Here is a 72,089-nt window from a genome sequence, read left to right on the forward strand (position 1 = left end):
GTGTCAAGTGTCTGAGACTGGATTTGAACCCAGGTCCTCCTGAATCCAAGGTCAGTGCTTTATCCACTGTGCCACCTACCTGCCCCCTGCCTTTGATTCTAAAATCTACTTATCTTGTCCCAAACTCTCTGCTAACCTCCAATCTCATATCTCTGTCTTAATGTCATCTCAAAGTGAATGTCTAGTAGACATCTTAAAATAAACTCTAAAACCAAACACTATTTTTCCACCTAAATCTTTTCCCCCTACTATTTTTCTATTACTGTAGAAGGCAACACCATCCTCCCAGGCTTGGAACTCTTAAGGTCTAAAATTCTAGCTAGTCTGTCTAAAATATCTAATGAGTGGTCACCAATAAATTATAAGCTTTAGCAAGAGTTAGACTTTTAAGCATTTATTAAGGAGAATAAGAATTTGGTAAAGAGAGAGAGAAAGGCCTACATTCATCTGTCTATTAAAAGGAGAGCACATTTCTCACTCCCTTCTCCACCAGCATCCTCAGGAAAGAGCCCCAGTCAGAGTGCCAGGTTCCTCCCTTCTTCCTCCCACAAGCAGACATCACTTCCTGACGCCAAAGAAAAGACTCTTGGTCTTGCCCTCAAAGACCTTCACTTCTTCGTGGAGTTTTTCTACAGTAAGTCTCCAGTAGGTGGAGTCATTCCAATCATTACAGTCCCCCTTTGGTTCCTCAAGAAACGGGATGTTTCCTTGATGAAACAGTCAAAAATAACAGAATATAATAACCTATGCTAACTAACAATATGTTAATAACAATATAGAAAAGGGAGAGAGGAAAGTTTTGTACAGAGGGGCGGTTTTTTGTCCTCATGAACCGACGCTTTGACATTGGTCTTGCAAAGGGTGGGCCTCTGCAGAGAGTACATGTTACAGATGGTGTATATTATAACAGAAAGAGAAAAAGAAAAAAAAACCCCAACAACAACAAAACAAAACTGTTCATTTAAAGTCTCTGAAAGTCTTTTCTCAGATGTCCTCTAGGTGTAGTCATGGAATGGAAGTCTTTTCAGGGGTTCATGTGTGGATGCTGGTAATCAGCCAGGAAAATTTCCTACAAAATTGAGCTTAACACAACTTTAAAATAGCTTTGTCAATAATCAAATCAAACAATGAAAGTTCTCAAAAACATGTCTAAGGGAATTCAGAATCTTAGCTGTTACACATATATTAAAACAAAAATTGAAACATTCTTTAAAATTAATATTAATATAGTCCCCCCCTTATGGAGGGTAATTGAGAAGACAATTGCTGCGATATTCATTTTTTTAAAATAACTTTTATCTTTGTTTCATCACTTTTTGGATCATCTGCCTAATTATCCTCATGCCATTATGAGAAATTTTTAAATCTAAAATAATTGATAAGAGATGTCAAGGCCAAATTCAACATTGTTATTTATCATGACACCTGAGATAATTATGGGGGTTACCATAAAAGAACAGAGAAATGATGGGATATGAGCATTCTCATATTTGAGCAATATGTACTGCCCATGCAGTGTGCCAGGCTTAAAATAGGTGGATGGGATATATGTCCATGCCACCGAACATATTGGAGGAAACTGAATCAGACTTAATCAGATGCATGGGATTGAGATGTCCATAGCATCAGGCATGTAGGAGGGGGCATAGAAGCCAGGTGAAGTATGAGATGGGTGGGATCAAAGCCTCCAGCCATCTGTACAATATTGTGGGGAAAAAGAGAATAAAATATTAAACCAAGAGAATCCAACCTCAACATTTGTCAAAAGCCGTTCCCTCAGCCATACCTTGACTTCATGCATGTCTCCCCTCATGTGGCAGTTCAGTGTCTGCTCTTGCATGTATTCCTCTTGTGATTGGATGGCATCTTGGCCAACTGGCATCTGATAACTCAGAATAAAGGCAGTTAATGTCTTAAATGATAAATTCCCATAATCCAAGTCTCATATGGGTTTAAAAATTGAGGATAATAAATGATCGCAAAAAATGTGAATGTACCCTAACTCAAAATATAATATATAATTATGCAACAATTTCAAATAATACCCTTTTTTTTACTTAGTATACAATTACTTTTGTGAAAAATCAGAACATACTTAAATACAAGTTAAATCACAACACAATCTCAAAGAAAACTTTTTTTGAAAAAAGAAAACTTTTACAAACATTTCCCCCTCTTTTTTTTTTTGGAATATGCTTATCAAAAATAATACTTCTAGAATCAATTTACATTTGCCATGGCAACCAATTTGCCAAGGAAATGCTTTAAAGAGTTTGATCAAATAATCAGTTGAGAAAAAATAACAAAAACAAACAACTCAGGATATGGGAGCACAATATTCCCAGAATTAACATTGTATTATGAAATCAAAACCATCTTGCAATGTTTCAAAATTAGATAGATGGATGAATAGAAGAAAATACACATGGAACAATAAAAGACAATGAAATTCAAACTAGGGAAATCTAAATGAATATGAATGTAATATTAATAAGAGTTTTATATAATATAAACTTAATCACATGACTATAAAAAGCTTTTACAAATATTCTCCTTGCTTTAAAAACTAAGTATAAAACACAATCTCAAAAGCATGAAAATCTCTATGAAAATAAACCCATACCATTAATTCCAAAATGTAGATGTAATAGCATGGAAATCCTATGTGACCTCTGAACTGATACTATTACTCTGAGTGAATTTAGAACACTTTTGATTCTGATATCTAAAATCCCCAATACTCATATCAATACCTTGCTGCTTACTTCTACATTTATGTAAAATATATACCCTTCCATGGCAAAAGAAGTGGAGTCTTGAACTATGTTGATGATTGCCATTCTTATTCAGCTTAAGTTTTTCTTCTTTAACCCCTCTATATTGTCTGTCAGTCTTTTCACCATACAAATGCTTTATAAGGTTACTAATTAAAGACAAAAGCAGATTAGCAAAATTATGAACAAAACAAGCATATCTGGAATTTAAAGGGCTTTTTAAGGTTGTCTCAGAAGCACAGCCAGGCTAGGGAAGGACTAAGCCTGAAGCTGCAAATATAGTTAGAGAAAACTGCGCATGTGCATTAGATCTTTGGACTTCCCTGTCAGGGGAATCAATGGGCTTGGCCATGGGAGGAGTAGTGGGGTCTGGAGAGGAGGGGAGGGACCAGGGCAATTTGAATCATATTTGATTTTGAACTCAGGCCCTACCCCCACTGCTAGGGGATTAAAAGCTTCTAGAGGTTGGGTCATTGCCCCCAGGCATGCAAAATTAGAGAATCTCTCAGCATTAGAATTTGAAAAAATATAGGAGTGCGAAGCTTCTCTGAAAAAGCATGGCTAGGAGAGGTGGGGGATGGCTCCTCCAACAAAAATAAAAAGAAAAACAGAAAATCCACAAAAACAAAACATGAATATGATCTTATCTCCCATTTGTCTGGTTAAACAGACTAAAATCAAAAATAGGGTAATTAGGGAGTTTAAAAGGTCCATTTGAAAAAATTTAAAGGGACAACAACAGTTTAAAGGGACAGGGTAGGAGAAATTTCTTACCTAACCGGAAAATCAGAAGAGTGAGGTTCAGCTTTCCTCTTCATGGTCAGCCATCTGTTAAGGGCTAAAATTCTAGCTAGTCTGTCTAAAATATCTAATGTGTGGTCGCCAATAAATTATAAGCTTTAGCAAGAGTTAGACTTTTAAGCATTTATTAAGGAGAATAAGAAGTTGTTAAAGAGAGAGAAAGGCCTACATTCATCTATCTGTTAAAAGGAGAGCACAGGGGCAGCTAGGTGGCGAAGTGGATAGAGCACCGGCCCTGGAGTCAGGAGTATCTGAGTTCAAATCTGGTCTCAGACACTTAACACTGTGTGACCCTGTGTGACCCTCGGCAAGTCACTTAACCCCAATTGCCTCACCAAAAAAATAAATAAATAAATAAATAAATAAATAAAATAAAATAAAAGGAGAGCACATTTCTCACTCCCTTCTCCGCCAGCGTCCTCAGGAAAGAGCCCCAGTCAGAGTGCCAGGTTCCTTCCTTCTTTTTTTTTTAATGTATAAGGTATTTTATTTTTTCCGTTACATGTAAAGATAGTTCTCAACTTTTGTTTATACAAGCTTTACAATTTCAGATTTTTCTCCCTCCCTCCCCTCCCTCCCCCCCTCCCCTAGACAGCAGGTAATCTGATATAGGTTATGTCTATATATCTCTATACATATAGATATAGATATAGATATATACACACATATATATACACATAATAACATTAATCCTATTTCTGCATTAATCCTGTTACAAGAGAAAAAATCAGAGCAGTGATGCAAAACCTCAAAATAGAAAAAAAAACAGCACCCAAAACAAAAGAAATAATACGGTTCAATCAGCATCTATACTCCACAGTTCTTTCTTTCTTTTTTTTTCTTGGATTTGGAGATCCTCGTCTATCATGAGTTCCCTGGAACTCTTCTGTACCACTGCATTGGTGAGAAGAATATAGTCCATCACAGTAGGTCAACACTCAATGTTGATGATACTGTGTACAATGTTCTTCTGGTTCTGCTCATCTCACTCATCATCAACTCATGTAAGACCCTCCAGGTTTCTCTGAACTCTTCCTGCTCATCATTTCTTACAGCCAGGTTCCTTCCTTCTTTCTCCCACAAGCAGACGTCACTTCCTGATGCCAAAGAAAAGACTCTTGGTCTTGCCCTCAAAGACCTTCACTTCTTCGCAGAGCTTTTCTACAGTAAGTCTCCAGCAGATGGAGTCATTCCAATTATTACAGAACCTAGGTATTATCCTCATGTCTTCACTGTCCCTAGCCTCCCATATCCAATCTCTCTCTTTTTTTTTTTAGGTTTTTTTTTGTATGTGTGTGAGGCAATTGGGGTTAAGTGACTTGCCCAGGGTCACACAGCTAGTAAGTGTTAAGTGTCTGAGGCCAGATTTGAACTCAGGTCCTCCTGAATTCAGGGCCAGTGCTCTATCCACTGTGCCACCTAGCTGCCCCCTCCATATCCAATCTCTTACCAAGATTCCACCTCTGCAGCACCTCTCTAATATTCCCCCTTCTCTCCTCTGACACTGCTACCCCCTGGTGCAAACCCTCATCACCTCATGCCTGGACTGCTGCAATAGCTCCTGGGGGGAGGGGAGAGCTGCCTGACCCAAGTCTCTAACCACTCCAATCCAACCTCCATTCAGCCACCAAAGTAATTTCCCTATAGGGCAGGTCTGACCACATCAAGTCCTACTCAGTAAACTCCATTGGTTCCCAATCACCTTCAGGATTGTAAGGGGCTAAAATTCTAGCTAGTCTGTCTAAAATATCTAATGAGTGGTCACCAATAAATTATAAGCTTTAGCATTTGTTTAGACTTTTAAGCATTTATTAAGGAAAATATGAATTTGGTAAAGAGAGGGAGAAAGGCCTAGATTCATCTGTCTATCTTGGGGAGCTATAGTTCTCCTGCTCTGCTCTCCACAAGAGTCCTGGAGAAAGAGCATGAGGGAGCCATTTTTCTCCCCCTCTTCCTCCCACAAGCAAACATCACTTCCTGACACCAAAGATTCACATGTCTTGCCCTCAGACACCTTCTCTTCATGGCGGAGCTTTGCTATAGTAAGTCTCCAGCAGGTGGCATCATTCCAATCATTACAGTCCCCCCTTTGTTTCTTCAAGAAACACAGGGTGTTTCCTTGATGAAGCAGTCAAAAATAACAGAATATAATACAGTATGCTAACAAACAATATGTTGATAACAATATAGAAAAAGGAGAAAGAGGAAATTTCATCCAGAGGGGTGGTCCCTCATGAACCAGCACTTTGACACTGGCCTTCAGAGGGAGGGCCTCTGCAGAGAATGGATATTACAAATGGTGTACATAACAACAGAAGGGAATAAAAATCAACAAAACAAAACTGTTCGTTTAAAGTCTTTGAAAGTCTTTTCTCAGATGTCCTCTGGGTGTTCAAGTCACAGAATGGAAGTCTTTTTAGGGGTTGATGTGTGGATGCTGGTAATCAGCCAGGAAACTTTCCTACAAAATTGAGCTTAACACAACTTTAAAATAGCTTTGTCAATAATCAAATCAAACAATGAGAGTTCTTAAAAACATATCTAAGGGAATTCAGAATCTTAGCTGTTACACATGAAACATATAATAAAACAAAAATTAAACATTCTCTAAAACTTAATATTACTATAGTCCCCCCCCTTATGGAGGGTAAATTGAGAAGACAATTGCTGCGATATTCATTTTTTAAAAATAACTTTTATCTTTGTTTCATCACTTTTTGCATCATCTGCCTAATTATCCTCATGCCATTATGAGAAATTTTTAAATCTAATATAATTAGTAACAGATGTCAAGGCCAAATTGTATTTATCATGACACCTGAGATAATTATGGGGGTTATCATAAAAGAACAGAGAAATGATGGGATATGAGCATTCCCACACTTGAGCAATATATACTGCCCATGCAGTGTGCCAGGCTTAAAATAGGTGGATGGGATATATGTCCATGCCACCGAACATATTGGAGGAAACTGTGTCAAACTTAATCAGATTCATGGGATTGAGACGTCCATGGCATCAGGCATATAGGAGGGGGCATAGAAGCCAGGTGAAGTATGAGATGGGTGGGATCAAAGCCTCCAGCCATCTGTACAATATTGTGGGGAAAAAGAGAATAAAATATTAAACCAAGAGAATCCAACCTCAACATTTGTCAAAAGCCGTTCCCTCAGCCATACCTTGACTTCATGCATGTCTCCCCTCATGTGACAGTTCAGTGTCTGCTCTTGCATGTATTCCTCTTGTGACTGGATGGCATCTTGGCCAACTGGCATCTGATAACTCAGAATAAAGGCAATTAATGTCTTAAATGATAAATTCCCATAATCCAAGTCTCATATGGGTTTAAAAATTGAGGATAATAAATGATTGCAAAAAATGTGAATGTACCCTGACTCAAAATATAATATATAATTATGCAACAATTTCAAATAATACCCTTTTTTTTACTTAGTATACAATTACTTTTGTGAAAAATCAGAACATATTTAAATACAAGTTAAATCACAACACAATCTCAAAGAAAACTTTTTTTTGAAAAAAGAAAACTTTTACAAACATTCTCCCCCCCCTTTTTTTTTGGAATATGCTTATCAAAAATAATACTTCTAGAATCAATTTACACTTTCCATGGCAACCAATTTCCCAGGGAGATGCTTTATAGAGTTTGATCAAATAATCAGTTGAGAGAAAAAAATAACAAAAACAAACAACTCAGAATATGGGAGCACAATACTCCCAGAATTAACATTGTATTATGAAATCAAAGCCATCTTGCATTGTTTCAAAATTAGATAGATGGATGAATAGAAGAAAATACACATGGAAGAATAAAAGACAATGAAATTCAAAGTAGGGGAATCAAATGAATGTAAATGACTAATAATATTAAACTTATTAAATGAATATGAACTTAACATTAATAAGAGTATTACAAAATATAAACTTGATCATATGACTATAAAAAGCTTTTACAAATATTCTCCCCCTTTTTCTAAAAAAAAAACTAAGTATAAAACACAATTTCAAAAGCATGAAAATCTCTATGAAAATAAACCCATAATGTTAATTTCAAAATGTAGATGTAATAGCATAGAAATCTTTATGTAACCTCTGAACTGACATTATTTCTCTGAGTGAATTTAGAACACTTTTGATTCTGATATCTAAAATCCCCAATACTCATATTAATACCTTGCTGCTTACTTCTACATTTCTCTAAAATATGTCTTCTTGAAATATGACGATTGTCATTTTTATTCAGCTTAAGTTTTGCTTCTTTAACTCCTATATATTGTCTGTCAGTCCTTTCTTAAAACAAATGCTTTATAAGGTTACTAATTAAAGACAAAAGCAGATTAACAAAATTATGAACAAAACAAACATATCTGGAATTTAAAGGGTTTTCCAAGGTTGGTTTGGGAGAACCACAGCAAGTCAAGTCAAAATCACAGCTTAGCTTGGGAAGGGCTGAGGCTGACTGCTTCAGCAACTGAGTAGAAGCTGGTGGATTAGATTTTGTGACCTCCTGGGCAGGAGGATCAAGGGGCTTGGCCTTGGGAGGAGTAGGAGGTGGTGCCAGAGGAGGGGGAGGAGGTGGGGTCCCTAGAGGAAGGGAGTGGACCACCTCTCCCACATGGTACACAGCCAGGAATCGAACTCAGGCCTGATTTCCCCTTCCCCCTCTTCTAGGGGATTGAAGGCTTCTAGAGGCTGGGTTGTTGCCTCCAGGCATGCAAAATTAGAGCAACAATTAGTGTTAGAATTTGGAAAAGCTGCAGGAGTCAGAGGTTTCTCTAAAAAAAGCATGGTTTGGAGAGGGGGAGGTATGTATATTCCCTTGTGTGAGCACCTTGCTGGCTCTTCTAACCAAAATAAAAATAGAAAATCCACAAAAACAAAGCATTAATGTGCTCTTATCCCCCATTTGGTTAAACAGACTAAAATCAGGAACAGTGTACTTAGGGAGTTTAAAATGTCCATTTGAAAATTAAAAGTGAGAACAGCCTATACATAGCAGTACTTTCCAATTTAAAGGGACAGGGTAGGGGAAATTTCTTACCCAACCCGAAGATCAGATGATGGAGATTTCAGCTTTCCTCTTCATGGTCTGCCATCTGTGAGGGGCTAAAATTCTAGCTAGTCTGTCTAAAATATCTAATGAGTGGTTGCCAATAAATTATAAGCTTTAGCAATTGTTTAGACTTTTAAGCATTTATTAATGAGAATAAGAATTTGGTAAAGAGAGAGAGAAAGGCCTAGATTCATCTATCTATCTCAGGGAGCTACAGTTCTCCTGCTCCACGCTCCACAAGAGTTCTGGCAAAAGGGCATGAAAGAGCCAGCCTCGCCCCCTCTTCCTCCCACAAGCAACCATCACTTCCTGACACCAAAGAGCCACATGTCTTGCCCTCAGATGCCTTCTCCTCATGGCAGAGCTTTGCTACAGTAAGTCTCCAGCATGTGGCATCATTCCAATCGTTACAGTATCAGGTATTAAATTCTCTGTGTGATATTCAATCTTTCATAATCTAGCCATTTTGTCCTACCCCAACCTTTCCAGCTTCCTTACACTTTACTCCCAGCCAATCCAGTAACACTAACCTCCATGGAGTTCCACAAAAACAGCATTCCGCATTGTGACATTTAAAACTTAATGTGCAGCCTCAAACACTTAACACTTACTAGCTGTGTGACCCTGGGCAAGTCACTTAACTCCCAATTGCCTCACTAAAAAACAAAACAAAACAAAACAAAATAAAACAAAATTTAATGTGGTTGCTATTCCTGTCCCAAGTGTAGGAAAATTTAGCTGGGGTTTCTAATATATTTGTTACTTAGAAATTAGAGGCTACAGCACCAGTTTGGGGCATGAAGCATTTATTAAAGTATATTAGATGTTAGTAAAGAGAGAACACATGCCTCTGAAAGATAGGAAAGCCTAGAGAAGAGAGCAAATGGAGAACCCTAGAGGGCTGTGTCTGCACTCACCCAATTCTGCCACCCAAGAGCCCATGACTCTTGGCAAGCTCACTGAGGGCAGGAGCACAGCCCACCCATAAAACATTGTTCAAAGCTCATTGGCTAGCATAACTCAAATCCACTGGTTCACTGGATATGAGGGCAGTTCAGTGCAGTCATGCTGATGTCAGAGCCCAGAGAACAGGTCCTCTGGTAGCCTGCTCCTGGTTTGCTGGGGCTGGGGCTGGGTCTGTGCTGTGGTTGGGTCTGTGCTGGCACAACCTGTCCTAGGCTGGCCTTCACTCTCACTCTGGTACAACAGATCTTTCCTGCCAACCTTCTAAGTTGTCTTTAGCTGCAAAAGTATTTCACCTTGCCCATTTGTGGGTTCTGCTGCTCCAGGAGTTGTCTTATGGCATTATTTGAAAGTATGTGGCAAGGTCTTGGGGAGAGTTCAGGCAAGTCACTGCCTTTCCTCTGCCACCTTGTCTAGGTTCCCCATGCCACCCCAAAAAATTATTTTACAAAGTTGGGCCAATAAGTAATCTCATTTAGACTTAGTTTTGTGTGAATTTAATAGGTTAGTGATTAGCAGCAGAAATATAACTATAAATTCTTGGGCCTGGGGTAACTACCAAAAACTGAACCTGGGTCAATCTTACCCTAAATTAAGTGGGGAGGGAAGAGGGGAATGATGGGGAAGGCTGGGGACTGGGGGAAGTCCTACTTTACCTTCCATCTTGTATTTCCCTAGATTCACTGAGTAAATGTATGATTAAGGTCCAAATATCTGTTTTTTTCTACAATCCTAAAGGACTCCAATTTTGGTAAGAGCCCCCTAAATCCAATGCCCTGAGGCAAAGTCCCCACCTCTCTACCCTCTTTATGTCTCTGCTTACCTCCTCCTTAGTTCTTTTTCTTTATACAAATTCCAGTACAGAAATGATGACCATGTTGAGAATGATGATAATTCTGGGTTGAAAATTACTATGCAGTGAGCACAATGCATCAGTGGTGTCGGTGCCTGGTTTTTCTTCAGATAAACCCTGGGCACGACAGCTAGGAAGACAGAGGAGTATACATATCATTGAACATGAATTCATTCCCATCAGCCCAGCAAAACTGAGTGATCCAACTCCTCCCCCAGCTGCAATTAGTCATGCAACTCAGAAGCAAAGAAGCTTATAGCAAGAGGGACAGAGTATCCCAAACAGAGGGAGAGAAGTGGGGCCAACTCTGCCTTCATTAACAATCTAGATAAAGTCAGAGGTGCATACCTCCCAAATTCCTAGATAACACAAAAGGCTAGGAGGGAGGGCATCCACATTGGATTGGCTAGAAAGCCAGTGTGTCCAGATTCAGAATCCAAAAATATGTAGACAAATCAGAACCATGAGACAATGCTGTTTTGTTTTGTTTTTGAGGGGCCCAGTACTGCAGTTTCATCAGCGTGGGGATTTTCCAGGTGTAGAAATGCCTTCCCCTGATTCAGGGATTATGAGGAATGGAGAGCCTTAGATTGTTGGCTGGGGCATGGAGAGGGTGTGATCTGCCTGGGAGACAGAGCTTACTATGTCTAAGAGAACTGGAGGCTTCACAAGTCCTGTGTCTTCCATAGCCTAACCTAACAGTAAGATGGAAATTAATAGGACTAAATGGAATCACTGTCTTATAATTGGGCAAAAGAAATAACTCCAAAAGATCATAGAGCCAGAGGTAGCTAGGTGGTCCAGAGGTCACCAGTGGAAAGAGAGCTAGACATAGAGTCTGGAACACGGGAGTTCAAATCTGCCCTCAGACACTTGAGCAAGTCCCTTAACCCCTGTTTGCCTCAGTTTCCTCATCTGTAAAATGAGGACAAGAACAGCACCTACTTCCTAGTGTTATGAGGATCAAATGAGATAATACCTAGAAAGTCCTATTGTTTTTGTTACTGTAACCTCTGTCCCAATGCCCATTAATAGGAGGCTTTCTCCTTACTACTAGAAAAGAATCTCCTGCCCTGCAGGAGTTGGCCAAGCAGAGTTGGTAGAACTCCCCCTCAATCAGTCCTCTTCAGGACTCCTCAAGCATCAAGTCTTCTTGGGGGCTCTTCAAGAATCAAATTGCTTCTGGCTTCCAACGTCAAGAGGGAAATGGAAGAGGCCAACCCCAATTCAAGCTGTTGAAGGAAGAGACTCTGGAAACACCCAAGAGGAGCCACTACCCAGCTTGCTACACTAGAGACTTGGGGGAGTTTCCCCTTGGATGAGATCTAGATCTCTCTCTTGGTTGAGCTGAGTTATGTTGCTCCCAGTGGGAAAGCCCCTTCTTCTGTGTTATCTGGCATGTATTCTATCTCATTTGATCTCTCTTTGGCTACAATTTAGATCAGTGGGTTTCTTTGGATTTTTTTTACTATGTGTCTTCATTGTGGAATAGGTATTAGGTGGGAAGAGGGTCAGGTTTTAGATAGAAAGCTTAGGGTTTCCCTTGCTCCTCCAAAATCAGATAAAACAAGCAGAAATTAGATTGAAACCAGTCATATCCCCTAGAATAAAAATATTTAAAGGAACAGATAGTCATAATTCTAGCCTTAGGAACAGCTAGGTGGCGCAGTAGAAAAAGCACTGGCCCTGGATTCAAGAAAACCTGAATTCAAATCCGGCCTCAGACACTTGACACTTACTAGCTGTGTAACCTTGGGCAAATCATTTAACCCTCATTGCCCAGCAAACTAGATAGATAGACAGAGAGAGAGAGAGGTAGATAGATGGACAGATGAATGGATAAATGAATTAATGAATAAATAAATAAGTGAATAAATAAATAAGTAAATAAATGAATGAATAGATACATAGATAAATGAATGAATGAATAGATGAAAATATAATTCTAGCCTTGTACCCCTTAAGTCTGAGAAGAAAAAAGTGATCTCTGGCCCCAACTTACTGCTCCTGCTCCTGGCAAAAATTAGTCTTCCTTGGAAAAGGGCAAGTGAGAGAAAAGGCTAGAGACGTCTGTTCTTCCTCCATCTGAACCACATGACAGCCCACACCACTGGTGGACCTTCCCTATGTATATAGGTTTCTTAATCTCTCTCCTGTCTCTGTCTCTTTGTGTCTCTTTCTCTACTTGGGATCTTTAAGATTATATAAATGTCACTATTACAAGAGTTCCCCTTCCTCCTGAAAAATGAAAAAGTGAAAAGAACTTAGTTTGAATCTAATTATATCCCCTAAACTAAAAACATTTAAGAGAGTGTGTGTGTTTGCCTGTCTGTATATGTACAAATACACATATACCTACATATAAAATATATACATGTCTGTGTGTATATGTGTATTATGCATGTTTGTATGTATGTATATGTATATAGTCTTAAAGATTCCAAGTGGAGAGACAGAGACAGAGATAGGAGAGAGGCTGAGAAACCTCTATAAGTAGGGAAGGCATATGTGTGTGTATGTGTATATGTGTGTATGTATGTATGTATGTATGTGTATGTGTATATTATATAGTCTTGAAGATTCCAAGTGGAGAGAGACAGAGACAGAGAAAGGAGAGAGACTGAGAAACCTCTACATGTAGGGAAAATATATGTGTGTGTATGTGTATATATTTGTATATATGGGGATTCATGTATGTTGTATTATGTATATGTATGTATATATGTATGTATTCTTTTAGCTCCAGGGTCTGTACCTTTTCCACTCTACCATGTCACCATCCTGGGAAAGAGATGGGACTAGATAATCTGAAAGGGTCTCAGAGTATGGGCTCCCTGAACACTCCATGTGAGTCAGCAGCGCAATTGGAAAACCAGTCATGGTGGTTCTGCCTTAGACTACATTGGAGGGGTTAGAATAAAGGAAGTGCTGTAATCCCTATCCATAGTCACTGTCCTGGTCAGCCCATATCTGAAGAGTTGATTTCAGTGCCCCCATTTTAGGAAGTTCCTTAGTTAGCTGGAGAATTTCCATAAGAGGACACTACAGGACCATAGATTTGAAATAAACAGGATTTAAATTGGTTCTTTGGCTGGGCCCCTTCATTTATAAATGAGGAAATGGGGCACATCAAGTTCAAATGACTGATAATGACAGCTGGCATTTACATAGAACCTCCCATGGCCAGCACTTTTTCAATATTACCTCACTGCCAAAGATCGATGGGTAGCACCCATGGCATTTGAACCCAGATTCTCCTGATTCCAAATCCCTTTCCATGGTACTGGGGTGTCCAAGTTCCAAACTATGCATGTGAGGAGCTACTGAAAGATGATTTGGAGAGGTCAGAAGTTGTCTCAAGCATTTAAAGGGAAGTAGAAGAAAAACAAACTTACTCAGCCTGACCCCAGAAGGTAGAAACTGGAGTGATGGAGAGAAGTAACAGAAAGGCATGTTTTAGTTCTGTTTAAGGGGGGAAAAAACGTAATGGGAGCTATCCAACAGGAGGAAGAGCAGAAGAAAATGCAGACAAGCAGAAAAGCTTTAAAAGCCAAATGTTGAATTTCTTTTATGCATAAATGGAAAAGCAAGCTGTATATAGAATAGAGATTCATCATTTCCTGCACATTCAGAGGTGTGTTGGCTTCAGCTCAAACTGTAAGCCAATTGTTAAATTGTTAAACTCATGCTTCAGAAATTGGCAAACACTACAACTTAAGGCTAAATTCATTATTTTGCTGAGTGTCTAGACTTAAGAAATGCTGAGGAAGATGTTAATGATACAGAATAAACTTAAAAGTATGTCCCATGTATATTTCTTTCCTAGAGATACAGTTATTAAACACTTACCTGCACTCCCTGTGGACATTTCTTGTTGTGTGTTTGTTTGTTTTTTCCTGTTCTAGGTTGTATATGGAAGCATTGGTTTTATTTGGCATTTGTTAAGGTCAGAATTTTTGTTTAAAACATTATAAATGGGGGTAGCTAGATGGTGCAGTGGATAAATACCAGCCCTGGATTCAGGAGTACCTGAGTTCAAATCCGGCCTCAGACACTTGACACTTACTAGCTGTGTGACCCTGGGCAAGTCACTTAACCCCCATTGCCCCACCAAAAAAAAAAAAAACAAGAACCAAAAACAAACAAACAAAAAAACATTATAAATGGGAGCAGCTAGGTGGCACAGTGAATAGAGCACCAGCCCTGGAGTCAGGAGGACCTGAGTTCAAATCTGGCCTCAGACACTAAACACTTACTAGCTGTGTGACCCTGGGCAAGTCACTTAACCCCAATTGCCTCACCAAAAAGAAAAAAACAAAACATTATAAATGAACAAGCAAAAAGAATGAACCACCAAGTACCAGAGAGTGTTTTATACCTACTTCGTCCATGACAGACAGTAGTGAAGGGGCCTACTGGGCGAAAATGTCCCTGCTGGGCATCTTTCACAGATGGTGTTTTTTCTCTGTGTGCCTTAAAGAGGAGATAAGGGAGATTTGATGCTGAGCATATCAATAGGATCAGAGGAAAACATGGCTGCTAGAACTGTGTCCCTGGGTTGTTTGGTCCCTTCCCTGGAAGCTGTGTCAGAGCAGTGTATTGGGGACATCTCTATGATATACTCCCTAGGTCTGTGGCAAGAAATGTGCATTTTTTAAAGTAATAAACATTTTTATTAATAGTTTGATGTTCCAATTTTTTCCCTCCTTCCCTCCTTCCCCTTCCTGCTCTCTGAGGTGGTAAGCAAACAAATATAGGTTATACATGTACGATTATGTAAAACATTACCATATTAGTCATTTTGTATAAGAAAACTTGAATCAAAGAAAAAAATGAAAGAAAGTGAAAAATAGCCTGCTTCAGTCTGTTCCATCAATATCAGTTCTTTCTTTGGAGGTAGAAAGTATGCTTCATTAATAGTGTTTTGGGATTGTCTTGGATCATTGTATTGTTGAAAATAGTTAAGTCATTCACAGTTTTCATCAAGTAATATTGCTGTCTCTATGCACAATGTTCTCGGTTCTGCTCACTTCACTATACATCAGTTCATACTAATCTTTCCAGGCCTTTCTGAAATCATCCTGCTTGTCCTTTCTTATAGCACAATAATATTCCATCATCATCATATAAGGAATTTAATTTTTTAAAATATATTTTGTTTTTGCATCACCTACATTACCCAATTTTTTTTCCTCTTACTAGTAAATATTTAACAACCAAAGCTTTGTGGGGGAGAAAAAAAAAGGAACATAGGATGCATTTTTGTGGGTTGTTTTATATTACACAGACATTACTAAAAATTTCCCCATCACTTTCTTAGATCTAAGCAATTAACAATTCTGTAAAATAAGTCCTGATTTATATTATTTGCTCATTTCTGAGGTGCCAGTGCTCACATCGAAAATTTATCAGTCAGCTCTTGGGAGAGCAGTTGAGGCTGACTCCAGCATAGCCCTTTTGGCCTTATCTTAACCCAGAGAGATGTCTCTTATAATGGAGAATCTTTTAAAAGGGAAGAAAAAAAAAACAGTTCAGCAAACTAATCAACCTATCAAAAAAGTGTAACATTATGTCTAGTGTTCTATACCCATAGCTCCCCCCCCCCCCCCGCACTTCTACAAAGAAGCTGGAAATTGAAGATGTTAAAACAGCTAGGTAGCTCAGTGGGTAGAGAGGAGAGCCTGGAGTCAGGAAGCTTTTAGCTCAAACCCAGCTTCAGACACTTACTAGCTGTAGCTTACTAGCTGGGCAAGTCGCTTAACCTCTGTTTGCTTGTTTCTTTTACTGAAAAAAGGAGATAATCATAGCACCTATCCCCTAGGGAATATCTGTAAAGCACTTAGCCCAATGTCTGATACATAGTAGTGCTATGTAAATGTTTTTTTGGTTTTTGGTTTTTGGTTTTTTTAGTGAGGCAATTGGGGTTAAGTGACTTGCCCAGGGCCACACAGCTAGTAAGTGTTAAGTGTCTGAGACTGGATTTGAACTCAGGTCCTCCTGACTCCAAGGCCAGTGCTCTATCCACTGCACCACCTAGCTGCCCCAGTAAATGCTTTTTTGCTTATTATTATTTTTGTTATCTGAAACCATACAAATGATTTTGCCTATTTACAGGATCATGGCATTAGAGGGGACCTTAGAAATCATTGATTCCTACTGTCTCATTTTACAGAAGAGGATATTAAGGCCCAGAGAGGTCAAGTAAGTGACTTATATGGTCATATAGTTACTTCTTCAATATTTGAAGCATCTTTGATTTGGGCAGCTTCGGTCCTCTCTCCACAAGTGCAGGTTGTGATCCCCCTCTATTTTATCAGATGGCTTTTCTGAGTTGTATCTGAAACATCCATCCCCTGAGGCCTATGTGGAGCTAAGTCCTGCTGTACTTAACTAGGTATGACTTCAGGAAACAGACTCCCAGAAAACCAGACCCCTGTTCCTATTTTTGAAGTCTCCAACTCCACAGAATTTGAACTCTTTGGTGACCACCTTCAAGAACCCAAGGGTACATCATACACCAATAAGAGAAGCAACGAAGAAAATGCCAATCAGATTAGTGGATAGAGGAAGAGTTTATGAGCAAATAAGGGAGAGGAATGATCATACCAGATAAAATGGATAGTTCTGATTATGTAAAGTGTAAAATTTTTTGCACAAACAAAACCAATATAGTTAAAATTAGAAGGGAAGAATATAACTAGGGACGGGGGCGGGGGGATATCTTTGCAGCAAGTTTCTCTGATAAAAGTCTCATTTCCAAGATAAATCTGATTCTAATGTATAAGAATAAGTGCCATTCTCCAAATGATAAATTATCAAAGGATAGGAATAAGCAGCTTTCAAAGGAAGAAATACAAGCTATCAATAACCATGTCTTTTGTTTGTTTTGTTTTGTTTTGTTTTGTTTTTTGTGGGGCAATGAGGGTTAAGTGACTTGCTGAAGGTCACACAACTAGTGTCAAGTGTCTGAGGCCAGATTTGAACTCAGGTCCTCCTGGATCCAGGGCTGGTGCTTTATCCACTGTGCTACCTAAGTGCCCCCCTTAATATCTGTGATCCTATATCCCCAAATAGCTCAAAGAAAGAGGAAAAGGAACCTATATATATATAAGCTTATATTTTTATGCACACATAAATGTACATGAATGTAAGGGAATAGTATTGTACCATAGGACATGATGAAATGGAAGATTTCAGTGAAACATGAGAAAACTTGTAAAAATTTGTTCAGAGTTGAAGTGAGCAGAACCAGGAGAACAATTTATACAGTAACAACAAAATTGGAAAGAGAACTTTGAAAGATTTAAGAACTTAGATCAGTGGAATAACAAGCTACAATTCCAGAGGACTTATTTAAACAAGCCGCCCATCTCTTGATGAAGAGGTGATGGACTCAAGGTGTCAGAGGAAACAATAATATATTCTCTTTCAATATGGCTAATGAATGGATATGCTTCATTTGACTCCATAAGAAATTTTGCTATAAAGCTTTGGTTTTTCTTTTTCTTTTTCTTTTCCAGTGAGGGAGAGAAGGTAAGAAGGAGAGAAAATAGGATTTTGTCAATTGAAAAATATCTCCAGGGCAGCAAGGTGGTGCAGTAGATAGAGGACTGGCCCTGGATTCAGAAGGACCTGAGTTCAAATCCGGCCTCAGACACTTAACTCTTACTAGCTGCGTGACCCTGGGCAAGTCACTTAACCCCAATTGCCTCACCAAAATATATATATTTCCTTTAAAAAGGCAAAACAGGGGGCAGCTAGGTGGCACAATGGATAAAGCACTGGCCCTGGATTCAGAAGGGCCTGAGTTCAAATCCGGCCTCAGACACTTGACAGTTACTAGCTGTGTGACCCTGAGAAAGTCACTTAACCCCCATTGCCCTGCCCCCCCCCCAAAAAAAAGACAAAACAAAGATTCAGAGCTACTTTTACCACCAAAGCAAACTGGTAGAGGACACTAGTGGGGAGGCCTTGGTTGACTTTTCCCAACTCTACCTAATTCCAGCTTTGCCCCAGGCTTTCTGAGTTCTATAAAGATAAGAAAGGACCTCAAACCAGACTTCATTATAATGGAATCATAAATTTCCATCTGGAAGAGACATCAGAGGTAATATATTCCAACTCCCTTATTTTATAGATAAGGAAACTGAGAGCTAGAGAAGTCAAGTACCCTCAGAATCACATTGACATTAAGGGCAAAACTGAGTTTTGAACCCAAGTCCTCTCACATCAGTTCTAACCATCTTCCCATTGTACCAAAACTGCCTCTTTTGAGGCAGCCAAAGCTGAGGGAGGACTGGGAATTTCTCATGTTTCCAGTGCGGCAGTCTGAAGTAAGCATAGTTCTGTGTCCCTGGGTTGGGTGGTAATGGAGCAGGCTCACCTCTAGACTTTACATATTGGCCAAGGCTGCAGTCTCTGTGAGCAATACACATCTCACAGTCATCATCTTTCATGCTGGCACAGAAATAGCCTGGAGAACAGCTACACACAGTATTGGATGTAGATGAACATTCCTTTCTGGTCAGAAAGCCAAGTGCTAAAAGAAAGAACAAGAGGAAGAAGGAGACTTTAGGTCAGTCAGTCAATCAACAACTATTCTGGACCTACTATGTTCAGGACACACATTACAAAGAAAGGCAAAAGACAATCCTTTCTTTCAAGGAGCTCACAGTCTAATGGGAGCTACAGCAAGATACATTGTAGGGGCCAAATTTAATATGTGGAGAGTTAACTGGGTGGCTCACCATAATATTGGGGTTCAGAAAATAATGAGGGACCTCTAGGTCCAAAACTTCCTCCCCTCCAAACTGCCTTCTTAGTTATTTCTCCCAGGCCAATAAGAAAGGAACTTAACAGCCTCTTTTCCACAAACGAATCAGGTTTTATTAATGAGAATAAAATACACAGCAAAGGTGAGATTAATAAAGTCAAGGACAAAGGAAAAGGGAAAGAGAAAAAATGGATAATCCCCCTAACTCTAACAAAAGCCTATACAATCCCCAAACTCACTTCCAGCTCAGCTAATTCAAAGAGCCCGGCTTGTTTTATTAATTCACCACCTGGGGTCCATAACTTCAAAAGGAGACAGCTATGCAGTCAGGGCCCACAGGACAAACTGACAGGAAAAACCTCTCTCTCATCCGCTCCCAGAAGCTCACCCACCAGGAAAAGACAGAACTCACCTCAGCAAGCGTTTACTCTCCCTCCCCCCAAAAGGGGAGGTCCTTCATACTACCTGTGTAGAATGGTTCCCCTGCTGACATCAGCAGCATATGTCACTCTGGGCAGGCCAGGTGTGGCCTATATCCAATCATCCCTAGCTGGCATCTGCCAAATTCCATTATTTTACAACATCCCCCCTTTTGTTTCTTCGAGGAACACAGAGTGTTTCCTTGATGAAAAAACATGCAGGATAAATTGGAGATGATCAATAGAGTTAAGCGAGTTTGCTAAATTATTGGGGCCTAGGCTGGGTTTTCTAAATTATTTCTACTTAGATATTAATGGCTATTTGTATAATAATGGCTATTGCACCCATTTTGGCATTAAGCATTTATTATTAATTAATATTACTTATTATTAAAGTATTGACCATGTGGCATTTAACACAAGCAGGAGGAAAGCCCCATTGCCATTTTGTCTCTATATAACCTACTCTGTCCTAAAAGGAGAGCACTAACCAACCTGACACCAACTGGTGCCTAGAGTGCAAGCCAAGATGCTGGCGAACCTTGTGATCTCAGCTTTATACTCTTTTGATAGAGGCGGGTCACTAAATATTGATCAAAGCTAATTGATTAGCATCATTCAATTCCAGCAGTTAACATAACTTGGTGGGGGGGGGGGGGTCCATATTAACATTATCTCTACCAGATGACATCAGGGGGAAGTATGCAAAAGACCATCTTTCAAGGGCAAGGCAAGAGAAGTCAAGGTGTGGTTTGATCCCATCAATTCACTGAACTAGACAAAAGAGTATCTCCATTCATTTTGAACTGGCCCTGAACAGGATTAAAACTTCCTCCTGGGGAAGCTAGGTGGCACAGTGGATAGAGCACTGGCCCTGGAGTCAGGGGGACCTGAGTTCAAATATGACCTCAGACACTTGACACTTACTAGCTGTGTGACCCTGGGCAAGTCACTTAACCCTAATTGTCTCACTAAAAGCAAACAAACAAACAAAAAAAAAAACCTGCCTCCTGAGAATTGAACTTTCTGCAATGGGGGGGTGGGGTGGGTGGAGGAGAAAGCAATCCAACTAAAACTGGGTCCCTGGGTCCCTCCCCCCCTCCCCGAAATCCATTATTAATCATTATTTTCTCACAAAAGGCATTAGACTTAAGGGGGAATAGGATTAGCTTCTTGTAGAAGGTAGGATTTTAGCTAGGATTTGAAAGAAGCCAGGGAAGCCATGAGGTGGAAGTGAGGGGAGAATTCCAGGCATAAGGGATGGCCCAGGAAAATGCTCAGCTAGGAAGAACAAGGAGATCAGTGTCACCGGGTCACAGAGTATGTGGGGAATGAGGAGGGGGTAGAAAGTGTAATAGGACTGGAAAGGTAGGAGGGGGCTAGATTATAAAGGGCTTTGAAAATTTGGGTTTTGATCCTGGAGGTGATAGGGAGCCACTGAAGTTTACTGAGGAGGACAGTGACATGTTTGAACCTCTGCTTTGGGAAAATCATTTTGGTAGCTGAATGGAGGGTGGAATGGAGTGAGAAGAGACATGAGATAGGCAGATCCCCCAGCATATATTGCAATAATCCAGGTGTGAGGTGAAGATAGTCTGTGCCAGGGAGGATTCAATGTCCAACAAGAGAAGGGGAATGTTGCAAAGGTGAAATCAACAAGCCTTGTACATAGATTGCATATAGAGGGTAAGAGATAGTGAGGAACCCAGGATGACTTGGGATAGGAAATACATGGCCTCTGATGACAGCACATTGCACAGAACCTTAAGTGCTGGCTGCATCTTTTATGTTGTTTTTTCTTTCCCCAACCATACTAAGAGATCCTGGAGGACAACAACAACATCTGAGGCTTTCTAGTTTGATTTGTAAGCAAGAATGTCTTCTATATCATGCCCAATTAAGGGTTATCTATCCTGTACTGTGAAAGCTCCAGTGAGGGAGCATCCTGTGGTAACCCATACAACTTTGGGCTCCACTGCTGCCCCACAGATCCTTTGTGGCTGAGGGATCCTGGATGATCACTCTAGGCTGCTCTAAGACTATGACTTACAGACAAGGTGCCCACATTCTTTGATAGAAGGAGTTTCCTTACCTAGTCAAGTAAAATCACAGACCTCCACCACCCCCTCTAGTGGAGAACCTGTGTTTTCTTGGTTTTAATGCTTAGGTCAAAATTAGCACAAGCAGCAGAGAATGGATCAATATTTTGTTGCACCTCAGCTTCAGAGACTGCACTGAGTGCACAATCATCTGTAAACAAAAAAGCATGCACCAACTCTCCCTCCACTTTAGTCTTGGCTTGTAGCTTTTTCAGGTTAAATAATTTACCATCAGTGTAGTAGCTGGCCTTGATGCCATATTCATCCTCTTTGAAGGTGAACATTGCTAAAAATAAAATCATGCAAAAAATTATGGGAGAAAGCACATAGCCTTATTTTACTCCATTGATGATTGGGAAGGCAGGAGAGAATAATCCATTATCCGGAACCTCAGCAAGCACAGCATCATGAAATTGATCTAAAATATTGATGAACTTCTCTGGGTAAACAAATTTTAACATAATTTTCCACAAGCCCAAAGGACTGACAATATTAGAAGCCTTGCTTGGATCTAATGCTCCTGGCATTCGTCCTGGAGTTGTGGGGACACAAACATTATATTGACCCTTCCCTGGCACTTTCTGAAACCACATTGGCTCTCAAGTAGATAACTATCTTCCAGGTGCCAAGCACTGTGCTAAAAGCTTTACAAATATAATCTCATATGATCTACACAATAAGCCTAGAAGGTAGGTGCTGTTATTGTCCCCATTTTACAGTTGTAACAATTGGAATGATGCCACCTGCTGGAGACTTACTGTAGGAAAGCTCCACCATGAGAAGAAGGCCTCTGAGGGCAAGGCCATGTGGCTTGTCTTTGGTGTCAGGAAGTGATGTTTGCTTGTGGGAGGAAGAGGGGGCAAGGCTGATGCTCTGGGTCTCTTTCGCCAGGACTCTCATGGAGAGTGGAGCAGAACTGTAGCTCCTTGAGATAGATAGATGAATCTAGGTCTTTCTCTCTCTCTTTACCAAATTCTTATTCTCCTTAATAAATGTTTAAAAGTCTAAACTCTTGCTAAAGCTTATAATTTATTGGTGACCACTCATAAGATTTTAGATAGTATAGCTAGGATTTTAGCCCCTTACACAGTTGAGATAACTGAGGCAGACTGAGGTTAAGTGATGCCCAAGGTCAAACAGCTAGAAGCATCTGAGGTCAGATTTGAAATCAGGTCTTCCTAACTCTAGACCCAGAATTCTCTCCATTGTACCGCTTAGCTAACAGAACCCAAATCTCCTAGCCAAATGCATAGAGGATATGGTTCCCAAGGATAGAATGAGGCTGGTGACTTCACATAGCCCTGCCTCACTTAAACTCAATTCATTGATGTCATGATGTCACCTCTTGATGTCATGGTCCTCTTCAAGAAAGAAGGACAGGGGCAGCTAGGTGGTACAGTGGATAGAGCACCGGCCCTGGATTCAGGAGGACCTGAGTTCAAATCTGGCCTCGGACACTTAACAATTACTAGCTGTATGACCCTAGGCAAGTCACTTAACCCCAATTGCCTCACCAAAAAAGAAGAAGAAGAAGAAGAAGAAGAAGAAGAAGAAGAAGAAGAAGAAGAAGGAAGGAAGGACAAACAACAGCCAAGAGCTGGAAGGGAACTGATTTGTTATTGCCAAACCCTCTCATTTTAAAGATAAGCAGATTGAAGACCAGGAAGTTTAGTAACCTTCTCCTGATTTCCCTTAATGCTAGTGCCTCCTCCCGTATTATATCCAGTTTATCTTGCCTATATCATGTTTCTACAGAGGTATTTATGTTCTCTTCCCCCTTAGAAGCCTTTGGACTTTTCAAGGGCCTTTCTTGTTGTCCTCAGCACTTCACATGGTTCTTGACACATAGGAGGTGCTTCATTTATATTTAATGACTGGCTTGCCCAACATCATACAGATAGTGCATGGCAGAGGTAGGATTTGAACCCAGGTTCTATGACTTCTCATCTAGGATTCTTCCCAATGCATCACCTGGTGTCAATATATGGTGTGAAAACCTTTTCAGACTCCAAAAAAGGATGTGTCTAAGATGGGAGGAGGGGAAGCTGAAAAGCTGTGAGCAAGTGCTTAACTTGCAGTCGTAGGACTTGGGTCCAAATCCTGACTGCTATTTGGTGCCTTGTGACCTTGGACAGGTCACAACTTCTTTGGGGTCAATTTCTCAGTAAAATGAGGGTCCTCGATGAGATGATTTCCAACTCTGTATCTGTTATCTTGTACTCCCTTCCACAGGGGATGGAGGGGAGAGACCCTGAGGAGAACAGGTGGGCAGTTCCTTGGGGAAGCAGAAAAAAGTAAAATGGGGGAGCAAAAAGAGCAAGAAGTATCCCCAGTGTCAGTCAAGAGATTTGGCATGCTTAAGATTTCCCAGTCATGCAAAACAGCCTCTTCAAATAAAGAAGTTGAAATTCCAGAATACTTAGAGCCAAAGTGGATGAGGTAGGCAGCAAGGCCATCTCCACCATGCAGCATTCACCTGCCTTTCTGCCCCATTACATAACCAACAGGGATACCCACCCCCTTCTCCAGCTTAATGTAGCCCTGACCCACCTGGGCTTCAGGGGCAAAGTGGGGCAGGGTCATGGGCAAGGGATGTCCTCCTATCACTATGGGTGAAAATTCATCTTTAGAAATTCATTCCTTGGGGGCAACTAGGTGGTGCAGTGGATAGAACACCGGCCCTGGAATCAGGAGTACCTGAGTTCAAATCCGGCCTCAGACACTTAACACTTACTAGCTCTGTGACCCTGGGCAAGTCACTTAACCCCAATTGCCTCACTAAAAAAAAAAAAAGAAATTCATTCCTTGGGATGAACAGGAACATATTTTTGAAATACTCTAGGAAAGGGCAATATTAGCAGTGATCCACAATGTAATATGAATGAATTATGCAGCATAAATCCTCATTGGCAGGCAACTGAGAGCAGGGGATTCCTCAGAAGGGAGCAGAAAAATGGAAAGGTAATTTGAAATGCTACAATACTGGTAGGGGGGACAAGCCTAGCTGGGGGTTATAGGGAGAGATTTTGAGAAGATAGGAGAAAACATCAGGTCATGAGACTGCCCTTGTATCCCTATCACCAGAGGTCAGGAAGGTATAGATAGCCACATTTAAGAAGCTATCAGGGACCTAGGAACTAACTCAGCCTCTTTCACAAGTTCCTGAGGACTAGCTGTTCTGCTAACCCCCTTCAGAAACCTAGACATTTTAAATACTCCCTTTTGAGTTCCCTTCTAGCTTGGATAGTCTATGTTCTAGGGTTGTATAAGAGTGTGAATAAACTATCCTGGGTTTCTTAGGTGGGAAGTCCCATGCCCTAGAAACTTAGGAACTAGCCCAAACCCCTCATGTTATAGATAGGCAAACTGGCATCCAAAGAATGGATGTGACTTGTCCAAGGTCACACAAGGAAAAGCCAGAAATAGAACCCAGGTCTCCCAATTGCCAGTACAACACTCCCAGTGTCTCTCTTCCTAACCTGGTTCATCTCCTGCTCAGCTCCTGCTCTCTGGGTTGTCAATTTCACCCCTACCCCATCTTGTCTGGGTAGGTCCAAGACTGATGACTTTCTCAGGACCCAGTTCTCCCTTTGCCAGGGAAACTAGAGAACTCAGGAAAGAGACCAGGAGAAATTGGGCTTTGGCTTAGCTCCAGGATCCTCGATGACCCCAAGGCCTCTGAAGAGCTTCTTACCAGGGTCACAGACTTTACACTGGAGACACTTCTTCAGGACACTCTGCTGTGCTGTGTATGTCCCGGGTTCACAAGGCACACACGTGATGCCTCTCACTGTACGGCACGGCTCATGGACCCTGAAACCTAATGGTATCAAATAGTCAGCATTAAGAATAAGGAATAGGACCCCTCCCTGCAAGAGTCCCTCCACTCTAGCCCCCCTGGTCCCAGTACCACCCTGACACCACCATATCTACATTGTAGGCCAGAACAAGGAGGCTACCAAGGCCACCTATGAAACTTAGGATGGTTTACTATGAGAATAAGGATGGTATACATCCATAACCCAATCCATAGAACCACAGAACCCACACTGTCAAAACTGAAAGGGACCTCAGAACAAGGACTTAGAATGCCAGAATTAAAAAGAACTCTAGAACATAGAATATCAGAGCCAGGAGGGACCTCAGAACCTAGAATGTCAGAGGGAAGATGGAGCTCAGGACATAGAATTCAAAACTTGGAAGACACCCTCAGGACACAGAAAGTTAGGGGTCACCTACTCCTATCTCTTCCTTTTAGAGATGAAGAAACTAAATGACTGGGCCAAGGTTACATAGGTAGCGAGTGGGCATTCCAGGAGTCAAACTGGTCCCTAAAATCCCATGGCACTCTGACAAGTGGGAACCTTAGGCCCTATCTTAGCTGGCCTCAATGGTCACTGCCATGGAGAAACAGGGAAAACACAAGAAGGGAATAGTAGGTTGTTGGGAAGTGAAGGTGGAAGTACAAGAGGCAGAATCAAAGTTTATTAGCCTTAGAGTTTATCCAGAATAGCATTCCTAAGGACACAGCAGGCAATGAAATATGCCTAAAACTGATTAATCACTCTCTGTCTGCAAGGCTTAATCTGAGCAGTGAGGTGACACAATGGATAAAGCACCAGTCCTGAAGTCAGGAAGACCTGAGTTCAAATTCAGCCTCAGACACTTACCAGCTTTGTGTTTCTGGGTAAGTCACTTAACCCTGTTTCCACAGTTTTCTTATTTGTAAAATGAGCTGAAGAAGGAAATGGTAAACCATTCCAGTATCTTTGCCAAGAAAATGCCAGATATGGATATGTAGAGTCAAACACAACTGAACAACAACAAATCTGCAAGGCACCAGATTTGCCTTGGGAATTAAAAGACAAAAAACAGAAAGTATCTGCCCTCAAGGAGATTACATTCTAACAGGGGAATATAATATGCCACTTTGAGGAGAGACTGGAATCAGAGAGACCAATTCAGAAGCTCTTGCCCAGATGAGAACTAATAAGGGCTTAAACTAGGGAGGAATCTGTATGGGATCACTATGTGTATGAATGTGAAAGATGTTGTGGAGATAAAATGGACTGGACTTGGCAACTGATTGAGTAGCTCTGGGGTGTGAGGATGAGAAAGAGGGAAGAAGTGAGAATGATTTCAAGTGAACGGATGTAACATCCCCAAGTGATGAGGAAAGCCCTTGGCAGGAATGGGTGATTATGATGAGTTTAATGAAATCAGTGCTCTAGGCAAAAATGACAAGTCTCTCCAGCAATCAACATTTGCTGAATAAGTGTTCTGTACCCCATCCGGCTCTGAAGCCCATGGGGAAGGCAGAGGAAATCAGAGATGTGCTCTGGGGGACTTCTCCACTTCTTTCTCTTAACTCATTGACTACCCATTGTCCTCCTTCCAATTCATACAGTCCTGCATTAAACTCCTTAAAGCCTTGGACAACCTTGGAGTTTTCTTTTTAAGGTCTCTTTCAGGAGGTGATCGATGGATTCTTTCAATGAATATTTTTTCTTCTATTTCTAAGACATTGAGGCAGTTCTCCTTGATAATGTGAAATATGCTGTCCAGGCTTTTTTTTTTTTTTTTTTGCCATATCCCTCAGGTAATCCAATTGTTCTGTTTGTTTGTTTGTTTTTGTTTTTGTTTCCATTTTTGCAGGGAAATGAGGGTTAAGTGACTTGCCCAGGGTCACACAGCTAGTAAGTGTCAAATGTCTGAAGTTGTATTTGAATTCAGGTCCTCCTGAATCCAGGGCCAATACTTTATTCACTGTGCTACCTAGCTGCCCCCCTCCAATTGTTCTTAAGTTGTCTTTCCTGGATCTATTTTGCAGATCTGTTGTTTTTCTGGAGAGGTATTTTATGTTTTCTTCTAACTTGTTTCTTCCCTCTTTCTTATCCTTTCAGCCCCATAGCTACTTTTATATTCTTTTGATTCTGCTTTACTTCTTCCTGATGTCTAATTGAGTCATTAGCTTCACTTGGGAAGTGAAGGTGGAAGTCCTAACTTAGTAAGCTAGTGGCACAGCAAGTCAGTTGTGAAGTCCCTAGCTTCAATGCAGAAGGCAATCTGCCTGCTGCCCAATCCTGATTCTTAAGGAATTATTTTCCCCAGTCAGCTTTTGTACCTTTTCCATTTGACCAATGGTACTTTTTCCAAGCTATTTGACTCTCCTGCACAATTCTCATTTTTTCCCAATTTTTTCTTCTACTTCTCTTATTTGATTTATGAAATCCCTTTTGAGCTCTTACAAAAGGACTTTTTGGTCTTGAAATCAATTCCCCTTTGAGGCTTCTAATGTAAGCATTTTGACATTGTCCTCTTTTGAGTTTGTCTTTTGGTTTTCCCTATTGCCAAAGTAGTCTCCTATGATGAAGTTTCTTTTCTGTTTCTTATTCATATTTTAGCCTATTTTGTGCATTTTAAGGTTGTATTCTCCTCCTGGGATACACAGTGCACTATCCCAAGGTTCTTTTGCTGGGAGCCAGGGGTCTGATCACAAGCTTTCTGCTCTGAGGTTACAACAGCTTGCAACTTGCTCACTACACTGGGATGGCCCAGCCTACTTGCACCTTTGGGGTAGTAGATACTCCAGCAGGCAGATTGCCTTCTGCATTGAAGCTAGGGGCTTCACAACTGACTTGCTGTGCCACTAGCTTACTAAGCTAGGACTGAGGGTCCTTAGTTGCTGATCTGTGCTGTGCTAAGAGCCTTCTGCTGGTTTTCCCAGACACCCTCTATGCTGAACTGGGCTCCCTTTTTTTCCGGGTGAGACAGACCTTTCCTGAAGACCTTCTAAATTATCTTAAGCCAGAAGATTATTTCACTCCATTTTTTTTAGGTTTTGTAGCTGCAGAATTCATTTATAGGCTTAATTTAATGTTTCCAAGGGAAATTTGGGAGATCTCAGGCAACTTCCTGGCTTCTCTCCACCATCTTTAGCTTTGGACAAACTATGCCTATCCATGCAAGAGGCATTCCATAAAAGCCTGCTGACTGAATACATTCATCCCATCCAACCCCTAATAAGGTAGTGAGCATTCCATTCCCCAAAGTATTCAAGAAGAGATTCCTATGTGGAAAGTGATCAGACTAGATTTCTTCCCCCCCTTCCCCCCCCCCACCACCCCATGGTCCCTCTAAGCTCTGAGATTTTATGGTTCTAGAATTCAAGTGGACACATGAAGAAAGGAAGAGGGTCTAGAATAGATAGACATTTACCAGAGTAAGAGAGTGATTTATTCTGGAGAAAGAAACTCTCTGACCTACCTGGTGGGCAGGTGGGGCAGCACTGCCCATCCACCTCAGACTCCCCGGCCATACACTTCAGTGCCTCCATGAAGGGGATGAGCTGAGTAATGATGAACATGATGAACATCTTGGGCAAAGAAAGAAAGAGGTAATGAGGGCAATGGAGATACCATGGTCTAGGGTGTCAGGAAGACTGGGCCCTAATCTTGACCCTGTCACTCACCATCTAGATGACCTTGGGCTGGCCACTTAGCCTCCTGAGGCCTCAGTTTCCCCATCTATAAAATGAGGGGGTTGAGAGATAGCACAATATAATGGAGAAAGCACAGGAATGGGAGCCAGAAGAGTTGAGTTGGAATCCTGCCTCAGGCACTTACTAACTTTGCTATCCTGGACAAGTCATGTAACCTTTCTTGGTCTCAGTTTCCTCATCTATAAAATGAGGAGATTAGATTTGAATATCTCCAAGATCCCTTCTATCTCTAGACCTGGGATCCTGTGGTTTAATCTCTAAGAGAATCTAACTAGTTTGTAACTTTAAAAAGCAGGAACCTGAAAAGGCTGGGGATGGAGGAGAAAGAAGGGAGCAGTGGAGGAGAGAGGGGCATAGATGCAGATATAATATGATTTTAATAACGATTAATTCACACTTAAGGAAGTTCTTTAAAGGTTCCCAGAGAACTTTACACACTTTTCATTTGAACTTTACCCCAACTCTGTGAAAGAGGTGCTATCATTATATCCATTTTACAGTTAGGGAAACCAAGACTGGAAGGGTCACCTAATAAATGTGTGAGGCTAGATTCAAATTCAGGGATTTCTGGCTCTATCCACTCTGCCCCTCTCCAAGTGATATTGCAGGATTCTTTCCCACAAGTGTGTTCAGAAACTGAGGCCATGAAAACAGTACAGGGTAGGTGAAATCCCTGCCAGATGGCTCTACAGGAGAATTATTGCCTCATCTGGCCTTGGTGATTATCAAACATGTCCCAACTAAAAGAGAAACAAGTATTTATCTCCAAGGGATTTGAAAATGAGAGGCTGAAAGGCATGGAATATACAATGACATAAAATACTTAGCCCAGTGACTGGCACAAACTAAGCATTTAATAAGTACTTGTTTCCCTTCATTCTTTTGTTTTTTGCATTTAAAAACGTGGTTCTGCATGTAGTCATAGGCCCCACTGAACTGACAAAGGCATCCATGCCCAGCTGTCGAAAACAACATTTAAAAACCTTTGATTTCTAACCTGCATCCTTTATTTTGGGGTAAGAAATTGCTCTTCAGAGAATTAAGGAAAAGTAAAAGAAAATTTTATTAAATACCTACTGTGTGTCAGTCGGGCAGCTAGTTGGTACAGAGAATAGAGCACCAGACCTAGACCTGAATTCAAATTGAGCCTCAGACATTTATGGGCAAGTCATTAAACCTCATTTGAATCAGTTTTCTCATCTATAAAATGAGATGGGTGGGCAGCTATGTGGCACAATGGCTAGAGTGCCAGACCTGCCAGCAGGAAGACTCATCTTCCTGAGCTCAAATCCAGCCTCAGATACTTACCAGCTGTATGACACTGGGCAAATCACTTAACTCTGCTCACCTCAGTTTCCTCATCTATAAAATGAACTGGAGTAGAAAACCAAGAAAACCCCAAATGGATCTTGAAGAGTCACACACCACAGAAACAACTGGATAACAACAAAAAGAAGGGGTTTGAGAGAAGCAATTATTTTTTATTGATAATCAATTATTAAATTATGACTAAGGTTTTTCCCTTTTATTTCTTCAAACAGGGACCAGCCCATGTAGGCCAGTCACTCAGTCTCTGAAGGACATTGTTTATTTTTTAATAATAATAAATATTTTTATTTAAATTTTTGAATTCCAATTTTTATCCCTCCTTCCCTCCCTGAGGCAGTAAGCAAACAAATATAAGTTATACAAGTACAATTATGTAAACCATTATTACCATATTAGTCATTTTGTATAAGAAAATTTGAATAAAAGAACTAAAGAAAGTGAGAAATAGCATGCTTCAGTCTGTGTTCCATCAATATCAGTTCTTTCTTTGGAGGTGGATAGAATGCTTCATCATTAGTCCTTTAGGATTGTCTTGGATCATTGTATTGCTGAGAATAGTTAAGTCATTCACAGTTCTCCATCAAACAATATTGCTGTCACTGTGCACAATGTTCTCCTGGTTCTGCTCACTTCACTATACATCATTTCTTATAAGTCTTTCCAGGCCTTTCTGAAGTCATCCTGTTTGTCATTTCTTATAACATAACACAATAATATTTCTTTGTGTGTGTGTGTGTGTGTGTTCAGTTTGTTTTATTTTTAAGGGCATGATTTTTGATTCAACTGCAAACTTGCATCAACATTTGCTTTATACGTCTTCAATACTTTAAGGTTCTGTGATTCCCTTTGTGGATGCTCCTACCATTTTCCATGCCTTAATCGATGACTTCATGAGTTTCTATAGCTAAAAAAAAAATCATTTTTGGATGTCTATTCTTCCAATGATGAACACTGAGATCTTGGCTAGGCTAGTTCTTGGGAAGTCATTTCCTTGGGTCTATGAGACCTAGAATTTGTGCTCAGCTTGAACAACCTTTGAGAATTCAAGGACATCTCATGCATCGAGATTTGGATCATAAGATTTGGGAGCTGGAGGGTACCTCAGGGGATATTTGAAGGAGCTGTTGTTCCTACTTCTATTTTTACTCTTCATATTTATAACAATGAGAGGCAGCATGAGTGGTTGCCAGAGAGCTGGTCTCAGAGTCAGGATGACCTGGATTCAAATCCTGCCTCTGAAAGACTGGTTGTTTGATCCTGGACAAATAACTCCCCTTTTCAGCATCCCAGGCAACTCTATTAGACTGAATAAATACCACCATCCAGGAATCAGCTGAGAACAAACATGGCTGCATCCTGTCACCTTCCAGCTTCAAGCTAGAATAACACAATAATATTTCATCACCATCATTACCACAGCTTGTTTAGCCATCCCCCAATTGATGGGCATTCCTTTCATTTCCAATTCTTAGCAACCATAAAAAAAGCTGATATAGATATTTTGGGGCAAATGGGTCTTTTTCTCTTTTTTTGAGATGTCTTTGAGATATAAACCTACAAGTGGTATTACTGAATAAAAGGGTATGCACAGTTCTATAGCCCTTTGGGCATAATTTCAAATTGCTCTCCAGAATGGTTGGATCCATTCACAACTGCACCAGTGTCCCAGTTTTTCCACATCCCCTCCAACATACAATATTTCCTTTTTTTGTGTGTGTTATATTAACCATTCTCATAGGTGTGAGATGTTTTAATTTACATTTCTCCGATCAATAGCAATTTAGCTGATTTTTTCATATGACTATAGATAGCTTTGATTTCTTTGTCAGAAAACTGTCTTTTCATATTCTTTTAACTATTTATGAATTGGGAAATTAATTATATTTTTATAAATTTGATTCAGTTCCCTATATATTTGAGAAATGAGGCGTTTTTCTGAGATACTTGTTTCAAAAATTCTTTCCCGATTTTCTTCTTTCCTTGAAATCTTAGAGTAGTTTTGTTTGTACAAAAGCTTTTCAATTTTATATAATCAAAATGATCTATTTTACATTTTGTATTGCTCTATATATTGAAGGACATTGTTGATAGCTGAGATCGCCCAAATCCTCCAAGAACTTGTTCCAGCATCTTAGGTGGGACCCTACCTAACCAAGAGATATTTCTTCTGTGTAGAGTGTAAACAGAATCTAATCTAGGTGAATTCCATCCCAAAAGCATTAAGTCCCTTTCCCAGCACCCCTCCATTAGAGTTGAGGGGGATGCAGCTCATGAAGGAGAAAACCAACCAGAGTAGTTTGGGTAGAGATGGATTCCTTTGTCCAGATGGCTGGAGGCAGCTATCAAGCTGTGTTCTCAGCAGGAAGTGCTGGAGGCATTCAACCCACCTCCTCATTTGAAAATCTAGCCCCTCATTAATTGTTCACCAATCAGGTTGATTTTCCAAAGGTATTTAAGCATTCAGGGATCCCCATGGTTTTGTCTTTGGTTACACAGAGAAACCACTGACCGTCAATTTGTTATTTACTAACCTAATTAATAATTTGATTACTAACCACTGAGAAATTCTTTTTCTCAGGCTATTCATTCCTCTTAAGTTGGACTCCCTAGCCTCTGAAATCCCTTCCTCCTCTTCATGGACAATTTCTAAATGCCATAGTCTCTCCCTCCCACACAGTACCTAAATCTCCTTGCAAAAGTTTCTACTTTTCTCCAGCACTCTCTACTCTTGTCCCACTCCTCCCACTTCTAAATTCAAGAAGAAAGAATCTGAACTTTGGATTCCTTTTGTGTCCAGTCTAGGGTGATGGGGAGGGTGGGAAGGAGTTAAGGAGACAGGAATGAGGGAAAGAGTCACTGGGTATCAGGGAATTAGGAAGAGGGGAATGGAATGGAAAGGCTGGGTACAGGGACAAAGAGGAGGGAACTGGGAAGATCATAGAAATGAGAATAAGGGAAGAAAACAGGGAGAGGCTCCCCAGTTCACTCACATCTTCATCTGGATCCTCCTTCCTGACTTCTTGAGTGAAGGCTACAGCAATCCTTCCTCCTCTTTTTAGGGAGGGTGAGGAGCAGGAGGGTCAGGGATGGTGAGCAGTCAGTCCCTGTCCAGCTGTCCCCAGACCCAGATTCATACCAAAAAGCAGCCTCTGTTTCCCATCTCTGTGCAAGCAAGTCTTGCCAAATCCCCAGCTCCAGAGAAGATGTTCCTGGTTTGTTCTTTGACCAAGACCTTTGAAGAGATTGCAAGTGAAAGTACAAACTGCTGGAAATATGCAGTCAGGCAAAACTTAGTCCTTTCCAGAATGAACAACCATTCTCAGCCCAGTAGGAGGCTACAACTGCTAAATATCTATAAGAATGAATTTGTAAAGGAGGAAGCAAGCTGTAACTTGAAAATATGCACAACTTCTTTAGCCTAGGGATCAGGTTTACTTGAAGACAACCAGATGGCACAGTGGATGAAGCAAAACCTCAGGAGGCAGGAGGCCCTGAGTTCAAATCTGGCCTCAAACATTTACTAGTTGTGTGACCCTGAACAAGTCACTTGACCCTGTTTGTCTCAGTTTCCTCTTCTGTAACATGAACTGGAGAAGGAAATGGCGAATCACTCTAGTATCACTGCCAAAAAAAAAAAAAATGGGCTCAAGGATGGTCAGACACCACTGAAAATGACTGAACAACAACAACAAAAGTGTTCCAGGCATCAAGATAAGGGCTGGAGATAGAAAAAAAGGCAAAAGAGGTCCCTGCTCTCAAAGGGCTCACACTATAAGGGGGTTTGTGGGTAAGCAGCTAAGGTGACTTACCCAAGGGACTGCAGAGAAGTCACAGAGACACACTTTTCAGTCTGGGCCCTCTGCTTGCCAAACTACTCCACTTCCTACTGCCCTGGTTCCATTTATGAGAAACTTAGTGCTGCCAGACAAGGTCCAGGAAGTTGCCTCTTGGTCCCACCCATTGACATGCAAAGGAGAGTGTGGAGGGGAAGCCCAGATCAAGCCCAGCAGAGGCAGCTCCAACAAGCTGGGGCCTGAATTAGTGTTCCCCTCTTTTTCCCTCCACAATGCTCCACAAACCAAAGGGAGCAGCCACCAAAGGGAACTTTCCCCAGGGGATGGTAGTCTACAGAGGTGGTAACATCACAGCTCTAGAATTACAAGGGACCTCTGAGATCACCTAGTGCAACTCTCCTATTTTGTTTTTGTTTTTGTTTTGCAGGGCAATGAGGGTTAAGTGACTTGACCAGGGTCACACAGCTAGTAAGTGTCAAGTGTCTGAGGTCAGTTTTGAACTCAGGTCCTCCTGAATCCAGGGCCGGTGCTTTATCCACTGCGCTATCTAGCTGCCCCCAACAACTCTCCTATTTTACAGATGAGGACATTGAGGCCCAGAAAGGTTAAGTGACTGGTCCACTGTCACACAGATGGTAAGGGCTAGAAGGGGAATCTAAGCCCAGGGGCTTCTTGCCTTCAAAGCTAGGGCTCTGACTACTGTGCCCCCTTCGTCAGACCAGAGTTCAGCAGAGCCTGGGATCTGCTTCTTGGTATCACTATAAGAAGGAAAAGGCGAACACTTCCAAATTAGACTTGAAATACATATTTGCAAGTACAGAAAAAAGGAGAAAACTACATTTCTCAGTTTACATTTTTTTTAAAGTAAGCAATAGTCTCCAGCATACGTACACAATACATTTTGTTAGAAGAATACTCATTTTTCTGATATGACACAGGGACTTCCCAAACTGGACAGGGCTCAGGGTCACAGCATGGCTTAATCAAAATGAGAGAGACAAAGAATGGGAGCTTTCAGGAGGACAGGGGACCAGAGTCTAGCTGGTAAAGCAAAGAACACAGACAAGAGCTGCTTTCCTTGTGGTCCAAGGATCTGTTTAATCCAAGATCTAATTTTCATCTTTTCAAATATAGACTATGTATTATTGACCTCGTTTATTTATATATCACCTTCATTTCCCATCATAATTCTCTCTTTGTCCTTCCTTCCCTATCTTCCTCAGAGGTAAGAAATTCTATCCTGGCTCTGACACTTCCTCTCTCTCTAGTCTTCAGCTTCATCATCTAGAAATTGGGGGGAGGGTCCAGACTTCTGGCCCCTGAGGTTCCTTCTGGCTCATGCGGTCAGAGTCAGTCTCTTTGCCTGTAAAATGGAGATGATGAGGCTCAGTGCACCTTCCTCCATTGGACTGTGCTGGGGCTCAGATGAACTGATATCGGTAAAGTGCTTTGCAGACTTGAAGGTATGTTATACATGTCAACTGTTGGGTCGTTAGTCTAGACCTGAGTGGGGAACTCCCAGTGCCCAAACTCCTTTCACCAATGCAAACCTGCCACTCTCTCTAATTGAGAGGTGAAGGTGCTGAGTTTATAGGACTTGTTTAGGGTCAGACAACCAGAACCCTGGTCTTCCTGATTCCCAGGTTGACACCATCCTGATGTCTCTAATTTTTTTCATTTGAGGTAAATGATGATTCAGGCCCAGACTCACCTTCCAGACACAAACAAATCACACCCAGAGATTTGCAGCACCCCAGAACTTCCATTCCACCTGCAAACAAGTCTGACATATTAAATGGTGTACACTGAGGGGAATGAAAGGTGTGTCTTGGCCCTGACAGTTTTCTGCTGCCTCTACAGGAACACTGAAGCTCCTTCTTCTATCCCTGCTTTGCCCTGAGGCCTGGGCCCCACCCATTTGATGGGAGAGGGGGGAGGGCAAGGTTTAGAGCAGGCCTCCTTCATCTTTTGGGTATCATGGACCCCTCTGGCAATCTGGGGAAGCCTGGGGACCCTTGCTTGGAATCATGTGTTTAAATACACAAAAATACAAAGGATTCCAAAGAAATGAAAGGTTAGTGAAAATAAAGATATTATTTTTTTCATGGAAACAATGACCATAAACTTGGCCAGACTTTGAGAGGTAGCGGAGGATAGAAGGAGCTGGGCTGCTGTGGTCCATGGGGTCATGAAGAGTCAGACACGAGTCAATAATACCACCACATTTTTCCCCATTCTGAGTCATGGATGCCCTAAGATTTATTTATGGACCCCTTGGAGGTCTGTGAACCCTGGATGAAGAACCCCTGGTCTAGAGCTTGGGTCTGACTATAGTGGGGGGTCCCTTGGGAACACTGGTGGCAGGGTAGAATAAGGGCAAGCCAATTTTCTCTGGGGAAAATATACTCCCATAGATGTATACAATTCTCCTTCTTTCCCCCACCAAATCAAGACTGTGGTCCTGGATCTAGGGTGGTAAGCTTCATGGGGGTAGGGGGAGGTGATGAGTTGAGGGATGGTGTGGCATTCTTCATGTGTGCCAACAGCATATAGGGTGAGGCCGATGGAGAGCTGGTGCTCCCTGGTAAGTGGAGTGGTAATCGGAAATTTTATACTCAGGGTATGTATACCCCAAATTCTACCAGGGCATGGCAGCCCTATCATCTGGTGGGTTCCTCTTTTAATTATTCTCATTAGACTATTGCTGAGTCCTACTGTATTTAAGTTGTATTTGCTACTAAATACTGTTCTTCTGTATTTAGGAGTTGAGAGTATTGTTATTACTCTCTAAAGTAAATGCTCTTTAAATTTGGAAGACTTTAAATCCAGCCCACTAGGACAAAGCTCTGTTGGCCAGCCCTTGTTCCAGCTCTGCTGGTAAATTAACTCCCTGTTTTCCCACTTCCTTCTGATTCCCTTGTTCCAGTCATGAGAGGGTTGAAGAAACAGCCTCCCCAAATGCATCACTCAAGTATACCCCATTTAAAATCAGTCTGTCTCAGGAAAGAGGAAAGGCTGGTTTATAAGTGGGGTTTCTTTGGAGTGGGTTGCACTGTAGAAGTCCCAGCAGCTGGGGACATTCAGAGATTTGGCTTCCTTGGCCTCAGCAGGTGAGTTCAGAGTGTTCTACTTGCCTGTACTTCAGGGGACTGTGGACATCTGTCTTTATAGACTGGCTGGTGTACTCTGGTCTGTAGGATCCACACCAAACCTGTGGGGAAAGAGTGTGTGTTCTCATAGAGCCTGGGAAGCAACTCACACATCCCAATGGCAGAATATAATGGACCCAGCTAGAACTGTCCCATTCATAGCTGTCGTTCCCAACAGACTTTGCTTTCTCAGAACAAGCCTTTTCCTACCCAACCCTTTACCATCCTTCAAACCTCCCATCATCACACATCACTAATTCAACCAAAACATAATCAAAACCCAAGCCAAATCCCAAACAAACCAAGGAAGATAAAGTTTTTTTAAAAATTAGCTTTGATCTGTGTTCAGACTCCATCAGCTCTTTCTCTGAAGGTGGATAAATTTTTTTCACTATAAGTCCTTCAGAATTGTCTTGGGGCATCATATTACTGAGAATTGTGCTTCTCTTTTTTGTGAGATAATTTCCCCTGCTCTTCCTCTCCCTTCTCCCTTCCCCCTTCTTCACCTTCATTTGTTTTTTTTTTGAGATCATCCCAATACAAACTACTTATACCCATGTCCTTTGTATATTCAGACTCCTTTCAATTTCCATGAAAATTGTGAAGCTCTTAGGAGTTGTGTCATCTTCCCAGTCATGTGTCCAGTCACTTTCTTCTAACAGGGAAGCATCTGTAGAGCCTGTCTTTCCTTTCTGCTTTTCCTTCTCAGACTCGAAGAAGTAGTCTCTCAGACTGTATGGGACATTAAAAGGGAAGACCAGGATTCATCTGTTTCCAAAAAACCTTCAGTCTTTCTTCAGTCAAAAGATCATGGAGGCAGCTAGATGGCACAGTGGTTAAAGCACCGGCCCTGGATTCAGGAAGACCTGAGTTCAAATCTGGCCTCAGACACTTGACACTTACTAGCTGTGTGACCATTGGCAAGTCATTTAACCTCTATTGCCTAAAACAAACAAACAAACAAACAAACAAAAGAGCATGGGCAGCTCTCCTGTCCAGTCACTGCTAGCTCTTTCTAACTCAGCTTGGGTTACTATCTTGATTGCTCTATTTGTCCTGTTCCTGTTAGGTTCTTCAACACTCTGAGTGGCTCACATTGGATCTACTCACATTTCCCTTATAAAATCCACCTTTCTGTTGGTTACAAAATCAAAAGTGCTCACTTAATCATTCCATAGTGTGAGTGAGATTTTCCCCGTCCCTTAGTTATAAGAGATTTACTATAGTTTTAAGTGCTTTAATTAAAATAATAATCAATATATTAAAAAAAATAATTGTGATTCATATAGATTGCATAAGGTTAGTAGGTCAAGTCCTTTTTCCATGTTTCTCAATTTTCCTATGACATAGTGTAGTAGATCTTGTGATATCCGCCCTAGGAAATGTCAAAGGGTCTGTAGGTGGTCAGTAATACTGTTCACGCCGCTTTACACTGGCCTACTGTTCATGCCGCTTTACACTGGCCTAACAATGATCCACCCTATTGATATCATAGTGCTGATCCCTTGTTATTACTCAAGACTATGTCCTAATTTTAGATAATGCCCCCCGGGGTATATAAACCTATGTAGTTTGTACTTCTGGGTCTTTCAGGCCCAAAGCCTGGATGACCGGTTTCGTTGAGGGACTGGCCCTCTCTCAATAAACCTATTTGCTTCAGCCTGGAAACTTCGTTATTTTCATTCTTCCGTCGGACTTAAAATTTTTTCCGCGACAATAGTCTCCAAATAGTTATTTTATTTATTATTTTGTGAGCTTAAGCTCTCAAGATCTGCAGTCCAACAGAGCTCTGTCCTAAAGCACTGGGAAGAGGGAATCTAAGGAGAAAGGAATGAAGAAAAGGGGCAATGAGTATCTGGGAGTTGGAAAGAGGGAAATGTAAGGGAAAGACTGGGTAAGGGATAGAAGAGGAGGGAACTGAGATCATAGAAATGAGAATTAGGAAAGAAAACAGGGTGGGGGTGAGTGGTGGAGCCAAGATGCTGGAGGAAAGACATTAAACACACAGAGTTTCTGATACAACTACCCCAAAAACAGCAATAAAAGAACGTCTGGAGCAGAAAAACCCACAAAAATATGGGCTGAGATTATTGTCCAGCTATAGATTGATTAAAGGGGGCCATGCTGCACTACAAGTAAAATCTAACCTTGTGATCACGCCAACAGAGACTCCAGGCACACCATACCAGAAGAACATAACCCCTCAGCCTCTGAATCAGTCACAGCACCAGTGTATTCTGGAACAGAGCTTGTCATGCCATCTCCCAAATATGAGAATTTTCATCTACTTTTCCCCCAAGCCTGTAATGATCTGCCCCTCATCTGAATCTCTATTATAGCAGTCCCAATTGATGGATGGATCAAGACAGGAAGTGTATGAAGAATGTTGAAAATATATCAATGAGGTATTTCCTAGATTCTTTAAAATTTCATCAAAACTCCCACCTTCCTCAAGAAGTCTTTACCAGTATTCTTTAACATATTCCTAAGTGTATTCATGCATTGGTAAAGATCCAACTCTCTGTTGGTTGCTTTACCTTGGATAGGTCACTTTACCTCTCTGAGCCTCAGTTTCTTCACCTATAAAACAAAATAGGTAGAGCAGTGGTTCTTAGTTAGAAGTTTCTGAAAGGGCTCTTGACAGTGGTCAATGGGTTCATGCTAAAAACTCTTTAATGGCATCCTGAGCAATAAATAATTGTCCAATTATGTTACAAATATATTTTTCCTCAGTGACAACAAGCATATCAATGACTGAAAATTTATAGGTTAGATTCTACAGCAAATAAAAACTATCATGATTATGTATACAACAATTTCAGTGTGTATGCAGCAATTACATCAAACTCTAACCACTTCTGACTAAATGAAATGTGTTTTAGAAATTCTCGACATGTAATCAAATTGTTTTCAAACCACAACAATGGTTTGACATTTGAGTGTAACTGATTCTCAATGGATTGTCAGATATACACTCACCCTCATTACTAATCTGTATGTTGCACCAGGGTTGCTCCCATATTACCTTCCATTGCCTGGTAACAATATCTCAAGCCATATCAAGATATAATCAGGCTATTTGGAAACTATGATCACTGTACATGTACATTACAAATCAACTTGAAACCATCATGTGCCATCAGAAATGTTCTGCAAAAATAAACCTTATATTGACTCTCATTACAGAATTAAGGCTATTTTTCTGATTTTAATTTATCATCTGCTTAAGTTACTATTCTATCTAGTGGATTTTCAAATAAACTGGTTGGTAACACTGGTCAGTTATTTAATGCAGTTTCTGTAAAAGTATAGCTGGAATAATAGTGAGAGAAAGGCAGAAAATCATGTCTAATGCAATTCATTCCTTAGAAAGATTAGTTTATGTAATTGAACTTTAAGTTCTCCATTTTCTGTCTGAAGCTCTGCTTGATTGGAACTTGGAACAAAATACCCCTTGGTGTCTTCCCACACTTCCAGTGTCCTTTTGTGTTTTCTCCCCTCATTATACTGTAACCTCCATGAGGACAGGCACTGTATTTCTTTGTCTTATTTGTATCTTTAGTACTTAGCACAATAACTGGCACATAGTTGGTGCTTAACAAGTGTTTAATGAATTCAATGTATATTTACCATTTAATATAGCAGTAGTCATTAGCTACTAGAAATGTATACATTTTTATTTAGTAATTGACTATTCATGTTCAGAAGTCATATCTTCTGAGAGTGTGTATATATACCAGTAACAATAGTTTCTAGGTATAGGTTAATATCCTAAGGCCTGCCTGTTATCATGAAACAGTCACATGGAGGAAAACAAATTTGTATCAATTGGATTACTGAAGTATTGTTATATATTTAATGAGAATTAAATATTAAATTTTTTTAGAACTATTTTTTAAAATTATAGCAGTCCCAATGGATTGATGGATAAAGATGGAAAGTGTATGGAAAAGAATTTTGAAAAAATGTGTCAATGAGGTATTTTAAATTATTTAGATTCAATACATTAATATCAGGAAAATTAGCAAAAGACATTTGATAGGTCACAATTCTGAAATACTCCACGACAATGGTCAAGACATCTCAATTGTGATAGGCATGAAAAAGAAGAAGAAATGTAGTAAATAATACATTAAATTTAGTTTTTTCAATACTTGGAAATAGTGAATCTCCATGACTACAAAGTGTAATTCATGGAGAAATTCTTCCAGATAGCAAATTGAAACCTCTTTTGTCTGGACATTTACAATCAAAACATGAAAACTATGTTGATAAGCCTATTAGTTGTTTTTAAGTGGAAAGAACAAGATTTGAGAACATAATAGATTCATTTATTTCTGTGAATAAACAAATGAGTAGAAAAAGAAATTGAAACTTCATATTTAGTAAGTTAACAAATTACAAAAATTGGGAAAGCCCATTCTATTTCATAAAAGTTAATTTTGCCATGTGCCAAACAATTGTCAAGTGTATGGATACATCACCTTTAAGAAGTTAGAAATGATACCTATTTCTAATAGTACAGTGTCTCCTCAGATACATAATATGTCCAATGATGTTGAATTGATTATTGTAGAATGGGTTAAGAAAAAAGTGACATTCGCTTTTTGAAATTAGATAACATAGCTAATGTTTGTAACCTAGAGATTTTAATTGTATTTGTAAGATTTAAGCATGAATGGTAAAGTGGAAGAGTTTATGCTTTTTTGTCATCAGTTAAGAGGACACACAACTAGGGAAACATTTAAATATTATTAAAGAAAACAAAATCAAATGGTCCTCTTGTGATGAAATTTACACAAATGAAGCAAAATCAATGACTGGGAAATTTGGGGACACTGTTTAATTTATTGAAAAGAATTAATATTACTATTTTTTGAATATAGCATGATCCACAAACAAGTTTCCACATCAAAGAGAATGGCACAACAACTTACAAGCATGTGAGACAATGTTTTCAAAATAATCAATGTCATAAAATCAAAATTTTCTAACTCTTGATTATTCATCATTTTATACAGAAAGATAGGGAGCAAGTACATGACACTTCTAACATACAAATGTTAGGTGGCAGGATATGAATTATCTATTTGATTGGATAAAATGGTTGTCTTCTTTACTAGCCATCTTTTTCACTTGAGTGAGTATATAAGTGATAATAACTTGGCTACAAAGATTGGCATATTTAGCCATTTGAACAAGTGCAACACATTATTACAGGGTGTAAGTACAAATACATCCAATATTCAAAGCAAAGTAAATAGTATGATTCAGAAAAATTTAGTGAAAAAGTATAATTAAGAATTTTTTTAAAAGATGCCACACAATTTAGATTAGTATTGAGTACTTTGTGACATTAAATGACTTCCTATTAGAAAATGAACTGTTAATAAACAAAGCCAAGATGGTGGAGAAAAATGCAGGAACTCTGTTGAATTTCTCTCCCAAATTTCCCTCCAAACAACTTTAAAATACTCCAAAATGAATTCTGAAGTTTCAGAGATAAAACACAGGGTGAAACAATTTCCTAGTTCAAGACAACTTAGAACATCAACAGAAAAGATCTGTCACACCAGATTGAGAATGGAGCACAGTCCAGCACAGGCAATGGAATGACAATACCTCAGCAGATCTTGGGGTCAACTGAATCTGCAGCAGCAGCTTCTGGGGCTCTCAGTCCACAGATGTTAAGGGCATCAAACAAATGATCAGAAGGAGATTATAGGGGTCCCTTTTGTGGCACTAAGGCCAGGAATTTGTTGTATTTCCCATATGTAGAGCTGGGTTACATTCCCAGGGTGAGGAGGAACACTAGTACACCAGAGCTTTCAGCTGCAGAGAAAGATCTGGTCACAGCTCCAGAACAAAAGAGTGCTTATGGTCACTCATTGACCAGAGTACAGGCCAGGAGAGTAGTAAACACACCTCTCCTTAAATCACCACCTTGGAAGAACTAAAAACTTACAGACCCCTAGAATTAGAAACACAAAGCTTGGGATACTGCCCTTTTCATTCCTACAGTAGTGCCCAACTTTCACAGAAAGCTAAAAGTCAAGAAATAGGCTGGGAAAATAAGCAAACAACAACAAAAACAATCTGACAATAGAAAGATACTATAGTGACAGGGAAGATCAAAACACAAAGATAGCAAAAACAAAACTGCTAATTCCAAAACCTCTAAGAAATATGTGAATTGGTCTTGGGCCCAAAAAGAATTCCTGAAAAAACTCAGAAAGGTTTTAGAAATCAAATAAGAGAGGGAGGGGAAAAATTGGGAAAAGAAATGAGTGATAAAAAAAGAGCCAACAGCTTAGTAAAGGAGGCACAAAGAAATACTGAAGAAAATAATGCCTTCAAAAACTGAATAGGCCAAATGGCATGAGAGGCACAAAATCTACTAAATAGGAGAATGCTTTTAGAAACAAAATTGTCCACATGTGAAAAAATGTTTAAAAAATTCAGTGAACAAAAGAACTCCTTACAAAAGTAGAATTGGCATAACAGAAAAGGAGGTACAAAAGCTCACTGAAGAAAATAATTCCTTAAAAAATTAGAATTGGGCAAATGGAAGCTAATGAAATACAGAAAAAAATGTGAAATATCTCATTGGAAAAACAACTGACTTGGAAAATAAGTCCAGGAGAGCTAATTTACGAATTATTGGTCTCCCTAAAAGCCATGATCAAAAAAATAAAAGCCTAGACATCATCTTTCAAGAATTTATCAAGGAAAACTACCCTGATGTTCTAGAAACAGTGGGTAAAATATGAATTTTTTTTTAAATCTACCAATAACTTCCTGAAAGAGATCACAAAATAAAAACTCCCAGGAATATTATAGCAGAATTCCAGATCTCACAGGTCAAGGAGAAAATATTGCAAGTAGCCAGAAAGCAAAAATTCAAATATCATGGAGCCACAGTCAGGATAACACGAGATTTAGCAACTTCTAAATTAAAGAATCAGGGGGCTTAGAATATTATGTTCTGGAGGACAGAGGACTAGGAATTACAACCAAGAATCACCTACCCAGCAAAACTGAGTATAATCCTTCAGGAGAAAAGAATGGATATTTAATGAAATGGAGGACTTTACAGCATTCCTGATGGAAAGACCAGACCTGAATAGGAAAAAAAATATGACTTTCAAATATAATACTCGGGGGCAGCTAGATGGTGCAGTGGATAAAGCACTAGCCTTGGATTCAGGAGAACCTGAGTTCAATTCTGGCCTCAGACACTTGACACTAGCTGTGTGACCCTGGGCAAGTCACTTAACCCTCATTGCCCCGAAAATATATATATAATACTCAAGAGAAATATAAAAAAGTAAACAAGAAAGAGAAATCATAAGGGATTCAATTAAGTTAGACTGTTTAAATTCCTACCTGGGAAGATGATACTTATAACCCTTATTAGGACAGATTGAAGATATGTAGACAGATGGAATGGGAATGAGTTGAATATGATAGGATGACATCTAAAAATAAAGGGAGAGAGAAAGATTAATACACTGGGAGAAGTGGGAAGGAAGCAGTAGAATGGGCTAAATTATCTCACATAAAACAAGCATGAAACAGTTTTTACAGGGGAGGAGAAGATGAGAGAAGTAAGGGGAAATGCTTGAACCTTACTCTCATGGGAATTGACTCAAAGGGAAAATAACATACACACTCAGGTATAGAAATCTATCTTACCCTACAAAAAAGTAGGAGGGAAAAAAAGTAGGAGGGAAAGGAGATAAGAGGCATGGGGCTGATAGAAGAAAAAGAGGGCAGGTTGGGGGAAACCATAGTCAGAAATAAAATACTTTTGAAGATGGAGAAAGTCAAAGGAACAAGTGAGTAGGATAAAGAGGAGGGGAAATAGTATATAGAGAAATACACAGTAATCATAACTGAAAAAATTATAGTAAGTTTTTCTGATAAAGGCCTCATTTTTCTAATATATATTGAACTGAGTCAAATTTATAAAAATAAAAATGATTTCCTAATTGATAAAAGGTCAGAGGTTATAAGCAAAGTAATCAGTCTATAATCATATGGAAAAAATGCTCTAAATTACTATTGATTAGAAAAATGCAAATTAAAACGATTCTGAAATACCACTCCATATCTCTAAGATTGGCTAATATGACAGAGAAGGAAAATGACAAATGTTGGAGGGAATGTGAGGAAATTGAGACACTCATGCACTGTTGGTAGGAGCTTCAGAGACTGTCTAGCTCAGAGGCATCAAACATGCCACCCATAACACTCTCAAGTGCAGCCTGAACCAGATTAAAATATAACTGGGAAATATTTAACAAAATTGGTAAAAAAAAAAAAAATACAAAGTTGTTGTTCAGTTGTATCTGACTCTTTGTGATCCCATGGACCACACTGTCCATGGGTCTTTCCTGGCAAACATACTGAAGTGGTTTGACCTTTCTTTCTCCAGTGGAAAAAATACAATAGAACCTTGATAATGATAATATGTGGTTTTCCAAGTCAATATGGCACCATAAGGATCCTTTTAAACAGTTTAGTGGCCCCATTTTTATTTGAATTTGACAGCAGTAATCTAGTCCAACTCCTTCATCTCTCAAGTATGGAAACTGAAGCCCCAGGAAGTTAAATGACTTTCCCAAAATCCTGAGTCCATAGCCTAACAGTTGCAAGGACCTTCAGAGACAATCTAGTATAATTTTCTAATTTTTCGGATGAAGAAACAGAGGTTCCGAGGCTTGCCCAAAACCAAAACAAGATTTAAACCCAGGTCTTCTGACCCCAGATACAGTGCACTTTACATTATACTGTACTGCCTCCCCAAGAAGACCAGTAGAAAATCATAGCTTATACCCCAACAAATATTGAATAAGATGATGTCAAGAAATCTTATCAAAACCCTCTCAGGATTCTTTAAACTAAGAGAGGATACATTTTGATTTACTGTGACTTCATTGAGATGTTGGATACAGAGGAAGCTGGTGAAAAATACATTAGAAAAGATGGTTCAGGTTTGAGAAACAAAAGAGCTTGTGAATGACTCAGAAGCCCTTGCTCCTGTCAATAATGAATATTTTCTTCCAGGAGAGAAGTGGAATGTGCTGAATTAATATTCTAGGTATGGGGGGCAGGTAGGTGGTGCAGTGGATAGAGCACTGGCCCTGGATTCAAAGTGGGAGAGGGGCCAGGGGTGGGCGTGTGGGCACATGTGTTCATGCTTGCATGAGTGTGTGTGTGTCTGTGTGTCTGTGTGTGTGTAGGATGGGAAGGTATGAGCAAAGCAGCATGGTGCCAAAATCCAGAGAACCCAAAGCAAATCCAGGAGAGGAATGGAGGGCAGGATGTTGAGGTGGGTAAGGGAGTGGGATGTCTTCCTGTATTTGAATTCTATCATGTGGAATAGGAAGGAATCTTGTCTTGCTTGGAACTCAGTAATGGGGAGGAGGTTATAAAGAGGAAGATTTAAGCTTCATAAAAGGGCAGACTTTCCAACAATTAGAGATAGAATGAACTGTCTTGGGATGCAGCGGTTTCTCTCTCACTATAGTTCTTCAAGTAAAATCTCCACCCTTGGTCTCCTCACACTGGAAGTACTCTATGCCCCTGTGGCCCCTTTCTCTGATTGGTCAGTCCCTCCCATCACATGCATTTTAAAGAAAATGCCCAGTCAGGCCTGTCTTCATCCTCTCCAGGCTCCACTCCTGACTCCCCAGATTTTTCCACCATGTTCTCACCCAGATACTTTCCCCACACTTACCTCAACTTGCAGCTCCCTTTGAAGTGCTATCTTTCCCCAAAAGAATGGAAGCTCTCTGAGGGCAGTGACTGTCTTTCTGCTTGTATTGGTATTCCTAGAACTTAGCACAGTGACTGGCTCATAGGAACTGCTTCTTGGCTTGACTTGAATCTGAAAGACTATTTGTACATAGAGAGGACCCTTAGTAAAATAGGAGTTGGGTGGTCAGTAATGCTCTGTGATTTTGTGCTTTGGGGAATGCTTCCATGATTAGTAGAGATCCCTAAACTTGGAACTAGGAGATTTGGCAGCTGTTGCTAGAGCAAAGGATGAAAGAAGTGTTGGGTCATGAAAGTGAAAGTTGGAAGTGGACTAACAGTAGCTCCCTACTGGGAATCAGAGCAGTGGGGTCTGTTCAAGTACTAATTTTTTTTTTTAAACCTAGTTACTTTTATTTGTTTTTGTTGGTGGTGGTGGTGGTTTTTTTTTTTTTTTTTTTGGCCAGGCAATGAGGGTTAAGTGACTTGCCCAGGGTCACACAGCTAGTAAGTGTCAAGTGTCTGAGGTCAGATTTGAACTCAGGTCCTCTTGAATTCAGGGCCAGTGCTCTATCCACTGCGCCACCTAGCTGCCCCCTGTTCAAGTACTATTGAAGCAGGAAACTGCAGCAGACGCCCACCCCGCCCCCTTCCCTGGGCTTCTGGTCCTGATAAAAGTTTATTGATGTCACAAGATTATGGATCTCAAGTTGTAAGGCAGCTCAGAGACCATTTATTCTAATCTCCTGTAAGAAATAATTGGCTTGGGGCTAGGTGGCACAGTGGATAGAACACTGGTCCTGGATTCAGGAGGACCTGAAAATCCGGCCTCAGACACTTAACATTTACTAGCTGTGTGACCCTGGGCAAGTCACTTAACCCCAATTGCCTCACAAGGGAAGGGAAGGGAAGGGAAGGGAAGGGAAGGGAAGGGAAGGGAAGGGAAGGGAAGGGAAGGGAAGGGAAGGGAAGGGAAGGGAAGGGAAGGGAAGGGAAGGGAAGGGAAGGGAAGGGAAGGGAAGGGAAGGGAAGGGAAGGGAAGGGAAGGGAAGGGAAGGGAAGGGAAGGGAAGGGAAGGGAAGGGAAGGGAAGGGAAGGGAAGGGAAGGGAAGGGAACCATACCTGCCTGACTTCACAGAGGGAGTGTTCTCAGAGACTGTGGACTATGACATCTACACAGGACCACCCTCAAGTCCAGTGAACCAATGGATTTGGGTGGTGCTAGCAAAATAGCTTGAAGCAGGGTGGAAGGACGGCCTCTCCTCCAGGAAGCAGAGGGAGTTTGGACTGGGAGTTCTTTGCTTGAACAAGTTTGTGGTGGAGAACTTGTGAGAAGAACCAGGCCAGGCTGAACCCTTATCTCTCTTCTAGGGTAGATAGGTTTCTTAACTTTCTGAACTCCACATGTTCTCTCTTTACTCTTTAATAAATGCTTAATGCCCCCAAACTGGTGCTAAAGCTTCTAATTTAAGACAACCACACATTTGGTTTTACTTGTCACACCCCTCATTTTACAGATGAGCAAACTGAGAACCAGGGACATGATACAGGTAGTCAGTGACAGAGCTAGAATTCAAACCCAGTTTGTTTGGGTCTAAACCCAGCCCTCTTCCCATGGTGCCATGCTGTCTTGGGTTTCCTTGGAGTAGAGAGTTTACTGAAATTCAAGGTGGACATATGCAATTTATTCAATTAGAAGAGATCAAGGCTTCTCTCTCCCCTGGAGGATAGTGTCATATAATAGAAAAGGTATTGGCTCTGAAGTAAAAGGTCCTGGATTCAAATTCCACCTCTGGCGATACTACCACTGTGACCTTGGACAATTCACTTAACTTGATTGGGACATGGTTTCCTATTCTGTAAATTGAGGGGTTTGGAATATGTCTATGATCCTTCTTTATGTCTGTGATCTTATGATCCTTGAAAGTTTTCTTATCTCACTACTCACCAATTAACTTAAGGTACATTCTCTTGAGCAGAACGGACCTCAGGCATGGGCACTGTGTAGGTCTTCTTCACTTTTCCGTTCCCCTAGCCTGACTTGGAGAGGGGCCCTGAGATATAAAGGAAGAAGACAGGAAAACATTTGTAATATCTAGACCTGGGGCCAACAATTTCCACTCAACACCAAAGCAGGGTTAGTTTCAATTCCTAACAATGTGAACTGGAGGCAGAGGGTGGGTGCCTGTTGGGAGAGCTTTGGGAAACCACATACCTGAGAAGTTCACTGGCTCGGGTTCCCTGCTGTTGCCCTCTCAGCTGCATATTTCACTTTCCCCTTCTTTGCTGACAAATAAGGAAGCTGAAGGAAAGCTTTTGACCAACAGCAGGCTCCACACATGCTTCTTGATTAAGCAACAATACCGGGGCAGCTAGGTGGTACAGTGGATAGAGCACTGGCCCTGGAGTCAGGAGTACCTGAGTTCAAATCCGGCCTCAGACACTTAACACTTACTAGCTGTGTGACTCTGGGCAAGTCACTTAACCCCAACTGCCTCACGAAAAAAAAAAAGCAATGATACCATAAAGAAAAGGATATGATCCCTGCCCTGTTGGAGATTACCAGTTGGGACAAGTACACAAATAACTGTAATGCAGGGGTGGGTTTCGATGAAACTGTGGTTGAGATGCAAAGAGCTCCAAAACAAATTTAGGTGGGAGAGGCTTACAATGTGGCATATCAGAGATTAGCTGATATGCTAAAGCTGGAGGGGAAAGAAATTTTCCATGATGTTGAGATGAAGAAGGAAGACATTCCAGGTACAGCAGAGAGGCAGCAGAAATACACAGAAGTGGGAGATAGTAGATTGAGTTTGCAGGATAGCTCCTAGTCCATTCTAGTTGGGACATAATTGTAAAAAGCCAGATATGCCATCAAAATGCAATGGTACAGGGGCAGCTAGGTGGCGCAGTGGATAAAACACCGGCCCTGGATTCAGGAGTACCTGAGTTCAAATCCGGCCTCAGACACTTGACACTTACTAGCTGTGTGACCCTGGGCAAGTCACTTAACCCCCATTGCCCTGAAAAAAATAAATAAATAATAAATAAATAAATTAATTAATTAAAATGCAATGGTACCAATACATAATTTCAAATAAAGTATGAACTGAAATAACCCCTTCAAAGAGACCATACAAGGAGCAGCAAAAGGTAGGAGAAGCAGTGTGACATAGTAAATAGAGAGCTGGCCTTGGAACCAAGAAGACCTGGTTTGCCTCTTGGTCAAAGCCTTTAAGTGCAAGAGGTAACTGTTTTAATCCTGCAAATTGCTGAGATGGGATTGCATTGATAGTGGAAATTTCCTCACCTTGGAGCTAGGTGGCGTCAGAGTGCACAGAGAGCTGGGCCTGGAGTCAGGAAGACCTGAGTTCGAATGAAACCTCAGATACTTCCTAGCTGTATGACCCTGGGCAAGTCATTTAACTTCCATTTGCCTCAGTTTCATGAATTTATAATTAAATGAGTTTCCTTGGTTTATAATTAAATGAGGATAATAATAGCACTTCTGTCCCAGGGTTGCTGTGAGGATCAAATGAGTTAATATTTGTACAGAGCTTAGTACGGTGGCTGGCACATAGAAGGTGCTAGATAAATGTTATTTCCTCTCCTTCATTCCTATACTAATAAACTCAGAAGGTCACTTTCAATCCTACAATTGATTAGTTTGATTAATATGAAAATGCACCTTGACTTATGTGACATATCATTACTGTTTTGTGTACCTTTCACATTTGTGTACCTATATCACATTTGTTTAACTACATAAATTAAATTGTGGGGTAGCTAGGTGGTACTGTGGGAAGCACATTGGGCTTAAAGTCAGGAAGACTCATCTTTTTGAGTTCAAATCTAGCCTCAGACACTTCCTAGTTATGTGGCCCTGGGCAAGTCACTTCGCCCTGTTTATGTCAGTTTTCTCATCTATAAAATGAGCTGGAAAAGGAAATGGCAAACCACTCCAGCATCTTTGCCAATAAAACCTCATGAGGGTCATGAAGAGTCAGATAAAAATTAAATGTCACAACAAAAAAATCAAATTAGCTGAAAAAATGATTGTTATTATTATTTATGTCTGCCCTATGTGAATATACACAGCATTTAAAAATAATAAGGCATTCTTGGGGACACCTAGGTGTGGCATTGAATAAAGCACCTGCCTTGGATTCAGGAGGACCTGAGTTGAAATGTGGCCTCAGATGCTTGATACCTAGCTGTGTGACCTTGAGCAAGTCAATTAACCCTCATTGCCCCACAAAAAAAATAAACAAAAAAATAAAATAAAATAAAATTGATGTTTTAGTGAGAGCAAAAAAAGTTTTGGGCCATTAATAAATAAGGTAAAGCGGGGCGGCTAGGTGGCACAGTGGATAAAGAACCGGCCTTGGATTCAGGCTACCTGAGTTCAAATCCAGCCTCAGACACTTGACTTACTAGCTATGTGACCCTGGGCAAGTCACTTAACCCCATTGCCCAGCAAAAATAAATAAATAAATAAATAAATAAATAAATAAATAAATAAATAAATAAATAAATAAATAAATAAATAAATAAATAAGGTAAAATATTTTAAATTATTTATTTCCTCTTTATCTTTTCTAATGTCTATTTTGTGTATTTTAATAATGTAACACATTAGTACAATAATGCCTGTATATAATTTATAAATGAGCAACATGTTTTACTGATTGTGTTCCATTGTCAAAATAGCTTTGAGGACACTGGCTTAGGACTCTGAGAGTTTGGCTTGCCTGTGGTTACACAGCTCGCAGGTGTTGGGGATTCATTTTCTCTAAAGCAAGCTGCCTTTCAACTGTTCATTACACTGAGCTAAAATCTGCCTCTTCAAAGTTTATAGCCACTGCTTCTGGTGAGGTTGAGGGAGGCATCCCTTGGGCTCCTCTCATGGCAGTTGGGTAGAGGGAGGGAAGAGGCATTAAGAGGAAGAGCATGACATTGAACCCCTCCTGCTCTTACTCACCTCCTCCTGATGTTGGGGAGAATCTAGGAGATGCCACTGGCTCAATCATCTTCCTCAGCCACACAGACTTTAAGGCAATTGGGCACTCCAGGGTGTTGTAATGATTGGTATGACGTCACCTGCTGGAGACTTACTGTAGAAGAGTTCCGCCCATGAAACGAAGGTCTTTGAGGGCAAGACCAGGAGTCTTTTCTTTGGTGTCAGGAAGTGACGCGGACTAGTGGGAGGAGGAAGGAAGAGACTGGCGCTCACTCTGAGGCTCTTTCCTGAGGACTCTGGTGGAGAGCGGAGCTAGAAATGTGCTCTCCCTTTAATAGATAGGGATCTAGGCCTTTCTCTCTCTCTTTACCAAATTCTTATTCTCCTTAATAAACGCTTAAAAGTCTAACTCTTGCTAAAGCCTATAATTTATTGGTGACCACTCATTAGATATTTTAGACAGTTTAGCTAGAATTTTAGCCCTTAACAGTGTCCTGGAGGGTTCCATAGGCAGAGGGTTCTGTAGCCAAAGCAGGCCCAAGGAGAATGACTGACATGATTGAAGAAGGTTTCAATCCTCCTTGTCCCCATTAATTTCCTTGCCTAAGGGGCAGCTGGGTGGCGCAGTGAATAGAGCACCGGCCCTGGAGTCAGGAGTACCTGAGTTCAAATCCATCCTCAGACACTTAACACTTACTGGCTGTGTGACCCTGGGCAAGTTAAGCCAAATTGCCTCACACAAAAAAAAAAAAAAAAAAGAAAAAAAAGTTTAATTTCCATGCCTAGTGAAATGTTTGTACACAGTAATTGCTTTAGTAAGCAATTTAGTAATGTTTGCATCACTTGTTTAATTGCACCTTCATTATTTTCATGTTATGGCCCTCACTGATTTCTCTCTTCCCTGAATATCTGCAACTTACCTAGACTCCTCATCCCCAAATTAATAAAAGTTTAAACTGTCCCCTAGAGTTATCTGATGTTTCTATGGGTATTCATCTTATTCTCTCCCATCATTCCCCCCACTTCCTCACTGTACACTCCTGAATGCAGTTTCTGCAAAAACTGCAGGAAGAAGTGAAACTGACCATTTCAGGAGGTCAGAGGAATTGACTTCCCCACAAGACAATGTTTGCCTTCACCAAGAAGCTTTTCAATTACTATTTTGTTTTTTTCTTCATTCTAAATTTACATACAAAATGAGAAAAGAAAGAAAATATCTTGCTAAAGACACAGTAGGACATGAGAGAATTCAACATAAAACAATTTCCATTTCAAGACAACCTATATAATAAACATTACACATTATTTCCCAAGCTATCCAGCTTTTCTTTACTTCCTTACAGGGTTTTTTGTTATCTGCTGTGCACGTTATACCACATTTTCCCCCTTCCTCCCTTACCACCCAAGAAAGCTACAATTAAACAAGAATATGTATATATACACATAAATATATATGTATATATATACATAAATATATACACATAAATATCTATAAACATATACATATATACACATAGGAACTCATACACATATTTGTAAGACCGTGTTATGCATATTTGTACTTGTGATCTCTTTTTCTGAAGGAAGATGGCATCTTTTTTTCATAGGTCTAAGTCTTTCTATATTTTTCAAAGTCGACCAGCTCATCATTTCCTACACCATAGCAATATTCCCCTGTCTGAGGATTTGACTACGAAGGTTTTTTTCCCTCAAATTTTTTGAATTCTTCCTATTCCTGGCTACATTGGTTTTATTTATGTAAGAAAAATTTTAATTTAAAATAATCAAAATGATGCATTTTACACTTCAATAATGCTTTCACCTTATAATATAATTTAAGGTCTGATGTTGCTGAATCCCCTTCCTTTCCATCTTTTTTTCCCTGGTTTCTTTGAAATTCTTGACCGTTGTTTTTCCAAAAGATCTTTGCTTTTTTTTTTTTTCCAACTCAATTGGCTTTACCTACCCATGAACAACAAATATTACGCCTATTATTTAGATCTGATTTTATTTGTATAAAAAGTGCCTTATGTTTATGTTCATATAGTTCCTGTGTCTGTTTTGGTGGGTATACTCACAGGTATTTTGTACTGTCTGGTTATTTTTAATGGTCTGAAAAAATTGAATAATATTGTGACAATGTAGTTTCTCTATTTTTCTCTTTTGATTAGGTCTATTTTAGCTTTATCTTTGTCTGAGATCATGATTATTACTACTGAAATTCTACTCCTTCCTTTTATTTTATGTTTGTATTTCTCATTTCTATTTTGTTTCCTGAAAGCAACATATTTTTGAATTCAGATTTTTAATTAAAATTTTAAAATTTTTCCATTTGTTTCATGGTTAATTCATCCCATTCACATTCTAAGTCATCCTTACTTGTATATTTTCCTCCTTTTCTATTTTTCCTGTTTTTTCTCACTATCCTTTTGCCCTATTTACCCTATCCCTTCTCACTTTACTTCTACCTGCTATCTTGCCCTCCTATTCTTTAACCTACCCATACCTCTAAGAGTCCTTCCTTTATTCTCTCCATCCTACCTATCCCCTTGCCCTCTTGTTGCATTCTAAATTTAGAAGACTTTTATACCCTTCTAGATATAGATGTTTTCTCTTTAACCCATTCCCAATGAGAGTAAGGTTCCAGCACTACCTCCCTCCCCCCTACCAGCTTCTTCTGTATTAATTCTTCCTTTTATGCCTCATTTGTACAAGATAAATATTCCTTTTTATCTCTCCCTACACATTTTTTATAAAATCACCCCAACATATGCAGCTCAGCCCAAGGCTTTCTTTCAAATTACCAATATAACAATCATAGTCATAAGAATAGTTTTAACATTTTCACAAATAAAAAGGGAACAATTTGACTTCATTGAGTCCCCTATAATTGTTCTTTGGTGTTTCCATTATATTTGTCCTAGATGTCATATGTCAAATTTTCCATTAAGTTCTGCTGGTTTTGTCACAAATACCTGAAAGTCTTTCAGTTCAATAAATGTCCTTTTTTTCATTCGGTATTATATTTAACTTGACTGGTTAAATTATTCATCATAACCCCCACTCTTTTCCTCTATGAAAGATAGTATTCTAAGAACTATGATCCTTAAAGTAGTAGCTGCTAGGCCTTGTGTAATCCTTATTGTGGATCCATGATACATAAATTGTGGGTTTTTTTCCCTTGTTGCTTGCAATATTTTGTCCTTAACCTGGGAGCTTTGAAACTTGGCTATGATATTCCTGTAAGTTTTCCTCCTGGGATCTCTTTAGGTGGTGATTGGTGATTTTTTTCTAGTTCTGCTTTTCATTTTTGTTCTAGGTCTTCAGGGCATTTTTCCTTGATAATTTCCTGTAATATTGTATCAAGGTTTGTTTTTTATCATAATTTTCAGGTAGTTTTATTATTTTTATATTATTTATCCTTGAATTGTTCTGTAGATCAGTTGTTTTTCTGATGAGATTTGCACATTCTCTTTTATTTTTTCATTCTTTTGATTTTGTTTTATTATTTCTTGTTGTCTTAGAATGTTCATTAGTTTCTCCTTGCCCAATTCTAGTTATCAAGGAATTATTTTCTTCCTTATGTTTTTGATTCTCTATTTCAAGTTGGTTAACTTTCTTTTCATATTTGTCTTGGTTTTCTTGGATTGCTCTTATTTTTTTTTGTTCTATTTTTTCCTTGATTTTTAAAGTCCTTTTAAAATTCTTCCAAGAATTATGTGACACAAGAGAAGTAGCCTTTTTAGTTTCATTATCATCCTCTGAATAGGAAGACTGATCTTCCCTATCCCCATAGTAGCAATTTATGGTTGGTTTCTTTCTCCTTCACTTGTTACTTTTATTTTTAGCAGCTATTAGTACAATCAAGTTCTAGTCTCAAGATGTGGGGAATGATGACCCAAGCTTCAGGCCCTTCTGTTTTTTTTCTGAGGTCTGTCTTGAAGCCCAACCTTTCTCCCCTCCTAAGCCATGCTGTCCCACAAATGCTCTTACTCCCTGTGGTATCTCCAGTGGCTACAAACTATAGCTTTCCTCTCTTCCCTGGAACTGAAACTAGGGTCCCTACTCTCCTGCAGGTGTCCACAGACAGCAGAGTCCTCGTCCCTCTGCTACTGCACTCACCAAGTATGTGATAACTCCTTCTCACTACAGCTGTAGCCTGGGATATATCTGGTCAGCACAGCTGTGTTTGGCATTCCTTGACATTGGAAAGTCCTTTAATCTTCTACTCAGTCTTCTGTCCCCCACACTATCTGCAAGGTGAAAGCTCCCAAGGCTGAGGCTGCCTCCCAACCCAGCTGCCCCCATGGCTTATTTTTTGTAGATTCTGCAGAGTTGGCCTAAAGGTGTTTGCACTTCACCCAAGCTGAACCTCTGCCCCTGGAGGTGGGATATTTCCTGGAGACTTCTTAGATTGTGTTAGAAGGACAACTGCTTACCCCCAACTTGTGTTTATTTCCAGTGCTCTATATTCCTTCTAAAGTGATGATCTGTCTTTTTTTGTTTTTGTTTTTGTTGTTGTTGTTGTTGTTGTTGTTGTTGTTGTTTTTGCAGGGCAATAGGGGTTAAGTTACTTTCCCAGGGTCACACAGCTAGTAAGTGTCAAGTGTCTGAGGCTGGATTTGAACTCAGGTACTCCTGAATCCAGGGCCAGTGCTTTATCCACTGCGCCACCTAGCTGCCCTGATCTGTCTTTTTTTGTGGAGGAAATTTGAAGAGCTGAAAGTTTTCTGACTTACTCTGCCATGTTCCCAGAAACCTCCTATTGAATTCTTGTTTCTTAAGAAAGTCTTGGGAACTTTTCCCTGCCTTTCTCTTCTGACTCTCTCTTTTCATTTGAACATTCCATGAACTATCTATGATTGGTTAGCTCATCACCAGGCCAGGGAGGACAGGACTAAGGGGCCCCGCCTCAATGTAGACCACTAAACTTCAAAGTTGAGCTGTCATATACATGAATAAAAAACTCTTGCCATTGTCAAAGATGGAGCCCTGAACCTGGCTACTGACCTATAGTCATGGATTTTTCCATGATTTTGTTTACTCTCCCCAATCCTGTCCAAGACTGAATCCTATTAACCCTGGTCACAGATTGAGCCCTAACCCTATATGCAGACTAATTTAATTTCCTTTTCAGGTATAGTTTTACCAGTGGTCAGGAGGATGCTGTATGCATAGATCACCTAGAATTTAGAAAAACATTAGATAAGGTCTTCTCCTTGAAGATCTGGGCTAAATGTACAGTCAGGTAGATTCAGGATTGCTTAAATGGCTGGACTCAAAGAGTAGCCATTCATGGTTCCATGTTAGCTTGGAAAGAGTTTGGGTGCCCGAGGATCTGTGCTGTTTGACATTTTTATCAATGCCTTGGATAAAAGTATAAGTAGAATGGCTTTCAACTTTTAAGATCACAGAAAGCTGGGATTAATATACAAGGAACTGGATGGTAGTCAGAATCCAAGAAGATATTAGGATGACATGAATAATATGATCTTTATTAGGGATAAATATAAACTTATGTTTGTTGTTGTTGAGGTTTTTTCAGCCATGTCTGACTCTTTGTAACACCTTTTGGGGTTTTCATGGTAAATATACTATATGTCATTTCCTTGTCCAGCTCATTTTACAGATGAGGAAATTAAGGCAAATAGGGTTAAGTGACCTACCCAGGGTCAGACACAGATTGTAAGTATCTGAGACTGGATTTGAACTCATGAAGATTATTCCTGATTATAAGATGAGTGCTCTATTCACTGTGCTATGTGGGAATTTATTGTGATTTGAGGACCCTCCTTGGGCTGAGATTAAAAAGCCTTAGGCCCTCAGGGCTTTTTTCTGTGTAAAAGGAGCTAGTGCCCCTCCCCCTCCACTTCAGCCAAGCTGAAAAGCCCCATGGGCCTTAAGAAATGCTGGCCAGGCCGACGGAGATCCCAGGCTTGCCCTGCCAGTCCCAGGCTCGCAGCAAGGGGCAAGGTCCCCTCGAGCCCTGGGTGTGGTACACATGGGACACTCAAACCCTCCCCCCCCCCCGCCCCGCCACTGCAGCCCTAGCGTGGCTGGCGGATTAGCTTGGCTTGTGTGGGGGTGCAGGGAGCCTGAGGTTTGAGGGGAGAGAAGGAAGATATATACCAGGCAGAAGACAGTAAGGGGGGGAAGACAGAGGAAGAAGTGGTACGGAGTAAGGGGCTTTTCAGGGTTCGTTGCTACAAAACAGAGAGGCTAGAGACACTGAGAGGGGGCAGAATGATGGAGCGGACAGAGAAAGAACGGTATAGAGAAAAGGGGTTTTTTAGTGAGTTAGATGGGAGGACGCTGGAAGACTAAGAGAGATGCAGGGGTTCAGCGGAGCAGTTAGACAGAAAGGCTAGAGACACTGAGAGGTTGGTGAGAGAAAAAGCACTTAGGGGTTCATCGTGACAGTACAGAAAGGGGTTTCACAAGAAAACAGAGTAGGAGGCTTTTCAGTTAGAAGGTAGAGAGAAGTTAAAGAGTGAAAGTTGGAGAGGACTGGAGGTGAACAGGTCCAAACAGCATACCCATAGGCAAGAGGCAGCAACAGCCCTTATTATATTAAAAGTAGTCAGATAGGGGCAGCTAGGTGGTGCAGTGGATAGAGCACTGGCCCTGGAGTCAGGAGTACCTGGGTTCAAATACAGCCTCAGACACTTAACACTTGCTAGCTGTGTGACCCTGGGCAAGTCACTTAACCCCAATTGCCTCACTAAAAAAACAAAAAATAAGAAAAATAAAAGCAGTCAGATGGCCAGCCAGTCAAACATCCACAGATTAGGGCCCCCAGTAAGATTAGCCCCCAAGCTAGTCAGTTAAAATATTCTTACTTTTAAATGGCAACCACAATGTGACTTACACTGTAATTATAATTTTTCTAAAGTTCTAATTTTTCATATAAGTCCATTTATATAATTTTTTAGATTAGTAGATATGGTTAATTGTTTTTACAGCTATATGTTATTTTGGGGGGGAACAAACTTCACAAATAAAAGATGGCAGAAGAGTGAGTGGCTAGACAATAGTGTGAAAAAAGATTTGTGAGTTTTAGTGAACTGTATGCTAAAAATAATCATCAATGTGATATGTCATCCTAGAAAGTAAATTTGATTCTAAACTAAAGCATAATGTCCAAGACTAGAGAGATGAGAGTTCCCCTATCTTCTACTCTGGTGGAGTCACATCTGATGTATTTTATTCAGTTCTGGGCTTCACATTTTAGGAATATCATTAATAACCTGGAGAGCATCTAGAGGAAAGTAACCAGAGTACTAAAGACCTCAAGAGTATGACAAGAAGACTGATGGAAGGAACAGAGGAATTTTATTCAGGAAGAGAAAAGAATCAGATGAACATGTTCCAGTAGCTGTCTTCAACTATTAATGGTCTGCCATGTGGAAGGAGGGTGCAGTTGGGTCTGCTTGGCCCCAAAAGACAGGAGTAACTAAGACAGGGGGAAATTACATAGTAGCAAATTTAGAATTGATAGAAGGACACATGTCCTAACAAGTAGAGCTATCCCGAATAATAGCTGGCCTCAGGAGAACTCAACCTCACTGAAAGTCTCCAAGCAAAGGCTGTGTGATGGGAAGTTTTTATTTCCTTTGATCAATTTTTATTATTTGGAGCTCAGGGTCATTTCTTCTGAATATTTGGCTGACCAAAATCTGTCTCCTGTTAATACTAATTACACCTGGGTAGAACTTAGGCTAGCCAATAATGAATAAATTGATTGTTTAACGGCTTTTCTTGATAACAAAAACAGAAAAGGGATTCTCTGAAATGCCTTAAATTGGGTGTTTTCCTTCTCACAGGAAATTCTCCTGACAAGCAAAAAGCAATAAATAAATTTAATGAGGAAAGAAGCTAAGAGCTGTCAGCCCTTCCCCATTACTTCATCACAAAGGTATCAAGGTGAAGTCAGCTAAGGTATTACCAAAGTCTTGGTAATGAGTTTTGAGTCCCGTCTAGCAATCTGGCCACCTCTGCTTTTACTTTTCTTTCATGAGCCAGGGTACCCCAAACTCTAATAATGGGAATAATAATAGAAACTCATGCCCCTTCCCTCCTCCCTCCCACCCCCCAGGAATCTAAATCAAGGTGGGTTCTGTCATAGAGTAAATGGAATTCAGTTTCCCAGTTGGGTGGGGCCCAGCCCAAATTAGTTACAAGAAGTTGCCTAGTTCTTGTCTTAAGCTAGTATAAGAGATGGCCCTTAGACAGAGAAGGGAATATTACAAATTAATATTAAAATCTAATGATACACAATTAAAATGAATTTCCCTCCCCTGATATCCTAGCCACCAATATCTTTTTGGATACTGACTGTCATTCAGTCCTTGGCTATTCATCGCAGTTTTGTGTGATCTGCAAAGTTGAAAAGCATATCATTTATAATCTTATCGAAGTCGTTGATAAAAGTGATAAAACATCACAGATCTTTGGGCACCCATACTCCTCCCAAGCTAACATTGAACCATAAATGATTACTCTTTGAGGCCAACCACTCAACCAGTTCTGAATCTACCCAGTTTTCTCTCCCCTCCCCTTCTCTTTTTTCAACTTTTTTATCTTCCTAATTTCATTCTATGGTAGCCTTGAGGTAGGATGGTAGACCAGAGACAAGTGTTGGGTAAAATTGGGATGAGAAATTGGCAGGGCTGCAATGGAGATAAGAGGTCAGCCCTAGTTTTAACATCATCCTACACTAATCTAAAGTCAATTCTTGCCTCTCCTTATTCATCTCAGCTGCTCTGTCCATTTTTTCCATGTTAAAATGTTTTTTCAATTAACAAAAAAAAAATTCTCTCCCTTGCATCTTACCCCCTCCACAATGAAAAAGAAAAACAAAATCCTTTTTAAAAATATATATAGTCAAGCAAAACAGATTGGTGGCAATGGGCTGCAAGAGATCTGCTAGCTCAGAGGGGATTCCCTCATTGGAGTTTGCCCTTGTTCCTGTTCCCCAGCCAGCCAGATCTCAACTATTTTATGAAATGGGGATTGTTAACTTAGAATAGGGTTTCCTGGTTGGTTTTATTCTCCCCACACTCAGATTGAACTGCCAACCTTACAATGCCCCTTTTCTTTTTCCTCACTTGATTGTTAGAGGAGTTAAGATGTCCTATGCAGATTCTTTAGAAACCTCAGGAGGATGTTTGAGGTCTGAGCACATCCAGAAATAACAAAAGACCAAGCCAAGATCTTTTGGGGGATAAAATTATTTCATCCCACAGGTTCTTGAGAGTAAAGGTCTTCCCATTATTCCTTTCCCCACCTTTCACTCACTCACTCCTAGATCTCTGACCTTTCAAAATTCACTAGTTTACTCACCCACTCATTTATTAGCTCTAATTAGATCCAATAAGCATTTAAGTGTCAATACTGTGCTAGGAACTAGGAATATAAAGAGAAAATTTTAAAGCAGTTCCTGCCCTCATGAATATTACATCCAAATAGGGGATACCACTTCTAATTAGATGAGCTTCCATATTGTCATTTAAGTAGAAAGACCTAGCTCTAATTCTGAGGATATGAGAAAAGGCTTCTTCTAGGAGATAGCTGATGAGCTGCCCCCTGCCTGACCACTGATTGTGTAGCACTTCAAAAGGTTTGAGAAACATAATTTCTGGGTAATTTGATCATTTTCCTTATAATGCCAGTGTTTCAATAAGAGGATGGTCATTTGGCCACAACACCCATATGGAGATGGCACCCAGTCTTATGGGAATGTGAGTGACCTAAAAGTCTGAGAAATTCATATGGTCTTAGGATGTGTAAGAGTTGCTATGAACAAGGAGACAATAATTTCACATTTTTTTGTCTTTTCCATTTTAATATTCATGTAGACAATCATTTATTAAATTTGAAGACCAAAATGCATATGTGATAATAAAAGAAAAAATGGGGACCTTGGACCCCAACAACAGAATGAGACCCCAGTGTCCTAAGAGCCATCCTAGGAAGTTCTCTTACCTCCTAGCAGAATCTCATTTCCAGTGAAGTAAGCTCTGTCAGCCCAGGAAGAGTCCAAGGGCAAAACTGCCCCTGAACTACCCCACCCAATAGGAATGGTTCAGGTCTTCAGGGGACACAGGTAGGTTGTGAAAGAAGCCAGATACTTGCTAGCTACCTGACTTTTTTCATGTCTAGCTGTCAGTCAGGAAAAAAAGAGGCTGCAGAAAAACCCCGTCCTTGTGTGCCAAAAACCACCCAGGCGTGGAAAAAGTATCAGATCTCAGAGCCAGGGGGAGGGACCATTATACATTTTCCAAGTATAAGCCTGGCTTCATCCCTGATTGTGATACTCCTTTTAAAGGACCAGCACCCACATTCTGGAATTGTTTCTGCTTCTGAATGACTAAAAACAAGTCTTCTAATCCAAAGTGGACAAACCACAAAAGGACACTAACCAGAGCTTCACATAGGTGTAAGGCCAATGGAGCTGGCCTGGGACCAATATTTATATGATCACATTTACTCCAGTAAGCCCAAAGGATAATGTGGAAGCCACTGGTCACAGATTTGTCGCAGCCCACACTGAGAGCTAAATTCCCCACCCTGTCACATGAAGAAAAAGTCAAGAGCAGCTTCTCTTTTCCCTCAACATCTCAGACAAGTTTGCAGAGAAAAAGGGATTTGTAAAGAAGCATCTGGGGTCACTCTTAAGTGACCAGTCGCCCATTCTTACTGAGGCTGCCCCTCCTGGGAAAGCAGTCGGGGGAGGAGACACGTGTGGTCCCTTGGGGCCAGCAGCTGAAGCAGCCTCTGTCCTTACATCCCTTGTGTTCTTAAGTCCCCCATAATAAAGGATGCAAAGGCTCCACTCTGGCTGCACATGATCCCTTTCCTTTGGAAGATTACGGTCAGTTCTGGGCCTCACGGTTCAGGAAGGACATTGATAAGCTAAAAGGTGATCACAAGAGAGCCACCCCCCCCAAATGGGGAGGGGCCTCCAGGTCATGATGCCCTGTATGGGCAGGAGGAAGGAGGTGGGGAGGCTTAGTCTGGAAAAGAGAAAGGCCGTCTGTCCTGGGGCAGAGAAATTAGATGGGGTTTGCCCTTGCCAGAGAACAGAAGTAGGAATGATAGGCAGCAGAAGCGAATTAGGCCAGAGGTCAGGAAAAAACAAATAATCAACTATCTAACAATGCCAAAGAACCCCCCCAAAGTGGAATGAGCTACTCTGGGAGGGATGGTTTCCCCTCACTGGTGTTTTCTGGCAGAGGTTGAAGATGCTCATTTGCTTTACCACATCTGCCTCAGGAGGGAGTTAGTGCACTTGAGAGGTGTGTGGCGGTGGGAATTCTTTTGGAGAATGGGTTGGACTAGATGCCTTCTGTGGGCCTTGCTGACTGTGAGTCCTCCCCCCTTCTTTTGTTCTTGAGTCATTTTTCAGTCATGTCCAAATCTCAGTGACCCCATTTGGGGTTTTCTTGGCAAAGAAACTGGAGTGGGTTATTTCCTTCCCCACATCATTTTACATGTGAGGAAACTGAGGCAAAAAGAGTGAAATGACTTGCCCAGGGTCACATAGCTAATACATATCTTAGGCTGGATCTGAACTTAGGTCATCCTGACTCCAGGCTTGGCCCTCCATCCACTGAAGCATTTAGCGTTTTACAGATGAGGAAACTGAGGCACAGAACGTTTAAGTAAATTAGACTACCATTCCCTAGGGAAAGCCTCCTTTGGTGGTTGCTCTCCTTGGATTGTGAATGGGTCATGAAGGGAGGAAGAGGGAATGATTCTGATTCAGGTCCCTGCTTGTTCGACTTGCCTCTGCCAAGGGTTCCTGGCATGAACATAATTTGTTTCAGGTTTATTCTGTATATATGTATTTATTATTTCTGTTTAGTTGTTCAGTCATGTACAACTCTTTGTGACCCCATTTGGAGTTTTCTTGTCAAAGATAATGAAGTCGTTTTCCATTTCCTTATCCAGCTCATTTTACAAATAAGTAAACTGAGGCAAACAGGGTGAAGTGACTTGCCCAGGAACATGGTATTTCTAATTAATTATAACTTTAAACTAACTCAGAGGGAAAGCTGACTTCAAGGACATAGAAAAGTAGCTTGAACAATCATATAAAATGAGGCAGTAATACAGAGTAGGATCAATTATTAAATGATACAGAATCAGTTTAATTTTTTCATTCTTTATATCCTCTTTCATCCATTGTGCCCCTTCAGGTTAGGTTACTCATATAAATACATACAGGCAGCTAGGGGGTACATAGTTCACAGAATGTGGGGCCTGGATCTATGCTGTGACTAAGTGCCTTCTGCTGGTTTTCCCAGACACCTTCTGCATTGGGCTGCATTCCCTTTTACTCAGGTGAGACAGAACTTTCCTGAAGACCTTCTAGGTTATCTTAAGCCTGGAGATTGTTTTACTGTCTTTTTTTAGGTTATGCAGCTCCAGAATCTGTTTAGAGACTTAATTTAACTTTGTTTCTCAGGCAGCTAGGTGGTATAGTGGATAGAGCACTGGCCCTAGATTCAGGAGGACCTGAGTTCAAATCCGGCCTCAGACACTTGACACTTACTAGCTGTGTGACCCTGAGCAAGTCACTTAACCCTCATTGCCCCACCCCACCCCCCCAAAAAATGGATGTCTCTTTAAGACATTTATAAGATAGACTACAAGCCATTCTTCTTCTAAGATAACTAATTGCACTCATTTTCCTTTCCTTAACATAGAACCGAAACAATTATGATATTCACTAATTAACAGAATCACATCCTGGTTTCACAAATCTTTGCATCATTTGCCTGTTTATCCCCATACCACTGTGAGAAATTAAAGGACCTTTACTTACACAGGAACACATAGCTAGTAACAGATGTCAAGGATAAATAGTTAATTGTTTGGAATGTTGAAAGAACTAAAATTCTAGGCCAAATAGCTCAAATTTTAGACCTAGATCTTATTATAATAATTCAGATATGTTCCAGTATAAGCCAAAAGATGAAGATTTAATGGTATTCACACTGATCATCTGACATGATTATAGAAATTTGCTACAAAAGAAGAAGAGAGACATAAGGGAAAAGTGTTCCCTTACATTGAAATCAATTCCAGGCAAAAGTTATAAAGAGAGTGAATGACATTGAGCCAAGCTTAAAGTCAGCCAGCTGGGATATTTTCCATTGAAGAAACATCATGTTGGGGAAATTGAATCAGGAGAATTCTACCTCAGCCCATGGCAGTAATCATTCTCCTTGACTCTCCCATGAGAATTCCACCTGCAGTTTATGCATGTAAAAGACCATAAGGTTGCTGGCCTAATGGATCACTGGCTCAATAGCATTCATTCCTTGATGAAGATACATGGAATCAGACTCAATAATATCAGTTAACAGTCCCATAAAGTCTTAAATGCAACTTCCAATAATCAGAGCTTCAGGTGAATTCAGCTCTCAAGGATCACATATCCTAGATAAAAAGTATTGACTGTAATCTCACATTGGTAACAGTCAAAAATTCATCATAAAAAAATCACAACTTGATATAACCAGCACTCAAGATAAGTAGATGTTTTCTTTTTCATTCCTAAGTTCAACATTACAGAATTGATTTTGTTTTAAGATTCTCGATAAAAAACAAAAGATTTAGACTTTGTAAATATAATAATCCCAAATTATATACAGAGAGCAGTTTATAGGAAACACTGTCCACAGTAAAACACATTCAGTTATTCACCACGTTCAAATGGACATAAACACAGACTGCTGCTCTCAGATTCTCTTTAAATAATAGCAATGTCTTTAATGTGCCTCAACTAGTTTGCAGGCATTTCTACATATGTTTTTATATCAGATTATATAACAAACATAAGTGAAATCAGGTGAAATGAGGTCATTAAGGTGATACAAGATAGTTCATAAGTCACTACTCTCCACTAACATAACTGACTACTGCAATCCTATTCTTTAAACATAAAAGAGGGGTCATCTTGGTGGCACAGTGATAAAGCACCAGCCTTGGATTCAGGAGGACCTGAGTTCAAATCCAGTCTCAGACACTTGACATTTACTAGCTGTGTTACCCTGGGCAAGTCACTTAATACTCATTGCCCTGCAAAATAAATAGATAGATAGATAGATAGATAGATAGATAGATAGATAGATAGATAGATAGATAGATAGATAGATAGATAGATAGATAGATAGATAAATGAATGAATGAATGAATGAATAAAAGAGGTTTCTGACTTTAACCCCACAACTTAATAGATTTATATCTTTGTTTAACAAGCTTCTTTATTTTTGTCTAATTATACTTATATTATTCTGAAAGAATGTGATACTTTGGGAATTGAACCTACATATGACAAATTCAAGCACTAATTTAACTCTTGTGTAGGCCATGAAATGACAACAAATTCAGATCAAAACAACAAGATCTTATAGCTTATTATAGTAATTTAGATGCTTTAGTTTTAATCTAATACCTAATAGATTCAGTATTGCAGTGGCAAACTTCCACTTTTTCTATCCTAATGATAGAAATTTACTATGAGATAAGGTTATACCAACATCAAAACTAGCCCTCAAGGTTTACACCACTATAAGTAGCCCAGTATATGGAACCAGGTAGACAGATTTCTTTTTTTTCTTCTTCTTTTTTTTTGCAGGGCAATAAGGATTAAGCCTAGGGTCACACGGCTAGTAAGTGTCAAGTGTCCGAGCCCAGATTTGAACTCAGGTCCTCCTGAATCCAGGGCCGGTGCTTTATCTACTGCACCACCTAGCTGCCCCTAGACAGATTTCTTATATGAGAATGAATTAAGAAGAGTCCACCTTAGCCTTTTCAAGGTAACCTCCCTACCTTATTCCCAGGGACAGATATTCACTAGCCTTAGATAACAGGTGTTGCTTCCATTGAGCTGCTGACTCTGATGTTTCTCTTAAAGAGCCCATTTAAGGACAGTCCAAGGATACAACAAACCTAGGAAAGAAACTCAAAGAATAGCTAGAATCCCCACCCAAAAAATTTTTCTTCTCAGACAATAAAGTCTCACTAGTCACAGTAGATTTTGACATAATTGTTATCAATCTATTATTTGAATAAATACAATTTAGTAGACCTCCTAACCATCACACAAAAGTTTTTAATTAAACATGTACTGAAAAGATTTTTTATAAAAGAATTTCTTAAACATTTCTTCCTAAAAGTATTTCACTTTCTTAAAGACAGCTTCAAATTTATCCTGATGTTAAAAGGAATAATCACTAAACTTTCACGAAATAAATTGGTTGGAAACCTCCAAAATGACAGATATCATTCACTTATTCAACCTTAAAGTAAAAATAGATCTTCGAAATTGGGATATATGAAAACTAAATTGGTATAAAATGCCATTAAGTAACATAAATAAATCTCAAAAGTCTTAAAAACTAAATAAATTCATAATCATCACAAATTCCTAAGTACCACCTTCCCTTAGTCAACAAGGTGTTTGCAATGGGGAGGAGATTTGGTTTTTATAAGCCAAAAAAAAAAAAGACAATTAAATTAGTCTTAACACAATTACAAAGTTTAATAGCTCTTCAAAAATTTACTCAGTATTTCCCCCTTTGTCTTAAAATATGTCACAGAAGGTGGCAGAGGAGAGGCAGTGAGCTCTCAAACTCATGACACGATTGCTCCAAAAAACATCAAAATAATGCCATAGGATAATGCCTGGAGCAGCAAAATCCACAGAAGAATGTGCTGAAATCATCTTCTAACCAAAAACAGCTTGGACCGTCAGAAGGAGGGAGCTGCTGTGCTGAGACAGAAGCTGAGCCCAACCCCACAGTCACCCTGACACAGATCCAGTCCTAGGAAGGCCTCAACAGAGAAGGAGACCCCCAGAGACTCTGAATCAGCTGACGTGCCAGTGTTGTATGGACATAAGCTCACAGTCTGGTAAGAGGGCTGAGCCCTTGGCAGGGGGGAAAATATAGGGGTCTATGCTGGTGCTGAGACAGAACTTGGGTTTTTCACCCCTGCTAGGAACCAGGAGGTAGGTTTGAGTAGCAGCGGCCCAGGTAGGGGAGGGGCACAGTCTCATGGGAGCTGACAACCACAACACACAAAGCTGGTTCATTAGCAATGTGGTCTGGGATCATCTATGGACCAGGGAACAGGCTAGGCAAGTGAAAAACCTTTTCCTCCTTAAATCATATCACCTGGGACTTCTGAAGCTTGGGATACTGCAGCCTGGAAACAGTGCCCCACTTTAAGGAGCTAAAAATCAAGTCAAAGAAAGGCAAGATGAGCAGACAGAGAAAGGTGAGGACCATAGAAAGTTTCTTCAATGACAAGTAAGATCGAGGTACAACCTCAGAGGAAGATATCAATGTCAGGGCTCCTATATCTAAAGCTTCCAAGAAAAATATTAATTGGTCTCAGACCATAGAGGCATTCAAAAAGGACTTTGAAGCTAAAGTTAGAGCAGTAGAGGAAAAAATGGAAAGAAAAATGAGGGTGATGCAGGAAAGACATGAGAAAAAAGTCAACAGCTTGAAAAGTCAAATTAGCCAAATGGAACAGGAGGTACAAAAGCTCTCTGATGAAAATAATTGCCTAAGAATTAGGATTGAACAAATGGAAGCCAGTGACTTTATGAGAAACCAAGACACAATAAAGCAAATCCTAATGAATAAAAAAATAGAGGGCAATGTGAAATATCTTCTGGGAAAAACTGTTGACCTGGAAAATAGGTCCAAGAGAGATAATTTGAAAATTATTGGTCTACCTGAAAACCATGATCAAGGAAAGAGCTTAGACACCATCTTCCAAGATATTCTCAGGGAAAATTGCCCTGATAATATAGAAGCAGAAGCTAAAATAGAAATTGAAAGAATCCACCAATCACCTTCTGAAAGAGATCCCAAAAGGAAAACTCCTAGGAATATTATAGCCAAATTCCAGAGCTCTCAGGTGAAGGAGAAAATATTGCAAGCTGCCAAAAAGAAAGAATTCAAGTACTATTGAGCCCCACTCAGGATAGCACAAGATCTAGCAGCTTCTACATTAAAGGACCAGAGGGCATGGAATATGATATTCCAGAGGACAAAGAAATTGGGATTACAACCAAGAATCACCTACCCAGTAAAACTGATCATAATCTTTCAGAGGAAAAATTGGGACTTCAATGAAAAAGAGGCCTTTCTGGTATTTGTCATTAAAAGATCTGAACTAAATGGCAAATTTGACTTTCAAATACAAGACCCTAGAGAACCATAAAAAATTAGAGTTGGGGGACATACCAGGGTCATACAGTAGGCAACTGTCTTGTGTCTGAGGCTGGGTTTTGGCTGAGATCCCCCTGGGTCCAGGGTGGATGCTTTGTCCACTGTGTCACCTAGCTGCCCCATGTTGACATCTTTAGGGTTAAATTGAGGGGTGAGGGGAATGCAATGGGGGAGGGGGAAGGGCAGAGGTGAAATTCTACATGAAAGAAACAGGAAAAGGCTTATGGAGTGGGGGAAAAGATGGGGGAGGAGGAGGGCAGTAAATGAATTTTACACTCATCAGAAAAGGCTCAAATACCTTAAACTCATCAGAGTTGCCTCAAGGAGGGATACACACACACACACACACCCAACTGGGTGGAGTAATCTATTTAATATGGACAGTAAATGAGCCTAACACTAATCAGAATTGGCTCAAAGACCTCAATCTCATCAGAATTGGCTCAAGGAGGGAATAACAAACACACTCAATTGGGTTGAGTAATCTCTCTAACCCTGCAGGAAAATAGGAGGGGGAGGGGATAAAGAGAGAGAGGAAAAAGAAGGAAGGGTAGATTGGGGGAGGGGACAGACGTGGAAGCAAATCCCTTTTGAAGAGGGATAGGATAAAAGAAAATGGATAATAGAATAAATACCATGGGGAAAGGAATAGAATGGAAAGGAAACAGTTAACAATAGTAATCCTTAAAAAGAGAAAAGGGGGGAAGATTGTACAAAAAATATTTATAGCAACTCTTGGTGGAAGCTAAGAATTGAGAATAAAGGGAATGTCCATCAATTGAGGAATGAAGAAGCTGTGCTATATGATTGTAGTGGAATGGTCTTGTGCTATAGGAAATGACAAACAGGATGATCCCAGAAAAACCTGGAAAGACTCATGAACTGATATATAGTGAAGTGAGCAGAGCTGGGAGGACATTGTGCATAGTGACAGAAGTATTGTTCAATGAACAATTGTGAATGAGTTAACTACTCTCAGTAATGCAATGATCTAAGACAATCCCGAGGGACTAATGAAAAAGCTTTCTATCCACCCCCATAGAAAGAACTGATTTTTTTAAAAAAGCACTTGTAGATTGTACATATATAACCTGGTTACTGTCTTGTGGAGGGGGAAGGAAAGGGAGGGAGAGAGGAAGAAAAATTTGGAACTCTAAATCTTATGAAAATGAATGTTGAAAAGTACCCTTACATGTAACTGGAAAAATAAAATAAATGTTTGTTGCTAAAATTTAAAAAATTTTTAAATTAAAAATGTCACAAAAAATGAAGAAAAATTATTACATTCTGGAATCCCACAGAGATACTGAATATTATAGTTCATTTAAACCCCTCAAAAAATGACCATGGCCAATTGCTTCAAACCTCCAAATTAACATATATAACTATATCCTTAGATGAAGCAGGCTTGAAAACCAGTCCCATTTTGTGCAAGTATTCCCATTTACTCAGTAGGAATTCCACAACACAGAAAACTCTTGCACAGGATTAAGAATTTATGACTAGAGAGGACAGCTAGGTGACATAGTGCATAAAGCACCAGCCTTGGATTCAGGAGGACCTGAGTTCAAATCCAGCCTCAGACCCTTGACACTTCCTAGCTGTTTGACCCTGGGAAAGTCACTTAACCCATATTGCCCTGCAAAAAACAACAACAACAACAAAAACAGAATGATCTGAGACTGAATTCTTAATCTAACAACATCTAGATTTTAAGAGAAATCACTTTCCTAACAACATAGCTAATACAATTGTTTACCAAATTATACAATATAAGAAAATTGAGAAATATAACAATATTATGTACTTAAAACTTGAAACAAACCCCTTACCAATCAAGTGACTAATTTTGTTGAACGAACTTCCAAATTATGTTACAAAGAAAATTCTTCATCTCATCACCACTGGCATTGTATACTGATCAAATCTAAAAACTCATACAACATTATCATGTATGAAGCAATTACTTCTAATTAAAGAGATAATTTTTTGTAAAAAGTTAACATTCAGATAGAGTTTGCCCTATGACAAGAATTTTACAATCATATGATGCTCACAACCTTGGGGGATGAATTCCATTATTACCCCCTTACAGAACTGTTTTTTTTTTTTGCAGGGCAATGAGGGTTAAGTGACTTGCCCAGGGTCACACAGCTAGGAACTGTTGACTTTTTAAATACCCATGGTGATGATTCCCAGCTCCATAGAACCTTTTCCTTCACTTAAAGAGCTAAGACCCCTTGCCTCTACCTTGGACACTTTATCAGATAAAGAACATTTCAAGTCCCCATTCCCATTCTCCTGAGACTTTCAAGCTGGGTATGCTGGGAAATACATATAAAGTCTTACAGTTTGAAAATCACACCTATTTATCACTAGGTTAATTTTAAATGTGCTGGACTAAAATATCCTGAGACCCTAAATTGTACTGTTGCTTTGAAGCCCAGGGAATTGATTTCATTCTTACATGGCATGGACAGGTAGAAACCTGAGCTTCCATAGTTACTTAAGTAATAATTAAATAATTGAACAGTACAAAGAAACATGTAACATTTTGCATGATAATCACAAATCACAATAGCCAAT

At 40.1% G+C, this 72,089-nt stretch overlaps 1 protein-coding gene across 1 annotated transcript; it reads right to left on the reverse strand.

Annotated features, from left to right (window-relative positions):
- Positions 1 to 10,456: 10,456 nt before the first annotated feature.
- On the reverse strand, positions 10,457 to 49,553 carry LOC122748179 (tumor necrosis factor receptor superfamily member 14-like). Its single transcript, XM_043993863.1, has 6 exons — positions 49,504 to 49,553; positions 29,023 to 29,180; positions 25,451 to 25,576; positions 18,849 to 19,004; positions 14,848 to 14,938; positions 10,457 to 10,595 (listed from the first exon to the last, which is right to left on the reverse strand). The coding sequence occupies exons 1-6, from the start codon at positions 49,551 to 49,553 to the stop codon at positions 10,457 to 10,459; spliced, it is 720 nt and encodes a 239-aa protein (XP_043849798.1).
- Positions 49,554 to 72,089: the final 22,536 nt, after the last annotated feature.

The sequence above is a fragment of the Dromiciops gliroides genome, chromosome 3, assembly GCF_019393635.1.
Source record: "Dromiciops gliroides isolate mDroGli1 chromosome 3, mDroGli1.pri, whole genome shotgun sequence".
NCBI classification, from domain to species: Eukaryota; Metazoa; Chordata; class Mammalia; order Microbiotheria; family Microbiotheriidae; genus Dromiciops; species Dromiciops gliroides.

Coding starts and splice junctions, on each gene's coding strand:
- LOC122748179 (XM_043993863.1), bottom strand. CDS start 49,553: ATGCAGCTGAGAGGGCAACAGCAGGGAACCCGAGCCAGTGAACTTCTC. Junction 25,577..29,022: donor CTGCCCCACCTGCCCACCAG/GTAGGTCAGAGA, acceptor TGATACCATTAG/GTTTCAGGGTCCATGAGCCG. Junction 14,939..18,848: donor CCAATATGTAAAGTCTAGAG/GTGAGCCTGCTC, acceptor CTCCTCTTTAAG/GCACACAGAGAAAAAACACC.